The sequence below is a fragment of the Halichoerus grypus genome, chromosome 9 (genome assembly GCF_964656455.1).
Source record: "Halichoerus grypus chromosome 9, mHalGry1.hap1.1, whole genome shotgun sequence".
Taxonomy (NCBI): domain Eukaryota; kingdom Metazoa; phylum Chordata; class Mammalia; order Carnivora; family Phocidae; genus Halichoerus; species Halichoerus grypus.
In genome coordinates, this window is record NC_135720.1 from 13682361 (window position 1) to 13754449 (window position 72089).

The 72089-nt window shown below is 36.7% G+C and overlaps 1 pseudogene; it reads left to right on the plus strand.

Moving 5' to 3' along the window:
- Positions 1 to 28593: 28593 nt before the first annotated feature.
- LOC118521550 (small ribosomal subunit protein eS17 pseudogene) lies at positions 28594 to 51914 on the plus strand (annotated as a pseudogene).
- Positions 51915 to 72089: the final 20175 nt, after the last annotated feature.

Consider the following 72089-nt stretch of genomic DNA (forward strand, 5'->3'; position numbering starts at 1 on the left):
GAGGTTTGATGGAGGGAAGTGGGTGGGGGATGGGCTAGATGGGGGATGGGCATTAAGGAGGGCACGTGTTGAGATGAGCACTGGGTGTTGTAAGTGATGAATCACTGAATGCTACTCCAGAAACCAATATTGCACTATTTGTTAACTAACAAAATTTAAATAATAAAAAATAGCATTATCTCCCACCTGTATTTCCATTAGAAAAAGAGTGAGTTTCCTTTACCAAATAGCAAAGTATTTCTTAAATTTTTGGTGAGAGGAATTTCTTTTGGGCCATCTCAGTGGACATAATTAGGAGATGCGTGTCATGCTTCAGTATTCCCATCCCCTGAGGTTTTTGAATTTCTGCCTCTACTTTATACCAGTGATTTCTGGTTGACAATCTCCTTTCACATGAGCCAATGATAGATTCAATTTTGTATAATAACTCAGAAAACTTAGAATCCATGGCCATTTGAATAAACTGAATGTAGCCTCTCTGGTTGGAGAACTCATTATCAACAAATTCACTTTCAGCTAAAATATGTTCAAATTCCTTTAGGTGAGCCACCCTAAAACCCATCCCCATAAATAACCTGAGATATAGTCTAATATTAATTATCAAATCTCTGAGTGTATTAACTTTTTCTTCTCCATTCTCATTCTGTTTAATTCCCAGGGAGAGGCTGAGATCTGGCCAAGTGACTTTACAGGTTGGGATTATTAGTCTCCTATAAAAGAGCTCTGTCCAGTGAGAGGTTAAGGGTTTAATGAGATACAAAGGAGTCTCAGCCTAGGGTAAAGGAAGCTCAATGTGGTATAACAGAAAGCTTTGGAATTTAGGTTCTGTAAGCCATTTTAATCCTCTGACAGCACCATTCCAAATGTTGGAGTACCTCTATTTCCTGCTTGATGCCACAGTTTTATTTAAGGACTCTGAATCTGAAAGTGATATTGTGGTTATGTTTTTAAAATAGTCCTAATCTTTTAGAGAGGCACAGAAATATGCAAATTAAATTATTTGACATCTGGGAATGAATTTGAAATAACAGAAGAGGGTAATGCATGTGTGGGAATATAGTTGAAAAACAGTTAGCCATGAGGCACTAATTATCAATGTGTACAATAACATATGTATTATATGTTTCTCTATATTTTTATGCCTGAAATATATTTCATTGGAAAAAACAGGACTGAATGGAAAGAGAAAATTAATATGGCATATTAAGCAAATCAACTCAGAAGCTTATCTGTGGTTTTGAGAAGTAATGGGAGTTAGCAAGTGGGAAATATGAGCCAAGAATCCTTGAATATTGAATACATATGGGAATGAGAGAGAAGTTGAAGACACAGGGGCAAGTGGGTATAACTAAAAATATGAAGTCTTTTTTAATGTGAAAGAAAATGATAGACAATAAGGGGAGGGATTGGTCTTTTCCAGAAAAGGGGACATACCTATCTATGTAAATAAGAGGAAAACCAGAAAGAAAAATAATAAATAATAGAGATAGAGAAGGATATGGAAATTTGGGAGATGAGGAAACATGGAATTTGCGATCTTCAGATAACATTGCGTGTGAAAAGCTGGAGAGAAGTTTGAGGAGGTGAGAGACATGACTTTGCAAAACTTCTAGACTTCTAGGCGGTGCTGGGTGCCATTAACCAATGTAGCTAGTTTGCATAATTGTTCATCAGTCTGTATGCAATGTCGGGACTCTATCCAGTCTCCAGGCACTGCACTGGAAAGAGTTGTTGCCTGTCTCCAAGTGAACAACCAGCAGGGTGATGGGTCTATCCTTTTTTTCTGTTTCTTGGTAATCTCTTCTCCTGAGGCAAGGCTCTGATTCTGGGAATTCTTCAAATTATCTACCCCCCACCCCCACCATCAAACACTGGTTTAGGTTATGTGCACTCACCTAATTTTATGAATTGCAGCTCAGTTATCATTTTTCCTAACCCCAGCTGCTCAATAAGGCATATGGAAATATTTTCCCAAGAAAACGATATTTTATTAAATAACACATATCAATTTTCTCTGAAACCCAATTTTTTTCCAAATTCACATTTCATCATCACACAGTTCATTTGCATGTTTAAAACTTTAAGTCATTTTATGATAGCTAAATAAATTATATCTAACCTTTTTTTCTGCAATATGCCAACACCTCTAATTAACTGTTTCTATTTTTTAGATGCATAAATCAATTATAATTAACTATTAATTAATTAATTAGGTCTTTCAAAAGGAAAAATTAAATAACTAAAAGATAATGAAAAATTTATCTATTGGAGACATATTGTTGCATTATCTGGGGAACATAAATGGAATGAAAATATATTTATGTACAGGGGTACAGAGGTACAGAGTTCTATTTTCTAACTCAGTAACCAACAGTAGAAAAAAATAATCAAGATCTGTAAAAAAGCACTTCATGTTGGTAGGCACGCTGTACTAGCTGAGATTAAGTTTTTGTGCTGAGATCCTATCTAGAAAAATCAGCTCATCTGCAGTGTGATTTAACTGGATTGTCTCCTTTAAACATTCAGACCAATTTTGCCAGTTTAGAATTTAATAAATAAATGATGGTTCAACTGCATTTGTATTGTGGGGCAGTTGATTCTGCCCTCAGTTCAAACAACTTTTTTTTTTATTATGTTATGTTAATCACCATACATTACATCATTAGTTTTTGATGTAGTGTTCCATGATTCATTGTTTGCATGTAACACCCAGTGCTCCATTCAGTACGTGCCCTCTTTAATACCCATCACCAGGCTAACCCATTCCCCCACCCCCCTCCCCTCTAGAACTCTCAGTTTGTTTCTCAGAGTCCATAGTCTCTCCTGGTTCGTCTCCCCCTCTGATTCCCCCCCTTCATTTTTCCCTTCCTTCTATCTTCTCCTTTTTTTTTTTTAAACATATAGTGTATTATTTGATTCAGAGGTACAGGTCTGTGATTCAACAGTCTTACACAATTCACAGTGCTCACCATAGCACATACCCTCCCCAATGTCTATCACCCAGCCACCCATCCCTCCCACCCCCCACCACTCCAGCAACCCTCAGTTTGCTTCCTGAGATTAAGAATTCCTCATATCAGTGAGATCATATGATATATGTCTTTCTCTGATTGACTTATTTCGCTCAGCATAATACCCTCCAGTTCCATCCACGTCGTTGCAAATGGCAAGATCTCATTCCTTTTGATGGCTGCATAATATTCCATTGTATATATATACCACCTCTTCTTTATCCATTCATCTGTCAATGGACATCTTGGCTCTTTCCATAGTTTGGCTATTGTGGACATGCTGCTATAAACATCAGGGTGCACATACCCCTTCAGATCCCTACATTTGTATCTTTGGGTAAATACCCAGTAGTGCAATTGCTGGATCGTATGGTAGCTCTATTTTCAACTTTTTGAGGAACCTCCATAGCGTTTTCCAGGGTGGTTGCACCAGCTTGCATTCCTACCAACAGTGTAGGAGGGTTCCCCTTTCTCCGCATCCCCGCCAACATCTGTCATTTCCTGACTTGTTAATTTTAGCCATTCTGACTGGTGTCAGGTGGTATCTCATTGAGGTTTTGATTTGGATTTCCCTGATGCTGAGCGATGTTGAGCACTTTTTCATGTGTCTGTTGGCCATTTGGATGTCTTCTTTGGAAAAATGTCTGTTCATGTCTTCTGCCCATTTCTTAATTGGATCATTTGTTCTTTGGGTGTTGAGTTTGATAAGTTCTTTATAGATTTTGGATACTAGCCCTTTATCTGATATGTCATTTGCAAATATCTTCTCCCATTCTGTCAGTTGTCTTTTGGTTTTGTTGACTGTTCTTTTGCTGTGCAAAAGCTTTTTATCTTGATGAAGTCCCAGTAGTTCATTTTTGCCCTTGCTTCCCTTGCCTTTGGCGATGTTTCTAGGAAGAAGTTGCTGTGGGAATATCATTTATGTGCTTCTATCCCAGGGAACAAGGCTTGCTTAATATTTGAAAATCAATCAATATATTTTACCATATCAAGTCTACATTAGAAAAGCATATATGATCATGCAAATAGGTTCAGATTTGATCTTTACAGTCTGGAGTTAAGCAAATATTTCTTAGATAAGGCATTAAAATCAGTAGGTAAAAAATGAAAAATTTGATAAGTTAGGACTTCATCAAAATTAAAAACCTCTGCTCTTTGAAAGATACTGTTGAGAGACCCAGAATGGCAAAAATATTTACAAAAACACATATCTGGGGGGTAAAAAGCCTTATACACAATATATATGAAAAATTCTCAAAACTCAATAACAAGAAAACAAAACAGAAGAAAAAGCATTCCCGATGAAATGTAGACAAAAGATTTGGATAGGCACTTAACCAAATATATATATTTGGCAAATTAAGGGCATTAAAAAATGTCCATATTAAAACTACAATGATATATCACCAAATGCACATCGGAATGTCTAAAATTAAAAAACCTTATCATACCACATGTTGATGAAGATGTGGAGTAACTGGGACCCTCACTACAGGAGGATGGAAATGGGAAATGGTACAACCAATTTGGGAAGCAATGTGGTGGTTACTTATAAACTTAAGCATACACTTACCATCCGACCTAACAGCCTGCCTCCTGTGTGTTGAACCAAGAGAAGACAGTTGCTGTCTATGAACCAAGAAGTTCAGAATCATGAGCTTCCTGGTCTCCATAACTGTGACAAATAAATGCTTGTTGTTTAAGCCACCTAATCTGTGGTTATAGCAGCCCAAACTGGTTAAGACGGGGTTGAATGATGCCTCCCAGAACTTATATGTCGAAGCCCTAACCCCCAGTACCTCAGATGAAACAGTTTTTGGAGATAGGGCTTTAAAGAGGTGGTTAAGATAAAATGAGCCAGTAGGGTGGGCCCTAATCAAATTGGTGTCCTTATAAAAAGAAGAACTCAGGACACACAGAGAGACACCAGGGATTTGCACACACAGAGGAAGTATCATGTGAGGACACAGCAAGAAAGCAGCCATCTGCAAACCCAGGAGAGAGACCTCAGGAGAAATCAAACCCTCAGACACCTTGATCCTGAACTTCCAGCCTACAGAACTGTGAGAAAATAAATTTCTGTTGAAGCAATGCTGCCAGTGGTATTTTGTTATGGCAGCCCTAGCAAGCTAATACCACATCCCAAGACAGGATTCGGTCTGCCTCTTAAAACAATAGAGAGACTGAAAAATTCAACAAGGGTGTTAAAAAACGGTCACTGAACCAATCTCAGAGGAATATGTGTCAAGTCCCACCAATAATTTTATCACCAGATTACCTATTAGGTTTTCTCTGAAGAAGGTAGTTTACACAATTCTGATCAAAATGGAATCTCTGGACTTTTGAACTGGATGTTCATATGTCCTCTTTGTAGAGTAAAACACTGAGATGCAGAGGGTTCAAGAACTTGTCAAGACTTACAGTTACTCGCACAAAAATATACCTAAATAAGCATACAATTTTACTTGAAAATAATCTATAAGTCTTTAGACCATCTCTGTTCTCTTAAGAAAAAAAGCCATCTGTCTCTGACATTTCCTTTAGCCAACAAGACTTCCCTCATAATTTTCAGTTGGTCTCTCTTAGTTCATTATCAGGGGTGTGAATCACTTTTTAAATCTCTGATTTCTGTCTCCTCAGCAATAGGAGGATCAATTTCATTGTAATTTTTTTTTCACTTAACCATTCAAATTCTCTGGGTTTTATATAACATCTTCTTTAAAGTTTGCTAGTTTTTTTCTCTCCTGATTCACTGAAGCTAGTTAGCTTGCTAACTTCGAAAAAAACAGTGCTTTTCTGTAGCATTGGCAATTTTTCATTTGCTTTTGGCAACAATGATTAGCTTAAATTTGTGTACCCTCAGACGTTTACCAAGTGAACTTATCTTTTGACCATTAAATATTTAAAAGTTCTGAATTCTTCAGTAATTCACCAATATTTCAATTTCAAATTATACTTGATATTTTTACAATGTAGTTTTGCTTATGTTTACTTTCTTAAGTGACTTCTTGAATAGCTTTAGTGACCTCTTTATATACAAATTATGTGAAATTACCTGAATACCTCACAATGCAGTCCTCAAGTTTAGCTCCACATGATGAAATACTCAATTCAATGATTTTGTGTGCTAAATTAAAACCAAAATGCAATTTAATTCCATAAAAACTGGGCAAAAACTTGATAATGAACTTTAATAATAATAATTATACTTTTTAAATATTATAGCTTGCCAATATCAATACCCATTTTTCTTAAAGGCAAAATTTGAGTTATTGCTAGCCATTTACTTTTTTTTCCCTTCATTTTTGAATTAGAAAAATCCTTTCCCTCCAAATTAATTGATTTCTCTAAATTAATTTTCAATAAGCACAATCTTCCCCATTTCAAATGCTCATGCACTGGGTCAAAATTTGAATAAATGCAATAGATTCTCTTTTTAGTTTCACCATCTCTATTTGCTCACCTGAATCACAAGACTAAAATCATGATTAGAAAAGTGTTATTATGATAGAAGGCTGATGTTTAAGTCTCATAAATGTCACTGGATGGTTATAACAAAATATATCCCATTCCTACCTCATTCGTGGGTTTATTGGGTCTTAGATAATGTATATAGAAGCCTTTTGAACACTAAAAACTAGTACAGTACCAAAAGAAAAGAATAATCTTTGAGCAGTTTTCACTTGCTTTATTATTTTCTCCTGCTGTAACTCAACCTTCATTATTATGGGATCAAAGTTCTCCCTCCATCATTTAACTTCATATTTCTTATGGTCATTAGACCATCTCCATGGGCATCACTGGGGAGAGAGGTATTCTATTTGATTGAGAATTTCTAGACTACATCCCAGACTTAGAATCATAATAGTGGGGGATATGGCCCAAGGATTTGCATTTTAATGAATATCTAAGACAGTTCTTTTTTCACATTAAAGTCTGAGAAATATTAATCAATGTATTTTTTGTCTCTTTCTCACTTTGTTATTCTTTGATAATATCTTCAAGCAGACTGACTGAGAAAATGGCCAGATTTTTCATCCCTGTTTATATCCATGCTCTTTGAAATGTGCCTTTGTAGTTCCTCTTATCCATAGGTAGAATTTACTTCCCCATCATTTAAATTTAACTTGCTTTGGTTAATCAAATGCCATGGAAGTGGCAGTGTACCACTCTCAAACCTAGGTCTTAAAAGGATTTGGGCACTTTTGCTCACTCTCCTGGAACCCTGCCACCACCACCATGAGAACAATTGAGGCTAACATACTGGAGAATGAAAGATCACATGGAGATATCTCATGGTCCAAGCTGTCCCAATTTAGGACACCCAAGACCAGCTACCTATCAACTCCCTTGTAGTCAACTGCAGATGGATAAGCGAACCCAACCAAGACAGAAGTAGCCATCTCACTAACAGACCCATAAGAAATAATGCATGCTTACTGTTTAAGCCACTGAAGTTTAGATGGTGTGTTAAACAGCAATCAGTAACTAATATACTTCACACATCAAGAAACTAAGCTTAGGTAATTTGGGTGGTTTTCCAAAGCCTTCAAAATCAAAGTCAACCCTTTGCCTTTAACTTAAACATACACATCATGTATATATTTTGACAACTTGAAATTCTCCACTGAATGTTTCTAGCCTTACAATTTTTTGGAGGGTCATAAGTATCATCATGTTATTTAAACTGCACATATAAAATAAAATTCTTCCTTTAAACTCATCTGAAACTTTACCTCAATTATGTTTTTTCTAAATAAATTAAAAACGGACATGTAAGTGATTTTATTTCACAAAGTAAAAACATAAATCCAAGTGAATATATTTAGTCTACATCATTATCTGACTTAGAACTCCCTTCAAGTTTGACGTCTTCATAGCACTTTCGTATAACTATATAATCCTTATACATCATTGTAGGTAGTTTGTTTGCATTAGCTGCAAACTTCATTTGAAGAGAGAGAATAACTACTTGGTTAATTGAATATACTTAAATATGTAAGATAATATGACTGTATAATATCTAAAAAGGGAGAAATAACAATGGAAATTTTTTATTTGCCTGTACACCTTCCTCTGTCTATGCTTTTTCCTCTTCAAATTCAGTCGCTTATTTACTCAGTTATTAACTCTATGCAGATAACTTCAAAATTTCAAAAACATAGAGATGTCTAACAACAGCTTGCTTTTGAAGCATCAGATACACTATGCCAACTCCATGTTAGATAATTAAACTTGGTATCCTGCAGGCACCCATCAAAGCATGAATAAAATTCAAGGTTATGTTTGGTATAAACTTTCAGCTTTATTTTTTCAAGGTTTTGTTTAAACTTTATGAAAATCATGTTATGGCGCAATATAATTTTGTTCTCCCAAACAAAGCAAACACACCTTTAGAAATACTACAACTCTAAAGGTTAAACTTGTATATCAGAAATAAAGCAATTTGACAGCAAAAGAATGCTTAGAGACTTTTTAAGCATTGAATTCCCAATATAAACAACCTATTATTTAATCTATCCGAGTTAAATTTAACAGTTAACAGATTATGTCAACCCTTTTATTTAACAGACATACTCTGTTTAGTGATGTGAGCATTTAATGTATGGTTGTTTATTAGTTTTAATATAAGTAATTCACAATATAATGTCATAAAAAAACAAACAGCATTTTAGGTTTGTGAGAATTGTTTCAAATTTTCCTTTTAATGAAATCTGTTTCCCTACTTAAAAACTAACATTTATGATTTCATATTTTTCTTTCTTAAAAGAAGGATTTACTTAGTCAAAAACAGATGTATTTAAACTTAATTCTTCATTTTCCCCAGAAAACCTCAGATAAAACTTTTTGTTGCCGTTTTTATTAATGTCAAAATTATCTCTTTAAAATACGATTATACTTTCAGGTTTTTCTTTTACATATCACATGTTTATGTTTATAAATATTTACCAAATGAATGAATGTTTATAAATATTTTATAAATATTTTATAAATATTTACCAAATGAATGAAGAGCAAATACTTAGTTTTACAAATAAGCACATTCTGTTTTCATAATATTGATATAAATGGCCATTAAATGCAAATAATAGTGATAGCAACCAGGAAGAGAGTGAACAATTTTCAAATTTCCAGCCACTAATTCTAAACTGGGAACTTGATAATGCAGCAAAGAATATCCTTATATTGTCTGCATAATAGTTTATTTTAATAATGTATGTAATAGCCTATTTTACAAAGTGTAAAGTGCTTCTTTGTAATGGTAGAAGATGATTTCTAAGTAGACTGAAAATGCTATCTATACATAGGTATCGATTATCAAGGAGACAAAGCTTTCCTTTCACCACTTACTGCAGCAACAGAAAAGGGAATATTCAGGACAGCTAGAGCAGTTGGTCTGCAGACTTGACAAAGACATTTGTAAAAGCTACCTGCACCCTCAGTCTTCAATAAATCAAATTTCATGTAATCTGAAAATGCCAGGTTGTCAAAAGACAACCCAGACTTTGAACATTCAGTAAGCAAAAGACAGAAGAGCAATCCTTCTACTTCTACTATCAGCCTTGAAGCAAGAGACTCCCTTTGTTGTTCATGGATTGAAGTGGAATGTAGAAATGGTAGGGAACGATGCAGGGTTAAAAGAGTGATAATAGCTATTTACAGGCAAGATGGCGGAGGAGTAGGAGACCTGGATTTCGTCTGGTCTCAGGAATTCAGCTGGATAGGGATCAAACCATTCTGAACACCTACAAACTCAACAGGAGACTGAAGAAAAGAATAGCAAGAACTCTCTGAATAGAAAAGTGACCACTTTCTGGAAGGTAGGACATGCGGAGAAGTGAATCGGAGGTGATATTCGGGAGGGTAGACGGCGGGGGAGGGGGCCTCCATCAGCCGCTTCTGGCAAGTGATAGAGCTGCGGAGCACAAAATCGGAACTTTTAGAAGTCGGCTCTGCTGAGGGACGTCGCTCCAGTGGCTAAGCGGGGGGTGGAACCCACACGGGTTATATCCTTGAATATTGAATCCATGGCTTTTTTACCATGATTCTTTAGTCCTTCAAAGTTATTTTTTTTAACTGTCTTTTTTTTTTTAATTTTTCTTTTTCCCTTTTTCAACCAACATCTTATCAATCCCTTTTTTAAAAAACATTTTTATTTTTCATTTTTAGAGTCATATTCTATCCCTTCATAGTAGTTACCCGTATTTTTGGCATATATATAAGTTGTTCTCTATTTAAAATTCTGAGATACAGTTTCTTCTAACAGATGAAAATATACCCTAAATCTCTAGTGTATGGCTTTGTTCTAGTCTCCTGCCTGATCACATTCTCTCCCCCTTTTTTTCTTTTTTTTTAAATCTCTTCTTTCTTTTTTCAAACAACTTCTTATCAATTCCTTTTATAAAATTTTTTACAATTTTCAACTTTACAGTCATATTCCATCCCTTCATCATATCAACCCTTATTTTTGTACATATGTAAGTTTTTCTTTCTTTAAAATTTTGGGAGGCACTTTCTTCTAAAAGACCAAAATACACCCAAAATCTATTGTGTGGCACTGTTCTATGCACCAGCCTGATCATATTTGATCGTATTCTGGGTTTTTTTGTTTTGTTCTGTTTTTGTTTGCTTTTATCTTTTTCTTTTTTTTTCTTTCTCTTTTTTCTTTCTTTCCCTTTCTTTTCCCCCGGCTTCAGGTCTTTTCTGATTTGTTTACAGTATATTTTCTGGGGATGTTGTTACCCTGTTAGCATTTTGTTCTCTCATTCATCTATTCTCCTCTGGACAAAATGACAAGATGGAAAAAATCACCTCAACAAAAAGAACAAGAGGTAGTACCGACTGCCAGGGACTTACTCAATACGGACATTAGTGCGATGTCAGATCTAAGGTTCAGAATCATGACTTTAAAGATACTAGCTGGGCTTGAAAAAAGCATGGAAGTTATTAGAGAAACCCTTTCTGGAGAAATAAAAGAACTAAAATCTAACCAAGTCGAAATCAAAAAGGCTATTAATGAGGTGCAATCAAAAATGGAGGCTCTAACTGCTAGGATAAATGAGGCAGAAGAGGGAATCAGTGATATAGAAGACCAAATGATGGAAAATAAAGAAGCTGAGAAAAAGAGAGATAAACAACTGTTGGATCACGAGGGCAGAATTCGAGAGATAAGCAATACCATAAGACGAAACAACATTAGAATAATTAGGATCCCAGAAGAAGAAGAAAGAGAGAGAGGGGCAGAAGATATATTGGAGCAAATTATAGCAGAGAACTTCCCTAATTTGGGGAAGGAAATGGGCATCAAAATCCAGGAGGCACAGAGAACCCCTCTCAAAATCAGTAAAAATAGGTCAACACCCCGACATCTAATAGTAAAACTCATAAGTCTCAGAGACAAAAAGAAAATCCTAAAAGCAGCTCGGGAGAAGAGATATGTAACCTACAATGGTAGAAACATTAGATTGGCAACAAACCCATCCACAGAGACCTGGCAGGCCAGAAAGGACTGGCATGATATATTCAGAGCACTAAATGAGAAAAATATGCAGCCAAGAATACTATATCCAGCTAGGCTGTCACTGAAAATAGAAGGAAAGATAAAAAGATTCCAGCACAAACAAAAACTAAAGGAATTTGCAAACACAAAACCGGCCCTACAAGAAATATTGAAAGGGGTCCTCTAAGCAAAGAGAGAGCCTAAAAGCAACATAGACCAGAAAGGAACACAGACAATATACAGTAACAGTCACCTTACAGGCAATACAATGGCACTAAATTCCTATCTTTCAATAGTTACCCTGAATGTAAATGGGCTAACTGCCCCAATCAAAAGACACAGGCTATCAGGTTGGATTAAAAAACAAGACCCATTGGGCGCCTGGGTGGCTCAGTCGTTAAGCGTCTGCCTTCGGCTCAGGTCATGATCCCGGAGTCCCGGGATCGAGTCCCACATCGGGGTCCCTGCTCGGCGGGAAGCCTGCTTCTCCCTCTCCCACTCCCCCTGCTTCTGTTCCTGCTCTCGCTATCTCTCTCTCTGTCAAATAAATAAAATCTTTAAAAAAACAAAAACAAAAAAAAAAAACAAGACCCATTGATATGCTGTCTGCAAGAGACTCATTTTATACCCAAAGACACCCCCAGATTGAAAGTGAGGGGGTGGAAAACCATTTACCATGCTAATGGACACCAAAAGAAAGCTGGGGTGGCAATCCTTATATCAGACAAATTAGATTTTAAACCAAAGACTGTAATAAGAGATGAGGAAGGACACTATATCATACTTAAAGGGTCTATCCAACAAGAAGATCTAACAATTGTAAATCTCTATGCCCCTAACATGGGAGCAGCCAATTATATAAGCCAATTAATAACAAAAGCAAAGAAACACGTTGACAACAATACAATAATAGTGGGGGACTTTAACACCCCCATCACTGAAATGGACAGATCATCTAAGCAAAAGATCAACAAGGAAATAAAGACTTTAAATGACACACTGGACCAAATGGACTTCACAGACATATTCAGAACATTCCATCCCAAAGCAACGGAATACACATTCTTCTCTAGTGCCCATGGAACATTTTCCAGAATAGATCACGTCCTAGGTCACAAATCAGGTCTCAACCGGTATCAAAAGATTGGGATCATTCCCTGCCTATGTTCAGACCACAATGCTTTGAAACTAGAACTCAATCACAAGAGGAAAGTCAGAAAGAACTCAAATACATGGAGGCTAAAGAGCATCCTACTAAACAAGGAATGGGTCAACCAGGAAATTAAAGAAGAATTTAAAAAATTCATGGAAACCAATGAAAATGAAAACACAACTGTTCAAAATCTGTGGAATGCAGCAAAGGCAGTCCTAAGAGGAAAGTATATAGCAATACAAGCCTTTCTCAAGAAACAAGAAGGGTCTCAAGTACACAACCTAACCCTACACCTAAAGGAGCTGGAGAAAGAACAGCAAATAAAGCCTAAACCCAGCAGGAGAAGAGAAATAATAAAGATCAGAGCAGAAATCAATGAAATAGAAACCACAAGAACAGTAGAACAGATCAACGAAACTAGGAGCTGGTTCTTTGAAAGAATTAACAAGATTGATAAGCCCCTGGCCAGACTTATCAAAAAGAAAAGAGAAATGACCCAAATCAACAAAATCATGAATGAAAGAAGAGAGATCACAACCAACACCAAAGAAATACAAACAATCATAAGAACATATTATGAGCAACTCTATGCCAGCAAATTAGATAAACTGGAAGAAATGGATGCATTCCTAGAGATGTATCAACTACCAAAACTGAACCAGGAAGAAATAGAAACCTGAACAGACGTGTAACCACTAAGGAAATTGAAGCAGTCATCAAAAATCTTCCAACAAACAAAAGCCCAGGACCAGATGGCTTCCCAGGGGAATTCTATGAAACATTTAAAGAAGAATTAATACCTATTCTTCTGAAACTGTTCCAAAAAATAGGACTGGAAGGAAAACTTCCAAACTTATTTTATGAGGCCACCATTACCTTGATCCCCAAACCAGACAAAGACCCCATCAAAAAGGAGAATTACAGACCAATATCCTTGATAAACATGGATGCAAAAATTCTCACCAAAATGCCAGCCATTAGGATCCAACAGTACATTAAAAGCATTATTCACCACACCAAGTGGGATTTATCCCTGGGCTGCAGGGTTGGTTCAACATCCGCAAATCAATCAACGTGATACAATACATTAACAAAAGAAAGAACAAGAACCATATGATCCTCTCAATAGATGTAGAAAAAGCATTTGACAAAGTACAACATCCTTTCTTGATCAAAACTCTTCAGAGTATAGGGATAGAGGGTACATACCTCAATATCATAAAAGCCATCTATGAAAAACCTACAGCGAATATCATTCTCAATGGGGAAAAACTGAGAGCTTTCCCCCTAAGGTCAGGAACGCGGCAGGGATGTCCACTATCACCACTGCTATTCAACATAGTACTAGAAGTCCTAGCCACAGCAATCAGACAACAAAAAGAAATAAAAGGCATCCAAATCAGCAAAGAAGAAGTCAAACTCTCACTCTTTGCAGACGATATGATACTTTATGTGAAAAACCCCAAAGACTCCACCCCAAAACTGCTAGAACTCATACAGGAATTCAGTCAAGTGGCAGGATATAAAATCAATGCACAGAAATCAGTGGCATTCCTATACACCAACAACAAGACAGAAGAAAGAGAAATTAAGGAGTTGATCCCATTTACAATTGCACCCAAAACCATAAGATCCTAGGAATAAATCTAACCAAAGAGGCAAAGGATCTGTACTCAGAAAACTATAAAATACTCATGAAAGAAATTGAGGAAGACACAAAGAAATGGAAAAACATTCCATGTTCATGGATTGGAAGAACAAATATTGTGAAGATGTCAATGCTACCTAGAGCAATCTACACATTCAATGCAATCCCCATCAAAATACCATCCACTTTTTTCAAAGAAATGGAACAAATAATCCTAAAATTTGTATGGAACCAGAAAAGACCCCGCATAGCCAGAGGAATGTTGAAAAAGAAAAGCAAAGCTGGTGGCATCACAATTCCGGACTTCCAGCTCTATTACAAAGCTGTCATCATCAAGACAGTATGGTACTGTCACAAAAACAGACACATAGATCAATGGAACAGAATAGAGAGCCCAGAAATGGAGCCTCAAATCTATGGTCCACTAATCTTCAACAAAGCAGGAAAAAATGTCCAATGGAAAAAAGACAGTCTCTTCAACAAATGGCCTTGGGAAAATTGGACAGCCACATGCAGAAGAATGAAACTGGACCATTTCCTTACACCACACAAAATAGACTCAAAATGGTTGAAAGACCTAAATGTGAGACAGGAGTCCATCAAAATCCTAAAGGAGAACACAGGCAGCAACCTCTTCGACCTCAGCCACAGCAACTTCTTCCTAGAAACATCTCCAAAGGCAAGGGAAGCAAGGACAAAAATGAACTATTGGGACTTCATCAAGATAAAAAGCTTTTGCACAGCAAAAGAACAGTCAACAAAACCAAAAGACAACAGAGAATGGGAGAAGATATTTGCAAATGACATATCAGATAAAGGACTAGTATCCAAAATCTATAAAGAACTTATCAAACTCAACATCCAAAGAACAAATGATCCAATCAAGAAATGGGCAGAAGACATGAACAGACATTTTTCCAAAGAAGATATACAAGTGGCCAGCTGACACATGAAAAAGTGCTCAACATCGCTCGGCATCAGGGAAATCCAAATGAAAACCTCAATGAGATACCACCTGACACCAGTCAGAATGGCTAAAATTAACAAGTCAGGAAACGACAGATGTTGGTGGGGATGCAGAGAAAGGGGAACCCTCCTACACTGTTGGTGGGAATGCTACCTGGTGCAACCACTCTGGAAAACAGTATGGAGGTTCCTCAAAAAGTTGAAAATAGAGCTACCATACGATCCAGCAATTGCACTCCTGGGTATTTACCCCAAAGATACAAATGTAGGGATCCAAAGGGGTACGTGCACCCCGATGTTTATAGCAGCAATGTCCACAATAGCCAAACTGTGGAAAGAGCCAAGATGTCCATCGACAGATGAATGGATAAAGAAGAGGTGGTATACAATGGAATATTATGCAGCCATCAAAAGGAATGAGATCTTGCCATTCGCAGCGACGTGGATGGAACTGGAGGGTGTTATGCTGAGCAAAATAAGTCAATCAGAGAAAGACATGTATCATATGACCTCACTGATATGAGGAATTCTTAATCTCAGGAAACAAACTGAGGGTTGCTGGAGTGGGAGGGGGGGTTGGAGGGATGAGGTGGCTGGGGGATAGACACTGGGGAGTGTATGTGCTGTGGTGAGTGCTGTGAATTGTGCAAGACTGTTGAATCACAGATCTGTACCTCTAAAACAAATAATGCAATATATGTTAAGAAAAAAAAAAGAAGAAGATAGCAGGAAGGGAAGAATGAAGGTGGGAAATCAGAGGGGGAGACAAACCATGAGAGACAATGGACTCTAAAAAACAAACTGAGGGTTCTAGACAGGAGGGAGGTGGGAGGATGGGTTAGCCTGGTGATGGGTATTAAAGAGGGCACGTTCTGCATGGAGCACTGGGTGTTATATGCAAACAATGAATCATGGAACACTACATCAAAAACTAATGATGTAATGTATGGTGATTAACATAACAATAAAAAATTAAAAAAAAATAAAATAGTGATAATAAAAGAGAATATCTTTATATTGTTTGTGCTATAGTTTATTTCAAAGATAATTCTAGATAAGTGGTTTGATGTTTATCTACAAATGTTAGTTAATATTTGAAGAACCCAATCAGAAATTACAGTAAAGGTAGGGGGACTTAAATAGCATAAAATTTGCTTAGTTTTGATCAATACCATCGAGCACGGTCAATATTCACTCATGTAATGGAATAAACGAATCTAACAAGCATGGAAGTTTTATCCAGCAGATTGCCCTTGGCCTCAGTGTTCAGAGTCCCCATATCCCTCCATTTTATGGAGGTCCTGCCATCAGATTTGATCATAAGTCTAGCCACTTCTGCCATTAGAATATCATCGTGCCTGCCTTCATATGTTTTCTGCTTAAGGTGGCGAAGTGCCTGGGCATAGGGAGAGACTTCCCTGTACTTCAATGTAGGACTGTGTTTGTGTCCACTTATATTAACTCATAGCTTGGGTTTGGCAGAATTTGGTTTAGGGCTTACTCTCATTATAATTTATCACTTGGTAACAAGGTTGTGGGGAAGGACTGCACAATTCTAAACTGTCTCTAACACTTGAAGAATATCAATATTTAAACAAAAACCTTACATTTGCCAAATGACTAAATTGACTAAGCCAAATATAGAGGAGAGTTAAAACAGTAAAATTTCTTTTAGTTCTACTGAGATAAAAGCCTTTCCAATTAATTGTTGAAAATGGCTATTATTTAATAACAGAACCATACAGTAAGTATATCTGTGATATTGGTTATTCTGTATTGTACAGCTGATGTATACATACAAATATGGATATATCTTCATGTGTATTTATACATGGTAATTGCTAAATCGACCCTAACCTCTTCATTTCATGGGATAAAGTCATCAATGATGACAATCCCATCATCAGACTTGTACTTTGTTTCTATTTTTGCTGGAAAGTGCTAGAGTATGTAACTAATGTGCAATAGGCCCTGTCATAGGTTATTTTTAAGACAGTAAGAGAGACAAAGTAACAGATCATATATAACATAAAAGCAGGGTATGCTGAATTATGATGTCTTGAAAAAAGTGTTGTGGGAAAAGACAGTGTGCCACACAAATATCACATTGGAGAATCAAAAGAGTTCTCACAATGAAACTACATGAATGCATGATTAGGAGCTTTCCAAGCAAAGAGGGAGTTAAGTAAAGGTATACCAGATCAATGGAATAGCACAGCTTCATAATCTGTCTATACCTCAGGGACAGTAAGAAGCTCAAAGTCACTATGGTAGAGGAGAGAAGGGTATGAAAAGGGGAAAGAGATGTCAATAGAAATAGTTATCTTGAAATTAGATCATGCAAGGCTTTGATCACTAAAGAAATGAGTAATCATTTTATCTTATGGTGATGACAATAGAGGTATTTCAGTTTTGTTTTGTTTTTCAAAGATTTATTTATTTATTTTAGAAAGAAAGGGAGAGCACAACTGGGAAGGGCAGAGAGAAAGGGAGAGAGAATCTCAAGTAAACTTGGCACTGAGCAAGGGGCCTAAGATGGGGCTCCATCCCACGACTCCAAGATCATGACCTGAGCTGAAACCAAGAGTCAGTCACTTAACCAACTGTGCCACCCAGGAACCCCTATTTCTGTTTGTTTTTAACCAGAAATGGATGACATAATGAAATCCACAGTGATGAATGTGTGAAATCAACAGTTAGGAATGTGTCCCAGTGGAGACTGATTTTAAGTGGGATGAGACTGGTGGAGGAAGGAAAAGTGAGGAGAATATTGTACAATAACAATCCCATTTCTTTCTTTATTAAGTATCAAAGATTAACAAAACAAAACAATTTCTGGGGTTTGAAATGGACAGCCACCAAAGCCTACCAGAATCCTCATTGCATAAAAATGATGTTGGGAATCTTGCTAAGACTGATATAGACACAGGATCTCCAAAATGTAAAGAAAGGTATCACAAACAAACGAAGTGAAACAAGAAATTAACTTGAAGTTATCTTTACATTTTCCAAGGAGAAGAAGTGGTCAGGAAGGCAAAATTTGAGCTGATATGTTGTTAGTCTTACAACCTGCCTTTAAGTTACATTTATAAATTAGCTTATCTTTTTGTATGGATACAAGTAAAGCCTTTTTTTATGCATGCTCACTATATGCCCTATGACAAGAAGTAGCTTCAGGAATCTGTGTCTTTGATGTATGTTCACTTAGAATGTCAGACTCATATATGCTCTTCATATAAGCTCCTTGAATCTGTGTAGGCATAAAAGCTGCCTTTAAACACAGTCTCATAAAGTAATTCTGTCAAATACTATAAAAACATGTAACCCATGCTTGAGGTTCTATAGTTCTGTCCCTTGCTGTGACCTACATTGATTTGCCATTTAATATTAATAATCATTCATAGACCAGGATTTTTTTAAAGCATTCAAAGCTGACTTTGATGTGTGCTTTCTTTGAAAAGTCGTAATTTGTAGCCGTATATGACATTAGCCATTTGCAGTGCTCTATGACCCTTCAATTTAGATTAGAAACTAACGCTACATATTTACTATGTTCTATCTGCCATATTCTCAAAGGTCATCATGAATTTTTTATTTGCTTTTTTATATTTCAGTGTCAATTAGAGCATAATTCAGTACTCTTCAATTTCCAAGAGGAGAAGTGAAAAGGCTGAGAGTAGCAATTATCGAGATTTCTTACTTTCACCCCAGACTTTATAAGACTCTATTCTCAGTGCTAGACCTCTAAAATAACAAAAGCCTAGAAGTATAAGCTAGCTTCTGCCAGTAGTTTTGAATAACAGAGAAGTTTTGCTGCAATTGTTGGACATAGAAAAAAATGACAGATACAGAATCCACACTGAATAAATAGGCCTTAAAACTGAGCATAGAGGGATAATGAAAGGACACCAAACTCAGTGTGAAAAGAGAAGGAATTTATGACATAGCTGCCAACAAGTGACTTGCTATGGGTCTGCAATCTTGTGGCCTTATTTCTTGGTGTTCCGGGATTCTTATTTATAATGCAGGTATTATACCTGCCCTATTGTTTATCTTTCTGTATTAAACATTTTCCTGAAAGATAATGTACAAATTATAAGTGAAGAAGCATGCCATAGGAAATAATGTTTTCTATATTTTATGCTTCCTTCATTTCACCAAAAAATGAGCTTATTAAAGAATCAAAAGGTAAAATGATAGTATGTAAATATAGAGTTAAATATCCAACACTAAAGTAAAATTTCTATCCAAAGAAATCTTTCCACTATAGAAGACTCCAAACTGCTGAATAAAATATTTTAAAAATCCTCCAAAATGTAAGACTAATTTAGTGTAATAGTATGAAAAATACTATGCAACTGGAAAAGGAAGGAAGGAACGAAGGAACGAAGGAAGGAAGGAGTGAAGGAAGGAAGGAAAGAATGAGGAGGGAAAGGAAGAGGGATGGAAAGAAAGAAGGAAGGAAAGATTTAGAGAAGATGCAGTTTACCCTTCTGGATTCTTTACTGAGACAACTAAACAGTCATACATGCTTAGAGTTTGGTTTCAGTGGGTCCATTTAAAGAGGTCAGAAGAAAAAGTCAAAGGTAGCATGAAGTAGAACCTTTTGTCTGTGAACCCCTGTATAAAGAAAGGAGCAATAATGGTGACAAACTTTGTGGATAAATAGGAAATATCTACTCTCTAGTAGAAGAGTACAAGAATACTGACTATCACCAGCATTGGCTCTGTATGATAGTTAAAAATTATTTTCCCCCAAAAAAACCTCTAACACAAGCTAAATTCTATTTAAGCTAAGAGCAGGCATTCTTACTAGCTTTATGGCTAAAAACCAAAAGACAAACAACAACAACAAAAACCCTAAGAAAAATGTACACCCAAGCATTGGGGAAAAGCAAAGAAAATTTTGAAAGATTGCATTTAAATATACATGAGCTTATAATGGAAAAAACACAAAACTGATACAGAAGAATACACCTTGAAAGAGTCAGAAGAAATAAAAAATAGTATATTCTAACCCTGAAATACAGCAGATTTTGGCATTATCAGATACATAAGATGAAATAATAATATTTAACATGTTAAAGCATTAAAAATGGAAAAATTAACAAGCAAGAAAGGAATAAAAAATTACACAATTTGACCAAGAACATTTGAAAAAAATCATACAGAATTTTGGAAATAAGATATAAAACAATTGAGATTTGGTACTCAATAAAGGTGCCTACTAGCAAATTTCAGGGCACCCAGGAAAGAATTTGTGAATTAGATCAATCTGAAGGAATATCTCAGAATGTATCACAGAGGCAAATAGAAATTATGAAAAAAAATTTAAGAAACGCAAGAGAGTAATCAAGTCTAATACTTAATCAAAGATTGAGTAAAAGAAAAAAGAGGTGTAATTTCCACTTTGTGACAATTCTAGGCTTTTTCCTCTAATATACTCTAATATCTGAAGAAATAATGGTTGAGAATTTTTGAGAACGGATAAAAGACATGAATTCTTAGACACAAGAAGCTCAATCAGTCCTTCCCCGAAATGATAGGTGATAGATAGATAAATAGATAAAAAACTAGATACATTTGATGAAAATATAGATCACCAAAACATATTTAAGAGTGACCAGAAAGAAAGGTATAGGACAACAGGCCACTAAGTGCTTCAAAGCAAAAACTAGAAATTATAATCACAACAATTTTCATTGAAAAACAGATACGCAAAATTATTAAGGAATGTGTGATATTAGAAAATAAAATCCAACAATGTATTCAAATTAATGAATAATTACCAAGTTCAATTTATTCCAGGAATGCAAAGTTGATCCATCATTTGAAAATGTATTCATCATATTAATAAACTAACTAAATATTATGTGTATATGATCATGTTATTGTACCAAAAAACCCACATTTGATACAATTCCTTTTCTAGACAATGTTATATTTGAATTTTAAGTGGGGGTCAAAAAGGTCTACATCGTGTTTCATATCCCACCAGTTTAGTCACCTATAGCAAGATACTCATTAAGAAGTGCTTACAGAGAACATTGTTTTGGATTTAATGACCCAGATGTTCCATATAACAAATTAGGAATTTTTGTCATTGTGCAATTGTGATAGATACAAAATAATGAACGAATACTGATGACAGGTCAAAAATAACCACCCAGGCCCAATGAACTTTTGTTGTTGTATTAGTAACCCATATCTAGGGTCTGATACGATATTTCCTCACACAAGTCAGTGAACTGTGAATAAGTTTTCTCATATTTCACATTTTTAAATACATGTTTAAGCAGATAATTGAAAAAACAATCATATCCTATTGAGGTTTTTCTTTAATGTGCCAGAAGCAGTCTCACAATGTTAAACACACAGCCATTAAGTTAGGTCCAGGTAAAAAGCACAAAACATATTTTTAAAGGGAAAATGTCACCCTTTGACACAAAAGCCAAATGTGTTTATACTCACACTCTACTTGGATTTCACACATTATCAATGCCAATGGAATCACTGAAATTGAAGACTAAACCTGTCTTACATGAGAATAGCCTCCAGAAACACCAACTAGGCATCTTCCGTAGAAATAAAATTCATGAAAACAACCACAGTTCTTAAAATGAAAAACTTATATGTTGATCATTTGCATTTTATTTAAAAACATTGCTACTTAAGTCAAAATGAAAATAAAAGAAAAATTAAATTCAACTAAATGCAACAAATTTTCTTTAGTGCTAAAGTATAATAAATGAAGAAGAAAGGCTTAAATGCATTTAAATTCCTTTTTAATGGCCCCAATACAGCCTGTTTCATTACCTTCCACTACAATTAAAAGGCAAGCTGCGAGCTCTTGTTTTCTCTGTTTTGTTTCTTTATTTATTTTAAATATGAAAATCAGAAATAGGATGAGTAATTGAAATCCTTTAAGGTTTTATTTGTCAACATAGCATTGTCTTTAATTCTTCACCCATGTAGAAAGCACAGCAACAAAAATGAGTGACTGAAATTATTCCTGCTTTTTAGTCCCAGTGTCAGCTGCCTCAGGGTATAGACCAAAAGCGTGGACAGAGAGAGAGAGACTATATAATCCATTAACAAGGTAATTAGCACTAGAACGACCACGTCTTACACATTAACAACATAGGTAATAGTCTATTTCATGTTTTCTAAAAGGCACCTGAAACATCTCTCTACGTCAATGCCACTTAATCAGGTGCTACCATGCCTAAAATTCTGTGGTTGTAAATCTACTCTGTTGTTTTAATAAAATTGTTCTCCCTCTGACTTAAATGTATCCATTTCCTTCCTCCTTCAGGGCCACCAGTCAACATCTTTCCTCTAGAAAATTCCATTCCTTACCCATTTGTTTTTCTATCCTTTCTCTTTCACTTTATTTTCCCCATAAGAGTGATTTTTATGAAATATAAGTTAGGTCATATCATTACTTGTCTCAAACACTTCAGTATTTTTGCCGTGCACTTGCATAAAATCTAATTTTTATCTTAAACTCCTAAACTTTACATTACTAGAACCATGTCAATGTCTACAGCTTCAACATACATCCCTATTCCTCTTTATCACCAGGCACGAGTCACACTCCCTCTTCCTAGAATGTGACACTCTCCACTATACGTCCTTTGTACTTGTAAAATCTCAGAGGCTGTGTTCTCCAGACCTTGCCCTGACTGCTTTCTAATTCCTAATCTCCAGTTTAAATATCGCCTTCACTGAAACTTCATTCCTTTTCGACTCTAAATCAAGCGGTCCTTCTTTGTCATAATTCTTTGTCACCAAGCACTTTATTTTTTAATGGTTATAATCACAGCATATGTGTTTACATATACATGTTTTTATTGTTTCAGTCTCATCTTTGAACAGAAGCTTCTTGAGGGCAGGGACTGTGTTTCTGTCTTCTGTGCCATCACATACCCATCACCTTGGACAGCGTCTACCACAGAGTGAACAACAAATACTTGTTGAATAAATGACCAAAAGAAGGACCAAGTAATGTCAATTACATATAGATACATACAAATACAGAGTCCAAAATTTCAAAGGAAGAACATAATCTCATAATTTTATTTCTATTGTTCATTTTATTTTTCATCCCTTTACTGGACAGACTCTTAAACTCTAGTCAAAGACATTAAGTAACTGTGATCCATACCAATGCAGTTTTCTATCAAAAAGTATTTCTTTTGAGTGGCAATAAAGTCATTCCCAAAGTAAAAGTTCACTCTCTTATTTAGTTTTGTAGAAGACATTTTCAGTAGAGATGCTGAAAAATAAGTCTGTAAATCCTCAGTCTCCCTTGAGAAAAAGCTTTCAGAGAGAGTGGTTTATAAAGGCAAGACATGAAGACACTTGCAAATAAACTCATATACTAACCCTCATTTTTCTATATTGAGCCATATATTCCACAGTCTTCAGAAAGTTGAAAGAAATATGAGTGAGAGAAAATAAAATAAAACATAGAGAAGGAAAATATTTGTTTTATATATACTGCAGAATATGATTACTTCTATTACTGAATTTACTGATTATCTCATGTGTTTTTATAATTTTTGCTTAAATATTATTACTTTAAGAAGTTGTTTCAAAATGTGTAGTGAAATACTGAATCACTGAAACTTTGGTACAAGATAGACCAGGATCTGACTACCTATATTGTTCTTAGTGGCATGGACTTGGGCAAATCATGTCATTTGCAAAAAGTGGGTAAAAATATCAAATTCAATGATTATTGTTAACTTATATTAAATAAGATATGCTAATAATACAATTCCTGGCACAGAAAGCATACTAAAATACTGTTGTGATAATGATTGTGATTGTTTTGATGCTGATATAAGGAGATGAGAGCTCCACAACCATACACACTTTGTTCCTTCCTTCCTCCCTATTCCAACCCAAGAGCACAGAATCTGAGCTGTTAGCAAAACATTGCTGTGACATTAATTTAATCCATATTGTGTTTCTCAGAGTGCATCCTCTCCTGATCGTTGAACAATATTCTCAAAGAATTGGGGGAAACAGAATGTTAGATATAATGTTTTTTAAAAAGCAGGAATTACAGTCATAAATAATAAAGAATGAAGAAGAATAATAATGAGGAATATAAAAATCTTGGGGCCTGAATTCTAAAAATATAAGTGGCATTAACATAACACGTACGAAAGAAAACAAAGACAACTGGATCATTTGTTTACATAAAGAAAGTTTATTGAGCACCTTCTGTGTACCATGGACTGTGCTAAGCACCGGCAATGCAGACTTTTTCCACTTTTTTAAACCTATATTTATTTTTTCAGCTTTATTGAGGTGTAATTGACTAATAAAGTTGTAATACATTTAAAGTATGCAATGTGACGATTTGATATATGTATATATAGTGAAAGGATTCCTGCCATTGATTTAAGTGACTCATCCATCCCCTCACATATTTATGTTTTTTCTTTTTGGTGAGAATACTTAATTTTTACTGTCTTAGCATTCAATGATACCATGCAGTGCTGCCAAATGTAGTCACTGTGTTGTACATTAGATCCTCAGACCTACTTACCCTTTAACCAGCCTCTCTCTATTTCACATTTTCATTATCCATGCATTATTAGTCAATGGACACATAGATGTTTCCATATCATGGCTATTATGAATATTAAATATTGTATGTTGTGAATATTGCTGCAATGAATGTGGGAGTGCAGGTATCTCTTTAAGATAGTGACTTCTTTTGTTTTGGATATCTACCCAGAAGTGAGATTGCTGGATCATTTGTAGTTCTATTTTTAATTTCTTGAGGAATTTTCATACTGTTTTCCACAGTGGTTATACCAGCTTACATTCCCTCCAATTGTGTACAAGTGTTCCTTTTCCTGCACATCCTCATCAGAATTTATCTTTTGTTTTTTGATAATAGGCATCCTAACCCATGTGAGATGATGTCTCATTATGGTTTTGACAGAGTGGTTTCATGCAAGAGATGAACCTCGTCAATCAGCCCAGCCCAAGCTCCCGCTTGCCTCTCGAACCTTATTGATTGTCCAAGCCACCATCCTTAATCTTAGTGGCTCCCAGTAGCTGAGGGTGTGCCAAGACCCATCAGTGTCCCAAAGGGGAGGATTGCAGTCAACACCTTCATGCAAGTGAATTAGAACCTGGACCCTTAGGCTGTAGCTGAGAAAGTATGAAGTTAGGTCCCTTCCAGGGAAAAACTGGGAAATGGATGTTTTTGTTTGTTCCATCTGTGCTGAGCCCAGGTGCATAGCAATGGGGGTGTACTCCTATCCCCATTTAAAAACTACTTCTTTGTTTGCTATGGTCCTGTGGGCCACATGGACACAAGCCCTGTTGGCTTTCAGAGCTAGGTGTTTTGGGAGCCTGTCCCTCGGGTAGGAGCCTTAGAAGTTAGGGCACAAGGTATGAGGTCCAAATCCTTTGCTCCTCAGAGAGAAGCTGGGAGTTGGGGGTTCTCTCCTGTTTGTGTGGCGCTGTGCCAGGGATGGGGTTTATGGTGAGAGTGTCTCAGCCTTTCCTACTCTTTTCAATTTGGGTTTTTTTCTCATTTGCCTGATGCATAGGAGTCACTCAACTAGTGTCTGGTTTTCTCTCAGAGGAAATTGCTCCATGAGTGGCTGTATATCCAGTGCATTTGTGGGGAGAATTCAAGAGCTGCTTATGTTGCCATCGTGGTCCTTCTAATACCTGTTTTATTTTTTATTTTTTTTAGAATTTTTGAAAGAAAGAGAGTGAGCACAAGTGGGGGCAGAGGCAGAGGGAGAGGGAGAAGCAGACTCCCCTCTGAGCAGGGAGCCCAATGAGGGGCTGGATCCCAGGACCCTGAGATCATGACCTGAGCTGAAGCCAGACGCTTAATTGACTGAGCCACCCAGGCGCCCCCTAATACCTGTTTTAAAAACAGATCTAAACCTGCCTTCATGGAGGTTTATGAAGAAAGAAGACATGAAGAAAAAAATCAATAAGATAATATCAATTAATCAAATAATTAATAATTAATATAAAACATAATTATTATTTTAGATAAATGCTGTTGAATAAAATAAAATGTTTCTAAAAGACATATACAACATACAGAGCCATGAGCTCATGCAACAGAAGGACCTGAACTGGCGGGATAATGTGTTGAAATAAAGGAGTCATGTTTCATTACTAACAGATGGCATTCAAGTAAAGAACAGGAGCTAGTGAGCAAAAAACTGTTCATAGAAGTCCTAAAAGATCATGATAGACTAGATAGGCTGTCATAGTAGCGAAAGAGAGAGCAAATCTCCTCATTTCAACACTTGCAGAAACTTAGAATGGCCAAGTCAGTGTAATAGACAAGAAAAAAATTACTAAGAAAAAGTTGGAGTAACTACAATGTGACCAATCATTCAATCTAACATAATAAGCAAATAATCAGACAGTAATCACTTAATTATTATTAGAAAGACACCACTTCTAGGGACCACGATACTGGGGCTCTTCTCCCAGCTCTGTCACTGAATAATTGTGTGACTTTAGGCATACAATTTAACTTCCATTGGTTTCAGTTTACCCACCTGAAAATCCTTACCAGTGAAATAACCAATTTATGACTAAAGTTCATTATCTCTTTTGTAGAATAAAGGAAATTGAAATGTTTTAACATTTTATTTTTGAGTGACAGTTTCATCATCATTTGTTCTTTTCCTCTGGGGAGGAAATCAAGTAGTTTCATTCTGCAATCAACTCCAACCATGTGGAGTTAACAGAGTGTTCCTTCATTTCTAGATGGTACCTTGACTGGAAAAGAATCCTGGGGAAAAACCATCTCTACCCAGCTTGTCAGCAGCATAGAGAAGCAAGTACAACTGAATTGGGAACTACCTAAGAGCTCTCTCACCTGAAATGAAGGTACAGAGCACAAAAGACCATACCTATACCTATAGAGTACAGGTAAATAGCAGAACAGTGTTTCTCTGCATGTGTTGCTTCAAATCCATTCCTCTACCTAAAGAGAGAGAGATTGAGAGTGTGTGCGTGTGTGTGTGCATGGTGTACGTGTGTGTGTGTGTGTGTGTGTGTGTGTGTGTGCTAATGACAGGCGGGCCACATGGTTAAGGAGGAAGGGTTTTCCAGGATATTGTGTCATGGCCCACCTCATCCCCTATGTTTCAGAGGAACATACTTTTCTCTGTCACTATAACAATTTCCTTTGACAACCTTAGAAACTAGAAAATGTAATAAATACTTGGATTCTGCCCAGTCCAGCTCCTATCCTGTTTATGTGCCCAAGGCAATGATATATCCTAGAAAGTCTATATAAGCACCTAGATCTGAAACAAAGAAATAAAAGCTGGGACAACGTGTGAAATAGGAACAGTGTCTTTCATGCTGCCCCACTCAGAATGCTACTTCAGATTTGGGGTTTTTCGAATATATTAAATACATGTGGTTACTTCTGCTTACTACTGACACGCTTATGAAATTACATTTAAGTGGTAGGTTTTAAGGAATAAACACAAAAACAAAAACCGTAGAGGAGAGGATAGACAAAGTTTTAGAAACTCAGAGTAAAGAAGTGGTACGGAAAAGTGGTATATTGACTTAGCAGAACAGAAAAAGCTGAAAGCTTTGTGTGGTGGACATTGCAATGTGCCATTTAGATCCTCCTTTTGGAATGAAAGACATGTTGATCCAAATTCTGGGAGAGCCGAAGATAGATAACTCTCTGCTCTCACACCGCTTTGGGAATAGCCTCAGCTGAAGAAAGCTGTCTAGTCCAAGGACATGCCCCCCTCCCAGAATATCTTGCATCCAGTGACTGACTGACATTGATATAAAGACCTGGACCCTTGACTCAATTCTGAAGGACAGTTCCAGCTTAAGTTGGAGACAAAGGGGGTCTCTCTCACTGTCTCTCTCTCTAAAAAAAAAAAAAAGTGACCTGAAAAAGTAGATGGTAAATATAGAACTTAGGCTTGGATCACTTGTCATCCAGTAACAATGCAAGTGTTGAAACCTTCATAGGTGGTGAACTTGGATAATATTCCAGTTCAAGATACCACATTAACAACTACAACATATCTGGCAAATGACAACTATGGATAAATTGTGACTATAAAGCAATGGAATTGGATACTTATTGATAAGTGCAAATGATGATGTTGAGGAAAAAATGTAACTAATGACTGAGTGTAAATAGCAGGCAAAACAAAGGGTGAAAGTCAGAATGTCCAGAATGTCTGCTTTTAACTCTGAAGACATTCTCCCCTACTGCACCTGGCAGGCCGAGAAAGATGAAGGGTAGAGATAGCACTTAACGTTAGAAAAGATGGGGAAGATGAAGATACAGGTAAGAAGTGGAATCATAGATGGAGCAAGGTGTGTGCTGATGAAAGGGGATAGAATCCATAGTATAGGAAGAAACGGATCTCAGGAGGAAAACAACTTTCACCGGAGACTCTCTTAGCGGGACAGAAGGATTAGTGTTATTGCAGCTAAGTTTGGTCAGAGATTAAAAGTTAAGGAGAGTTCACATTTGATGGATTCCAGTTTTTATTTTTTAATAAAGAATGGATTTATGTACTGTGTTAAATGGAGTATGGAGGACAGGTGGATGGATCATTTAAAAAAAGAAGTTGACTTAACATATGCAACTTGGTAAATAAGATATGGAAGGATTTCTGGTCAGGACTGAGGATTGTGCCCACTTTCTTGGTCTTCCCTATTACTGCAATGAGTGAACTGTCTATGCTCCTTTATAAAGCCAGGTCTTCTGCTGCACATTAGCTCCCTCTCCTCTATCACCTACTCTTATTACTCCTGTAGTTATATTCCATATCCCCACATTGCCAATTTTCCATGTTTACTGTAGAATTCCCACGATTTCACTAACACAGTATGTTAACTCTATCACTGAAGGAAGTCTCTCCTTTTACCTCAAATCCCCTTTTTGTGGTCACTCCTTCCTTGCTATCCCTTATAGCAAAATTTATATGTGGAATCTGAAAAAGTTAAACCATAGGACCAGAGAATTGAACAGTGGTTTCCAGGTCTATCTTGTAGCACATTTTGCCAAGATACTCTCATGTGCTATTTCCTAAAAATCAAAGTGCATTTCATTTTCCCCCATTTTTGATAAAAGTGATATCCATTATCAATGACCTAACACATGTAAATATGTGATTATTCTAAGATTATTCAAGACCAGATTAAATACTATTTTTAAAAGGCTATAGGGGTGCCTGGGTGGCTCAGTCAGTTAAGCGCTGCCTTGGGCTCAGGTCATGATCCCAGGGTCCTGAGATCGAGCTCCATGTCAGGCTCTCTGCTCAGCTGGAAGCCTGCTTCTGCCTGCCACTCTGCCTATTTGTGCACGCACTCTCTCTCTGTGTCTGGTTTTCTCTCAGAGGAAATTGCTTTAAAATCTTTAAAGATTTTAAAATCTTTTTAAAAAGTTTGTAAATCCTCTGATTATAGAAGATGAGTTGATTTTTGTAATTCTTTTATTCAAATTTTAAAAACAGCAATATTGTTCTGAGTGTGAATACCTCCCTTCCTCATGTCAACCATGAGAGTAATTTCACACTGCATTCATACATAAAATAGACTTGTTTAAAAGGAAATGAAACTAAGCAACGTTACCAGACTCAATCCCTGCATGCCACATCTCTGGCATGTGTTACTTTTCTTGCAATGCCATCATTTTACTTGTAAGGCAGAGGTTAGAAAACACCTGATGATTGAATGAGCCTCCCAGAACAGATCCACTGTGTGATTACTTCCCCCATATGATGAGTGTCATGGGGAAAGTAAGATAAATTAATAGTTCTTTCATCTGAGGATATATTTCTTAGACCCAAAATGTTGTACGTGGGTCAGCAGGAATGGTTTTTATTTTGACAATAAGAGCAGTGTTTTATTGAACCAATTTTATTTTAGTAATTGCTGAAGATTTTTCTTTCTTCAAAGTGTATCTGCTCTTAGGTGTCTACCATACAAAACAAACACCTTTATCTTCTCTTTGGCTATTTATTCATTCATGTTCTTAACTTTTTGTGCCACCACCCCTCAAAACCCCACCAATGGTTTTCATTTTACATTATTTTTCTCTCTCCCTGTCTTTCCCACTTATGTCCACCATTCACTTTCCTCCTCCAATCTGCGCAGATGGCACAAGAACAAAGATGATTGTTTAACAAAATAGAAAATGTCAACAGTCATAAGCAAAAGATATATATTTACTTAATGTTGGTAAATTATAACAACAGCAACAGCAGAAGATAACTAGATAGAGCATCACTCTTAAATAGACAGATGAGCCACAGCAACTCAAAGGTCCTACCAAAGCACCCAGTTGTCAATTTTATCATCTGACAGCATTACAAATTCCCTTTATGAAACTACTAACCTCTTGCCCTAGGTCAGAGTCCAGCAAAATAATAATCTCTTTCCAGCATCTCTCTATCACTTATGAAAACTTATGGGTGTGGGTAAAGAAGCTAGCTTAGACTTTTGCAGACCTAACACCATTTGTCCAAATGAAGTTCTAACCAAGATGTCCAGAATACTTGAAATAGAAAGATGATTTTCAGAATCTTGGCAGCATCTAAATGAATGCTGCAAGGGCTTCCTGATGATGTTAAAATCTATTGATTGATGATTGTTGAAGTTTTGACTATTGATAATAATATAATGTATCGACAACAATTTCTGACAAAAAGAACTCTAACCTTTCACAGGAGAGATAAACTTCCAAAATATATTTTTTATTTCAGTCTCTTGATGGTTCTTTAGAACCTACATTACCATTTGGAAGCTCTAAATGTTATTCTCTCAGGCTGCTAGAACAATTCATTCAAGAATTCAATGATTTTAACAAATATGTCAGGTACCCTGCTAGGAACTAAAAATAGAAGAACAATAAAAGAATAAAACATTAATTTTTATGCAGGGCTTCATAATGTAGAGGAATATATCAACATTAAAGCCTGAAAAAATGCTTGCAACTTCAACGTAGAAGAACTCACTGAGCCCTAATCAACACTAATGACAAGATATCCATGTCAACATCTGTTTATTTTGTTTCTAAATTTATGGAATTAAGAAAAATGTTTACAACCATGTAGGTAGTAACAAATAATTCATAGACAAAGAAAAATTAAAAACTGGATTGGTTATCTGATGACTCATCCACTGTAACAAATGCTAGAACACATTTCAAGTGGGCAATATTTATTATAAAAATTAAATTTTAAATTGAGCTACTATTCATGTGCAAGGACATTCTTAGACATAACCAATAATGCAGAAATTTCCCATATTTTCTCATAAATAAAAACCTGTCAGCTAAATACCTCACAGAAAACAGAAATTAATAAAAATCATGATCTAAACAATGAAAATGTGGAGCATCTGGGTGGCTCAGTTGGTTAAGCGTTAGCCTTCAGCTCAGGTCATGATCCCAGGGTCCTGGGATTGAGCCCCACATTGGGCTCCTTGCTCAGCGGGAAGTCTGCTTCTCCCTCTCTCTCTGCCTACTGCTCCCCCTGCTTGTGCTCTCTCTCTCTCTGCCAAATAAATAAATACAAATCTTAAAAAATAAAAAAAAACAATGAAAATGTGAAATTCTTAAAAACTGAAATCAGTAAAAGTGATCTAAAGTCTACTAAGTATATTTTTAAAAAATTATAAAGCTCAATTCATATATTAATATACATTGTGGAGGACTTATATAAAAATTAAAAATAAATTATACAAAGAATAAATTAATAATAATATTGAGCTGTGTCACAACTATCTCATAGGCTTATTTGTAAGGATTAAATTTTTAATACTTGCAAAGTGCAAAGAGCTATGAATAGTATATAGTCAACAATAAAGTAAACCATGATGATTAAATAATGATGATGAGATGATATTATTATTCTTTAATAGCCCGGATTATCTCAATTATTCCAGTGTATAAAATGAAGGTATAGGGGAGCAAAATTTGCCAATCCAAAATGTCTCTTTGGCATTGGGGTATTTGAGGCCAATTATTTTTAAAAAACAGAAGGCTCAGGAAGAACCCTTGACCTTGCCCCAAGCTACCTGAAAGAACTTAAATAGAGAACCTGCTCCAGGAAGAGAACTATCATATAGATAACTACTATTATAATATGAATTAGGTGTGGTAAACAGGGAGGAACCTAGCAAAGTCTGTTTGTTAAAATTTCTATGTCGCATTGTTTCTGAGTGGCCCTGCAAACATTGTTTACCAAACATTTACTCTTTTTTGCCTTCCTGTGAATTGTCTTCCACCCCTTTGAAGTCCCAAACCCTTGACCCCTTCTCTTTAGCTCTGGATGGCATAGGAACCTCAACTGTCTGACGGCCTGGAGGCCTCAGAATCTTATGGAACCTCCATTTGTACATAATTAAATTTGTTTTTCTCTTGTTAATTTCTTTCATGTCAATTTAATTATTAGACCAGCCAAAAGAATCTTGAAGGGTAAAGAAAAATGTTTTTCCCCAACAAAAGGAAGGTAGAGTATTTTATAATCTTTTAGAAAATATACATAGTGCCCAATCTCATTTGGGCCTTAATATAACCCAATTAACCTTTTTCCTATCCCTAGACAACTCTCTTTCTGAATCTCTAATGGGCTAATTTTAGATACTTAACCTCAAGCCAACAATCAACACATCCTTTACTAGGTCACTATCACTCTATTTTCCCCTTTTCTTCCTTTCACAGTGAAAGTTCTTGAAAGAACCATTCTGGAACAATGTTAAGAAGGACCAATAAATGTCATACTTTACATCCTAGAGTCCAGAAAAAATTAAAATAAGACTGAGCAGACTGAGAACCAAAACATCACTTGCATTTTTGACCACTACTTTTTGCCTCCGTACCCAACTGCCTTGCTATTGTTAATAAACATTCCCTTTGTGTATTTTCATTTTATTAATGTGTCATAATATTTAAAATAAATAAATGATAAGTGTCCTGCTATTTTGAAAATCCATTTAGTGGTTTGCATAATTATGCTATCTTCTCATAATTACTCCCATAGATTTTCTGAGACATAGAGAATAATTTTAATCTACTGAAAATGTTCTTTCCCTCTCCACTTGAAACTAAATACATGCATATGGCAGAGTTACTTTTACTCCCTGCAAAAATGCTAATGAACATTTCTGGACTCAAAGAATCACATAATCTCCAACCAAGAATATATTTAAACATTATGGAAGCTTAAAAGAAAAAAACAACAATATTTGGCTTATACAAACCAAAGCTTTTTACACAATTAAAAGGAATGCTTTCATATTTAACAACTTGCATAAAGTCCTAGAAATAAAAAATTGATTTTTTTTTTTAGTATTACTTAAGAAAGCCATAAACATAGAAACTTCCAATTTTGGGCTTGCTTATTAACAATCATCCTAATAGGTTTCCTGAGAGATTTATATTCAAGTAACTTAAATAGAAATCACAAATATGTAATTAGCTCGATAATGTCTGGAATTACAGTTTTGGTGTGCACTTTGAACCAGCAGCTTATGTGGGGTTTTTGCTTCTCTCTAAAACCCACATATAATTCTTGGAACATTATTAGCAGCCTCTGGTTGGCCACACATAATAAAAAAAGTCACAGGAAGAGGAAGAGAAAGGATTCATTGGCTAATCTAACAAAACGCCAGGCCACCTTAGCTGACATGCTAACTAGATATGATAAATGAAGAACTATACTGATCCTTTTGCATTGACCTCTCAACACACTAAACACTAGAATATGTCACGTGGGCAATATTGTGACGTTCTGTGTCAAAGACTAGAATTTCTTGTGAATGAGAGGACAGGAGGAAAAATGATGAAGTAGGTGGAACTAATGGCAAATAGAGGCACTATACCCTCATAGAAAAACTGCATAATATAAAATTGTCCAGAAAAACAATTTGTCCTCTTTTGCAACACTTCTTCCATTCTATTAGCCCTTAGGCTCAATCTGTTGTCAGAGCAAAGATTCCTCAGTTTACACTGTTATCCAGGGCTTTATCAATGTAATTAAGCCTGTATTAATAATATCACCTTTTTTCTCAAAACTTTCTCCCCAGTGTAAATACCTATAACCAAGAAGTTCATGGCTTGTGTTCAGAGATTTCTTTCATCCCTTGTCTCTTCCTTCCACTGAAGGTCAACAAACATATTTTCTCTCCTTTAATAACCAGCTAATGCTGAGTTGGATCTAAGATTCAAGAGAGAATAATGAGTGTGGAAAGAAAGTGTGGCTAAGGGGTATATGGGAAATAACTCAATGAGTAAAAGTTCAGGAAGTTTTGTTTCCAAGGGTAACTCCAGATGGGAAGGACTTCTTGAAGAGTAGAGAGAAGATAGAAACAAGAGAATAAGGGCAGATTTATTCCAAAGGCTGTTTTTTTTTTTTCCCTCTAATTATTTTCAATCTTTTTGCAAATGCAGCTGTCTGGAACAGTTGGTTTACCACCCCTGAATTTTGCTTCAACTAAACCTCATAAAAAGGGTGTGGAGATGGATGTCCCAAATAGTCATTTTATAGTGTATTGAAATTATACGAGTTACTAAAGAAAATAAAGTGAAATAAAAAACAGAAACCATATTTTAGGAAGCTGAAAAGCAACAAAGAAACCAACACTGTATAAGAAGACCAGAAACCCTAAGCAAAAATTTCCTACAAACCGCAAACAAAAGGAAATCAGAGCTTCAATTGACATTACATGCCGCAAAAAGGATGTCAACCCCAAATCAAAGACCTGTCCCCAAAAATAGATATTTCCATATGAAATTAAAAGAAAAATCATTTGTTTCAACTACATTATTTTATATATGACACCATAGGAGATTTACAAACCAAATACAACAATAGATATATAATATATAACATATAGCCTATTCAAATAGCACTTTAAACAATTCTAACAAGTAAAATAAACAATTTGGACAAATAAAATTCACTAGGTAAAATAGTATCTTTAAAAATAGGTCTTGAATTCTAGACCTGGTTTTAAATCTAACCTAACAGAAGCTTTGAGTCATATTTAGAACTTGCTTAAATAAAGAATTATTAAACATAGACCACAGTAGTCTCTGTTGTGCTATTCTATAGTAAACTCTAGACGATTAATCCCTTCACCAGTTTAATATAATGTCTACATGAGCAAATCTTATTAGAAAACATATTATTTAAATGTGCTTATCTATCTAAAATAATTGGGATGATGCAGTTTACAAGTATAAAGATTTAAAGCTAATTTTCAGCAGGTGTGTTAGACTTATATTAATTCGTGTAAGCCACAGAATAAATAAAACCAAACAAGATTTCTATGAAACTTAAGTTATTAATTTTAATGCCTCCTTTAATTTACACCAAAATTAAACATTCTAAATGGCTTTAAAAACTGATATCTGAACATTAGTATATTTACCTAGTAGCAATCTTAAAAATAATAACAATGTCTTACCCTCACGAGTGTTATTGTGTTCTAGGCATTGTTCTCACAAATTTAATCCAAACAGCTACCCCAGAAAGCAGGTATTACTGCTATCCCCCTTTCCAAGGCAAAGAAGCTGAGGTTCTGAGAAGTTAAGTGATCTGCCTAAAACAAACAAACAAAAAACACAGGTGGGATTCAAATACATGCCAAGGTGCTACAAAGACTGATCCCTTAATCATCTCATTACATGAATGGCCTCCTCAATGATATTCAATGAAGAATAAAGATTAAGTGAATTGTAAGGGACCATCCATCCTTTCTAGAGATACTGAATTTTTCTCTTAATACTTAGTTTGGGACTGGATCTGACATATTTAATAGTCATCATTATTTTGCACATTCTTTGTACCCAAATGACTACTTCTAAATTGCCTGACAATCTTATGCCTACACACTTACACACTCTGCCTCTTTCTGTTTCTGTTTCTCCCTCCTTCTCTTTTTTTTAAATACCACTGATGGACTCAGATGTATCTAGTGAGGAACATTTTATGGCATATGTAGCATATGCATGGATATTAATTATGATTTGGTTATATACAAGGGACCTCAAATAGAACAGCCAAGGGAAGTCATTTAATAGAATTACGTAGAGAGGTTGAATTATTGTTTCTGTCCAATGGGAATATGCTTTTAGTTGAGACACCAATAAAAAAGGCACTCTTCCCTTCAAAACTTCTCATTAAAAATTACTCCTATATTATGATAACATAAAGAACACATCCTTAGAAAAAGAACATTGTCCTTAGAGAAAGAACATTGGTTCAAGATAAAGCAGAAAGAGAAAGAAATCAAGTGAGCTCTAAAGGTAAATAAGAAAAGAAAAGAACAATAAAAACAAGCAAAATCTTCTTTCTCTGCAGTAATTAGATATGTGTAGTGCAGCCAACACATTGCCAAACAATATATACAAGGGAGTCAAGGGAGTCACAGAAGAAAACGCACAAATGGACTTTAAGAATATTAAAAGTTGCTCCATCTCAGAGGTATTCAAGGAAAGACTGATTAAAACACAGATCACTGGGGCGCCTGGGTGGCTCAGTTGGTTAAGTGACTGCCTTCAGCTCAGGTCATGATCTCAGGGTCCTGGGATCGAGTCCCACATCAGGCTCCCTGCTGGGCGGGAAGCCTGCTTCTCCCTCTCTCACTCCCCCTGCTTCTGTTCCCTCTCTCGCTGTCTCTCTCTCTGTCAAAAAAAAAAAACATTCCATCCCAAAGCAACGGAATACACATTCTTCTCTAGTGCCCATGGAACATTCTCCAGAATAGATCACATCCTAGGTCATAAATCAGGTCTCAACCAGTACCAGAAGATTGGGATCATCCCCTGCATATTTTCAGACCACAATGCTTTGAAACTAGAACTCAATCACAAGAGGAAAGTCGGAAAGAACTCAAATACATGGAGGCTAAAGAGCATCCTACTGAAGAATGAATGGGTCAACCACGAAATTAAAGAAGAATTAAAAAAATTCATGGAAACCAATGAAAATGAAAACACAACTGTTCAAAATCTTTGGGATACAGCAAAGGCAGTCCTAAGAGGAAAGTATATAGCAATACAAGCCTTTCTCAAGAAACAAGAAAGGTCTCAAGTACACAACCTAACCCTACACCTAAAGGAGCTGGAGAAAGAACAGCAAATAAAGCCTAAACCCAGCAGGAGAAGAGAAATAATAAAGATCAGAGCAGAAATCAATGAAATAGAAACCAAAAGAACAGTAGAACAGATCAACGAAACTAGGAGCTGGTTCTTTGAAAGAATTAACAAGATTGATAAACTCCTGGCCAGACTTATCAAAAAGAAAAGAGAAATGACCCAAATCAACAAAATCATGAATGAAAGAGGAGAAATCACAACCAACACCAAAGAAATACAAACAATTATAAGAACATATTATGAGCAACTCTATGCCAGCAAATTAGATAACCTGGAAGTAATGGATGCATTCCTAGAGATGTATCAACTACCAAAACTGAACCAGGAAGAAATAGAACACCTGAACAGACCTATAACCACTAAGGAAATAGAAGCAGTCATCAAAAATCTCCCAAAACACAAAAGCCCAGGGCCAGATGGCTTCCCAGGGGAATTCTACCAAACATTTCAAGAAGAATTAATACCTATCCTTCTGAAACTGTTCCAAAAAATAGAAATGGAAGGAAAACTTCCAAACTCATTTTATGAGGCCAGCATTACCTTGATCCCAAAACCAGACAAAGACCCCATCAAAAAGGAGAATTACAGACCAATATCCCTGATGAACATGGATGCAAAAATTCTCACCAAAATACTAGCCAATAGGATCCAATTGTACATTAAAAGGATTATTCACCACGACCAAGTCGGATTTATCCCTGGGCTGCAAGGTTGGTTCAACATCCGCAAATCAATCAACGTGATACAATACATTAACAAAAGAAAGAACAAGAACCATATGATCCTCTCAATAGATGCAGAAAAAGCATTTGACAAAGTACAGCATCCTTTCTTGATCAAAACTCTTCAGAGTATAGGGATAGAGGGTACATACCTCAATATCATAAAAGCCATCTATGAAAAACCTACAGCGAATATCATTCTCAATGGGGAAAAACTGAGAGCTTTCCCCCTAAGGTCAGGAACGCGGCAGGGATGTCCACTATCACCACTGCTATTCAACGTAGTATTGGAAGTCCTAGCCACGGCAATCAGACAACAAAAAGAAATCAAAGGCATCCAAATTGGCAAGGAAGAAGTCAAACTCTCACTCTTTGCAGATGATATGATACTTTATGTGGAAAACCCCAAAGACTCCACCCCAAAACTGCTAGAACTCACACAGGAATTCAGTAAAGTGGCAGGATATAAAATCAATGCACAGAAATCAGTGGCATTCCTATACACCAACAACAAGTCAGAAGAAAGAGAAATTAAGGAGTCGATCCCATTTACAATTGCACCCAAAACCATAAGATACCTAGGAATAAATCTAACCAAAGAGGCAAGGGATCTGTACTCAGAAAACTATAAAATATTCATGAAAGAAATTGAGGAAGACACAAAGAAATGGAAAAACATTCCATGCTCATGGATTGGAAGAACAAATATTGTGAAGATGTGAATGCTACCTAGAGCAATCTACACATTCAATGCAATCCCCATCAAAATACCATGCACTTTTTTCAAAGAAATGGAACAAATAATCCTAAAATTTGTATGGAACCAGTAAAGACCCCGCATAGCCAGAGGAATGTTGAAAAAGAAAAGCAAAGCTGGTGGCATCACAATTCCGGACTTCCAGCTCTATTACAAAGCTGTCATCATCAAGACAGTATGGTACTGGCACAAAAACAGGCACATAGATCAATGGAACAGAATAGAGAGCCCAGAAATGGACCCTCAACTATATGGTCAACTAATCTTTGACAAAACAGGAAAGAATGTCCAATGGAAAAAAGACAGTCTCTTCAACAAATGGTGTTGGGAAAATTGGACAGCCACATGCAGAAGAATGAAACTGGACCATTTCCTTACACCACACACAAAAATAGACTCCAAATGGTTGAAAGACCTCAATGTGAGACAGGAGTCCATCAAAATCCTAAAGGAGAACACAGGCAGCAACCTCTTCGACCTCAGCCGCAGCAACTTCTTCCTAGAAACATCGCCAAAGGCAAGGGAAGCAAGGGCAAAAATGAACTATTGGGACTTCATCAAGATAAAAAGCTTTTGCAAAGCAAAGGAAACAGTCAACAAAACCAAAAGACAACTGACAGAATGGGAGAAGATATTTGCAAATGACATATCAGATAAAGGGCTAGTATCCAAAATCTATAAAGAACTCATCAAACTCAACACCCAAAGAACAAAGAATCCAATCAAGAAATGGGCAGAAGACATGAACAGACATTTTTCCAAAGAAGACATCCAAATGGCCAACAGACACATGAAAAAGTGTTCAATATCGCTCGGCATCAGGGAAATCCAAATCAAAACCTCAATGAGATACCACCTCACACCAGTCAGAATGGCTAAAATTAACAAGTCAGGAAATGACAGATGTTGGCGGGGATGCGGAGAAAGGGGAACCCTCCTACACTGTTGGTGGGAAAGCAAGCTGGTGCAGCCACTCTGGAAAACAGTATGGAGGTTCCTCAAAAAGTTGAAAATAGAGCTACCATATGATCCAGCAATTGCACTCCTGGGTATTTACCTCAAAGATACAAAAGTAGGGACCCAAAAGGGTACGTGCACCCCGATGTTTATAGCAGCAATGTCCACAATAGCCAAACTGTGGAAAGAGCCAAGATGTCCATCTACAGATGAATGGATAAAGAAGAGGTGGTATATATATACAATGGAATATTATGCAGCCATCAAAAGGAATGAGATCTTGCCATTTGCAACGACGTGGATGGAACTGGAGTGTATTATGCTGAGCGAAATAAGTCAAACAGAGAAAGACATGTATCATATGACCTCACTGATATGAGGAATTCTTAATCTCAGGAAACAAACTGAGGGTTGCTGGAGTGGGGGGTGGGGTGGGAGGGATGGGGTGACTGGGTGATGGACACTGGGGAGGGTATGTGCTCTGGTAAGCGCTGTGAATTGTGCAAGACTGTTGAATCTCAGATCTGTACCTCTGAAACAAATAATGCAATATATGTTAAGAAAGAAAAAAAGAAGAAGAAGAATGTAGCAGGAGGGGAAGAATGAAGGGGGGGAAATCGGAGGGGGAGAAGAACCATGAGAGACGATGGACTCTGAAAAACAAACTGAGGGTTCTAGAGGGGAGGGGATTGGGAGGATGGGTTAGCCTGGTGATGGGTATTGAGGAGGGCACGTTCTGCATGGAGCACTGGGTGTTATGCACAAACAATGAATCATGGAACACTATATCTAAAACTAATGATGTAATGTATGGGGATTAACATAACAATAAAAAAATTAAAAAAAAAACACAGATCACTGTTAGATCAAGAATACCAATTAGAATATTTAGCCTCCTTTTCTCTTGCCCAATTAGCTCCCTTTCGTCAAGGAATAATTATCCTGTTGATTCATCTTGGTCTTTCTTTTTGTGCTGTTGTTCCCCTTCAAAAGTCTAGAGATCTTTGAGTATCAATCATGTTTATGAATGAAGCCCCTGGTTGCTATATAGAGGTGATTTGGGACAGTTTTGCTTCCTTATATAAGCCTGTTTCCTGTTTCTCCAGTAGCCCACCTTCCTGAATTGGAAGGTTGCACTGAAGGACACAGAAGGTGAACTTTGTGTACATGCAAAAGGGACAGCTTAGCTATAAAGTGCAAGGGCAGGCCTTGAACTGGGCTCCTTGGGAAAAGAGTACAGGAAGTCACATGCAGATAGCTCACTGGAGAATGAATGCTCTTTGGAGATACAGCTGGAAGAAGGCGAGCACGGCCACACTGAGCAGATACAGGAGCTGACGGACGATGCAGTGGCAGATGAGACTTCAGCCCATCCTACCAGGAGCTACTGAGCTAGGATGGCCCTTCAGAGTTGTCTCAAATTGAGGCGCACACACACTCCTGGTGCAGGAGGTTTTTCCTAAGTACTGCAAAAAGACTATGGCTTTTATATTTTGCCTTGGATAAGCAGTGAATCATCATCATTGTTCAATAAATCCATGAATCAAATGTACTCAGCAACTGCCTCCCAATTCATAGTCCTTATAATTAACCCTTTCCATCACACTTCTCAAGCACCAGAGATACTGAGCATCAGGCAGTGATTTGTCTCCACTAATTATACATCCTATTTTACCACTGGTGAATATTTTGACAACAAGCTAGAGCTACCCATAATCTATTTTCCACCAGTAATTGCCAGACAGCTGATAAAAGACCTAGCGCTAAAATTTTATTTAATATCTGTTTCCTACACCAATCCTGAGGCCAAATATACTGGCTTGGGCTCCATGGTGATAGACCCTGAGGTATGGAGTTGCATGGAGTATTGGGGAGTGGTCTCAAGAGAGAGACTATAAAAAGTGAAGAAGGAAGGATTGGACCCACAAAAGAGCCGACCCTCAGTCTGGTTGTAAATGAGCCTTTAGTTGATCCTAGTTGAGGCAAGATGACTGAGACATTCTACTTCTGTATCAACCAGTTATTATCCTTCTGCCATCCTCTCCCATGGGTTAAAGCTTTGGGTAGTGCGTTTCTCTGCTCCTGGGAGCAGTTGCCTAAGAAAAATACAGCAGCGACCTTTCAGCAACCAATATTCCTTAGTTTCTCAGGGAAAGGTACCTTGGCCCTCAGGAGGGAACCTAGGGGGAAATACAATAAACTACATATACACAAGTGGAAATTTGATGAGTTTCGACATATGACTAGCTCATGGAAATGACCACAACAATCAAGATAATTAAGATTATCAATCAACCTCAATAGTTTCACATGCCCCTTTGCAATTGCATCTCCTGCCCCTACCCTGGCCCCAGGCAGTCATTGATAGAATTTCTGATGCCATGGATTAGTTTCTATTTTCTATAATTTTATATAAACAGAATCATATATTGGGGTGCTTGGGCGGCTCAGTCGGTTAAGCGTCTGACTCTTGATTTTGGCTCAGGTCATGATCTCAGAGTTGTGAGATCGAGCCCCGCATCGGGCTCTGCACTGAGCATGGAGCCTGTTTAAGATTCTCTCTCTCCCTTTCCCCTACCCCTCCCCATTCTGCTTGTACAAGCTCTCACACTCTTTCTAATATTTAGTAAATATTAGTAAATAAAAGTATTTAATTTTGATGAAGTCCAATATATTACCTTTTAAAACAATTTGCATCATGTTTAAGAAATCTTTGCCAAACCCAAATCCCTATATCCTTCTGGTTTTGTCTATAAGTTTTATAGTTTTTAGCCATTATTTTTAAGACAGCAATCCATTTGGGGTTAATTTTTATACAAACCTTGAAGTAAGGGTTGAGGTTAACATTTTAACACATGGCTATGAAATGGGTTCTAGAAGGGAGGAGGGGTGGGGGAATGCGTTAGCCTGGTGATGGATATTAAAGAGGGCACGTATTGAATGGAGCACTGGGTGTTATATGCAAACAATGAATCATGGAACACTACATCAAAAAGTAATGATGTAATGTGTGGTGATTAACATAACATAATAAAAGAAAATAAAAAATTGTTTCAGCACCATTTGCTGAAAAAAATTTCCTTTCCCTCCATCGAATTGTCCTGGGACCTTTCCTGTGTCTTTGCATGCATGGGCGCCATACATTGAATTTTAACTCCTGAGTGATAGAAATTTTTATATGACTATAAATATTTTTTAGCTTTGTTCTAAAATTCAGTCAAATGACTTAGAATTTGTCTGATCCTTTCAAGTCTTATTTATAACATTTTTAGATGGGACCAGAGAAGCCTTTAGTCTGGGGCTAATTTTTCCCCACTACTGAGGCAGGAACCTTCCACTCAGAAACCCACGGAGTATGTTTTCCCTATCAGGTAGGAAAACAAACTCGTTCTGGCCCTCCACGAGACCAAGAATCGACCCTTTTGCGCCTTTCGGGTGTTTCTTTCTCTGGTCTCAAGTAATTTCCTCACGCACACATGCTAATCCATACTCAGCAAAAAACTGAGGGAAACCCTGGACAGATCTAGAAATTCTCGCTCTCTCACTGGGCTCCACTTGGTTTGCCTTCCTGCTCTGTAGGCAGTAAACAGACAATCACAGTGTTCGCTTCCTCTGCGTTTCCTCTCTCAGTGATCCTATCCTGCGTGATGCCCATTTTCTGAAAAACTTGTCAAATATTTGGGGATTTTTTTTCAAATAGGAGGGTAACTCTGGCTCCTTTGGCTCCATCTCCATCAGAATAAGAAAGTGACTATAGTTCAACACATTTTAAAGGATATCTTGCCACCACAAGTCGAGTGGTTCATTTTCTTTAGTGTGATGATTCTCAAAATATAGTGGGAAGCAGAAAAATCACTTGAGAAACTTGCTCAAAATACATATTCTAATGTCCTGCCCAGAAGGGACAGATCTGGAATGGAATAGGTTATCTGAATTTTTAGTAAGTCTGATACTGAATTTTCAAGAACTCTGATACGAGGGGTTAACAGACTATAATTTGAGAAACTTGCTTCTGCGATTATTCTGTCCAGGTTAATGTGGGCAAAAATGACTTGGCTGCATGCTTGAGGTAGGGAGGGTAGAGACTGGCAGTATTTGTGTTGCTAACCCTTTGATTAATTATCATTAATATATAACCCTCTCCCCCTCCAACCCTGAGTGCCTTCTTATCCAGAGTTTGGAGTCTTTCCATAGCTGAGCTGAGTGAAAAGACCTTTCAAGTGATTTAGCCATTCTCTGTGTTTGTTCCATGTTGCCGTCTCAGCTTTAGATTGTCATTATGATCAAATCTTCTCTCTATCTTTCAGAAATTTTTCAAAATATCTAGGTGTTAATGACCTTTGTCTCATTCTCAGATTGCTATGAATCCATTTCTTTATAAATATTTCATTGTCATTTCAATTTATTGGGGAATAGAGTAAGGGTAGATTCAATTCACTATCTTCAACTTGACATGATTTTTAAATAGCATTGGAAGTAATCTCTTAAACGGAGTGTTTCTTATTATTTGAGTGAGGAATTTCTATAAATTTCTACCAAGAATATACTTGTATAGTCTTTTTTTTTTTTTAATTTTTTTATTGTTATGTTAATCCCCATACATTACATCATTAGTTTTAGATTTAGTGTTCCATGATTCATTGTTTGTGCATAACACCCAGTGCTCCATGCAGAACGTGCCCTCCTCAATACCCATCACCAGGCTAACCCATCCTCCCAACCCCCTCCCCTCTAGAACCCTCAGTTTGTTTTTCAGAGTCCATCGTCTCTCATGGTTCTTCTCCCCCTCCGATTTCCCCCCCTTCATTCTTCCCCTCCTGCTACATTCTTCTTCTTCTTCTTTTCTTTCTTAACATATATTGCATTATTTGTTTCAGAGGTACAGATCTGAGATTCAACAGTCTTGCACAATTCACAGCGCTTACCAGAACACATACCCTCCCCAGTGTCCATCACCCAGTCACCCCATCCCTCCCACCCCACCCCCCACTCCAGCAACCCTCAGTTTGTTTCCTGAGATTAAGAATTCCTCATATCAGTGAGGTCATATGATACATGTCTTTCTCTGTTTGACTTATTTCGCTCAGCATAATACCCTCCAGTTCCATCCACGTCGTTGCAAATGGCAAGATCTCATTCCTTTTGATGGCTGCATAATATTCCATTGTATATATATACCACATCTTCTTTATCCATTCATCTGTTGATGGACATCTTGGCTCTTTCCACAGTTTGGCTATTGTGGACATTGCTGCTATAAACATCGGGGTGCACGTAGCCTTTCGGGTCCCTACTTTTGTATCTTTGGGGTAAATACCCAGTAGTGCAATTGCTGGATCATATGGTAGCTCTATTTTCAACTTTTTGAGGAACCTCCATACTGTTTTCCAGAGTGGCTGCACCAGCTTGCATTCCCACCAACAGTGTAGGAGGGTTCCCCTTTCGCCACATCCCCGCCAACATCTGTCATTTCCTGACTTGTTAATTTTAGCCATTCTGACTGGTGTGAGGTGGTATCTCATTGAGGTTTTGATTTGGATTTCCCTGATGCCGAGCGATATTGAACACTTTTTCATGTGTCTGTTGGCCATTTGGATGTCTTCTTTGGAAAAATGTCTGTTCATGTCTTCTGCCCATTTCTTGATTGGATTCTTTGTTCTTTGGGTGTTGAGTTTGATGAGTTCTTTATAGATTTTGGATACTAGCCCTTTATCTGATATGTCATTTGCAAATATCTTCTCCCATTCTGTCAGTTGTCTTTTGGTTTTGTTGACTGTTTCCTTTGCTTTGCAAAAGCTTTTTATCTTGATGAAGTCCCAATAGTTCATTTTTGCCCTTGCTTCCCTTGCCTTTGGCGATGTTTCTAGGAAGAAGTTGCTGCGGCTGAGGTCGAAGAGGTTGCTGCCTGTGTTCTCCTTTAGGATTTTGATGGACTCCTGTCTCACATTGAGGTCTTTCAACCATTTGGAGTCTATTTTTGTGTGTGGTGTAAGGAAATGGTCCAGTTTCATTCTTCTGCATGTGGCTGTCCAATTTTCCCAACACCATTTGTTGAAGAGACTGTCTTTTTTCCATTGGACATTCTTTCCTGCTTTGTCAAAGATTAGTTGACCATATAGTTGAGGGTCCATTTCTGGGCTCTCTATTCTGTTCCATTGATCGATGTGTCTGTTTTTGTGCCAGTACCATACTGTCTTGATGATGACAGCTTTGTAGTAGAGCTGGAAGTCTGGAATTGTGATGCCACCAGCTTTGCTTTTCTTTTTCAACATTCCTCTGGCTATGCGGGGTCTTTTCTGGTTCCATACAAATTTTAGGATTATTTGTTCCATTTCTTTGAAGAAAGTGGATGGTATTTTGATGGGGATTGCATTGAATGTGTAGATTGCTCTAGGTAGGATTGACATCTTCACAATATTTGTTCTTCCAATCCATGAGCATGGAATGTTTTTCCATTTCTTTGTGTCTTCCTCAATTTCTTTCATGAGTATTTTATAGTTTTCTGAGTACAGATCCTTTGCCTCTTTGGTTAGATTTATTCCTAGGTATCTTATGGTTTTGGGTGCAATTGTAAATGGGATCGACTCCTTAATTTCTCTTTCTTCTGACTTGTTGTTGGTGTATAGGAATGCCACTGACTTCTGTGCATTGATTTTATATCCTGCCACTTTACTGAATTCCTGTATGAGTTCTAGCAGTTTTGGGGTGGAGTCTTTGGGATTTTCCACATAAAGTATCATATCATCTGCAAAGAGTGAGAGTTTGACTTCTTCTTTGCCAATTTGGATGCCTTTGATTTCTTTTTGTTGTCTGATTGCTGTGGCTAGGACTTCCAATACTATGTTGAATAGCAGTGGTGATAGTGGACATCCCTGCCGCGTTCCTGACCTTAGGGGGAAAGCTCTCAGTTTTTCCCCATTGAGAATGATATTCCCTGTAGGTTTTTCATAGATGGCTTTTATGATATTGAGGTATGTACCCTCTATCCCTATACTCTGAAGAGTTTTGATCAAGAAAGGATGCTGTACTTTGTCAAATGCTTTTTCTGCATCTATTGAGAGGATCATGTGATTCTTGTTTTTTCTTTTGTTAATGTATTGTATCACGTTGATTGATTTGCGGATGTTGAACCAACCTTGCAGCCCAGGGATAAATCCGACTTGGTCGTGGTGAATAATCCTTTTAATGTACTGTTGGATCCTATTGGCTAGTATTTTGGTGAGAATTTTTGCATCCATGTTCATCAGGGATATTGGTCTGTAATTCTCCTTTTTGATGGGGTCTTTGTCTGGTTTTGGGATCAAGGTAATGCTGGCCTCATAAAATGAGTTTGGAAGTTTTCCTTCCATTTCTATTTTTTGGAACAGTTTCAGAAGGATAGGTATTAATTCTTCTTGAAATGTTTGGTAGAATTCCCCTGGGAAGCCATCTGGCCCTGGGCTTTTGTGTTTTGGGAGATTTTTGATGACTGCTTCTATTTCCTTAGTGGTTATAGGTCTGTTCAGGTGTTCTATTTCTTCCTGGTTCAGTTTTGGTAGTTGATACATCTCTAGGAATGCATCCATTACTTCCAGGTTATCTAATTTGTTGGCATAGAGTTGCTCATAATATGTTCTTATAATTATTTGTATTTCTTTGGTGTTGGTTGTGATTTCTCCTCTTTCATTCATGATTTTGTTGATTTGGGTCATTTCTCTTTTCTTTTTGATAAGTCTGGCCAGGGGCTTATCAATCTTGTTAATTCTTTCAAAGAACCAGCTCCTAGTTTCGTTGATCTGTTCTACTGTTCTTTTGGTTTCTATTTCATTGATTTCTGCTCTGATCTTTATTATTTCTCTTCTCCTGCTGGGTTTAGGCTTTATTTGCTGTTCTTTCTCCAGCTCCTTTAGGTGTAGGGTTAGGTTGTGTACTTGAGACCTTTCTTGTTTCTTGAGAAAGGCTTGTATTGCTATATACTTTCCTCTTAGGACTGCCTTTGCTGTATCCCAAAGATTTTGAATAGTTGTGTTTTCATTTTCATTGGTTTCCATGAATTTTTTTAATTCTTCTTTAATTTCCTGGTTGACCCATTCATTCTTCAGTAGGATGCTCTTTAGCCTCCATGTATTTGAGTTCTTTCCGACTTTCCTCTTGTGATTGAGTTCTAGTTTCAAAGCATTGTGGTCTGAAAATAGGCAGGGGATGATCCCCATCTTCTGGTACCGGTTGAGACCTGATTTATGACCTAGGATGTGATCTATTCTGGAGAATGTTCCATGGGCACTAGAGAAGAATGTGTATTCCGTTGCTTTGGGATGGAATGTTCTGAATATGTCTGTGAAGTCCATTTGGTCCAGTGTGTCATTTAAAGTCTTTATTTCCTTGTTGATCTTTTGCTTAGACGATCTGTCCATTTCATTGAGGGGGGTGTTAAAGTCCCCCACTATTATTGTGTTGTTGTCGATGTGTTTCTTTGCTTTTGTTATTAATTGCCTTATATAATTGGCTGCTCCCATGTTAGGGGCATAGATATTTACAATTGTTAGATCTTCTTGTTGGATAGACCCTTTAAGTAGGATATAGCGTCCTTCCTCATCTCTTATTACAGTCTTTGGTTTAAAATCTAATTTGTCTGATATAAGGATTGCCACCCCAGCTTTCTTTTGGTGTCCATTAGCATGGTAAATGGTTTTCCACCCCCTCACTTTCAATCTGGGGGTGTCTTTGGGTCTAAAATGAGTCTCTTGCAGACAGCATATCGATGGGTCTTGTTTTTTAATCCAATCTGATAGCCTGTGTCTTTTGATTGGGGCATTTAGCCCATTTACATTCAGGGTAACTATTGAAAGAGAGGAGTTCAGTGCCATTGTATTGCCTGTAAAGTGACTATTACTGTATATTGTTTGTGTTCCTTTCTGGTCTCTGTTGCTTTTAGGCTCTCTCTTTGCTTAGAGGACCCCTTTCAATATTTGTTGTAGGGCTGGTTTCGTGTTTGCAAATTCCTTTAGTTTTTGTTTGTCCTGGAAGCTTTTTATCTCTCCTTCAATTTTCAATGACAGCCTAGCTGGATATAGTATTCTTGGCTGCATATTTTTCTCATTTAGTGCTCTGAATATGTCCTGCCAGTCCTTTCTGGCCTGCCAGGTCTCTGTGGATAAGTCTGTTGCCAATCTAATGTTTCTACCATTGTAGGTTACATATCTCTTCTCCCGAGCTGCTTTCAGGATTTTCTCTTTGTCTCTGAGACTCGTAAGTTTTACTATTAGATGTCGGGGTGTTGACCTATTTTTATTGATTTTGAGAGGGGTTCTCTGTGCTTCCTGGATTTTGATGCCTGTTTCCTTCCCCAAATTAGGGAAGTTCTCTGCTATAATTTGCTCCATTATACCTTCTGCACCTCTCTCTCTTTCTTCTTCTTCTGGGATCCCAATTATTCTAATGTTGTTTCGTCTTATGGTATCGTTTATCTCTCGAATTCTGCCCTCGTGATCCAGTAGTTGTTTATCTCTCTTTTTCTCAGCTTCTTTATTTTCCATCATTTGGTCTTCTATCTCACTGATTCTTTCTTCTGCCTCATTTATCCTAGCAGTTAGCGCCCCCATATTTGATTGCACCTCATTAATAGCCTTTTTGATTTCTACTTGGTTCGATTTTAGTTCTTTTACTTCTCCAGAAAGGGTTTCTCTAATAACTTCCATGTTTTTTTCAAGCCCAGCTAGTATCTTTAAAGTGATGATTCTGAACTCTAGATCTGACATCGTACTAATGTCCGTATTGAGTAGGTCCCTGGCAGTCGGTACTACCTCTTGTTCTTTTTGTTGAGGTGATTTTTTCCGTCTTGTCATTTTGTGCAGAGGAGAATAGATTAATGAGAGAACAAAATGCTAGCAGGGTAACAACGTCCCCAGAAAATATACTCTAAACAAATCAGAAAAGACCTTCCAGAAAGTGGTCGCTTTTCTGTTCAGAGAGTTGTTGCTATTCTTTTCTTCGATCTCCTGTTGAGTTTGTAGGTGTTCAGAATGGTTTGATCCCTATCCAGCTGAATTCCTGAGAGGAGACGAAATCCAGGTCTCCTACTCCTCCGCCATCTTGCTCCGCCCCCCCCATACTTGTATAGTCTTAACAATAATGTTTGCATTTTTTATAATAATGAAATCACTTTCCAACATTTTTTATTTATAATTTAATTTCATCTTTAGAACATACCTTTTACAAGGATCAACATTTTTTTGGTACAATTTACCAACTGAAAGCCATACACTGGCAAGAATAAAATCCCAAGCTTTTTGAACTTTAAGATAATTAAGACTTATTTTTATGCTTTTGTTTGTTTTTTATGTTGTTAAAATCATCTCAATTATAGGAACATTTATTGCTACTAAAGTCCATATTGCTGCAAAAATTTGAGGATGAATAAAATTCAAAAAAGTCTATTGGGTATTTTGATTCATCCAATTTATATTAATAGCTTAACTTGTTGACCTATAGTGATTACTAGTTGCTGAGCATTGCTGTAAGTGATTCCTATAAATCAGCTCTTAGTCTTCACAAGAACTCATGAAGTATGCATTATTACTCTGGATTTTATTAATGGGGAAACTGTGGTACAGAACAATTCAAGTCACACAGTCAGAAATTGTAAAAGCTCAGACCCCAAATCTTGGAATTTTGCTCAAAAATCTGTGCTTTTAGCTACTATACTCCTCTGCCACTTATAGCAAAGAATTCTCTGTATTTAATCTAAAGAATCATTTTTTAGTTGATCAGTTCAATATTATAAATACTGTCAGAGGACATTTTAAGCAGTTTGCTTCACAAAAACAAAATTTCACAAAACTTTTGATTATTCTCTTTAGTGACATTAACTGACTCTGATTTTTGCAGCCACCATTACTTCCAATCATCTTCTTATCACTGGGGAGTTAAGTATTAGGTTTGCATATTAATCTCTCTTATCAGTCAAGAGGCATTCTATTAGAATTTTAAATTGACTTAGCAATAAAAACAAAACATAGAAGTCTACCTAGGAAATTACTATTTCAATATATCATGGGTAAAAAAAAGTGATCACAGGGACGCCTGGGTGGCTCAGTTGGTTAAGCATCTGCCTTGGGCTCCCTGCTCCGCGGGAAGCCTGCTACTCCTTCTCCCACTCCCCGTGCTTGTGTTCCTTCTCTCGCTGTCTCTCTCTCTGTCAAATAAATAAATCAAATCTTAAAAAAATAAATAAATAATAAAAAAATTTAAAAAGTGGTCTTGTGTGTTTTTAAGTATGATTGTTTACCTTACCCTTTGATTTTGATCCCACCTCCCCTTTTTAACCAGCTTTTCCTTTATCATTGCTATGTGTCCAAAGGAGTAGTTAACAGGTGACATTACAAGGACTAACTTTAAAGAATCTTTTAAATTTTAATGGAGACTTTAACCAAAAGATCGGTTAAGGACGCATCTGGTCTTGGATAGCTTTCCAGAATTGGCACAAGAAAGTACTCATGGAGCCTCTAGTTAATGAATAAAATGAGTAACATACTGCAGCACACTGACTCTGGGGAGGAGATTAAAAAAGAGCCATATTGCTCTTTTACCAGGGAGCCGCCAACGTGCACTGTGTTGGCGCCAAAACCGTGAAGAGGGTGGCACAAGTCATAACAGAAATACTACACGCACCGGGACGGCGATTTCCACACCCCCAAGCACGAGTGCGCAGGGATCGCCGTTATTCCCAGCAAGGAGCTCCACAATGAGGGAGCAGGCTCTGTGACACATCTGAGCAAGCAGATTCACAGAGGCCCAGTTGAGAGGGACCCCCATCAAACTGCAGGAGGAGGAGAGAGAAGGGAGAGACAATTGTGTTCCTGACGTCTCAGTCCTGGATCAGATCTTTGAAGTAGATCGTGACACTAAGAAGATACTGAAGGTCTTGGACTTTGGCAGTCTGTCCAACCTGCAGGTCATTCAGGCCACAGCTGGGGTGAATTTCAAAACACTACATGGAGCCGTTTGAATCTTTCTGCTGTGCTGTAATATCTTCAATAAACCCTGGACAACAACAAAAAGAGCCATATTATAGAAGAAAAGCTATTAGTATGATTACTATATCCAGCTTTATCTAGAGAAAACAACCTTTATAAGTCACTAATATGGTAAAATAAACAGTAGCTGGAGATAAGCAAATGTTTGAGGAGGAAAAAAAAATGTGAGGAACGGAAACTTCCCTTATATTCCTTTTGTACCTCAGACATGCTCTAGAGGTCTAGAGCTGGCCCATTTCAAGAAGAATATCATTCAATAAAGCAGAAATATGTAGAAGAAAACCCAGGAAAATATTCTTACACTGGATTAGGAGGAAGTTTTCCAAAATCCCAAAATATCAGAAGATTTCCTATGGTCAGCATACTGCTATATCCCTTCCCAGTGAGTTTCTTGGGCACTTTTATTTATGTAATGGCAGCACCTAGCATCATCAGCAGGTGCCCGATATGTGATAGGAATTCAAAAACAATTGTGGAATAAATAAATTTATATGACTGATTTGAAATTAAATTAGTATGGTATAAAATAATAAGAATATATGTTTTACAAGTTATTGACTAGTATAAACATATTACTTTAAGATATATGGGTTATTATTCCTTTTATTTTCCTTTCATAATGTTTATTGCCTCATAAGATACATAATTTCAAATAACATCTGAATGTATTTACATCAAGTTAATTTACAATTAAGATCTAGGAAGAGATGTATTTCCATCAGGCTATTTACAATTAAGATCTAGGAAGAGGGGTAGGTATCTGATTGCATATTTCCAAATTTCCAAGGATAGCCATATCATTAACTTGGTCCTTAAACAACAAAAATACAGAAGCATCTGTTGGTTTTTTAATGTTACTGTAAGGAATTTGGCAACAACAAGCAATTTTTCTAGGAATTAATGGAAAACTAAACTTATTCTAGCTTTTGTTAGAAAACACAGCTCTTCAGAAATACAATAATTTGTTATTTAAAAACTAGAAGTAATGCTGTTATAAGCTGTCAGAAATTCAAATTAGCAACTTAATTATCAGCTCATAGTTCTTGTTTGTTTAGTTTCCTTATTAACCAGCCATTTTTACATTTGAGATAATCTTTTAAAACAACATTTAAGCTCTGAGTCAGGGAATGTTAATGTGTTCTTAGCTAATTATCATTAGTAAAATGAAAAAGGAAATTGGATTAGAACACCTCTCATCTCCATCCATAAAAAGTTATATAATATAAATGTAATTTATATAATATAATACTATGTAATAATAATGCCTACTATATAATCAGCCAGCTAACTGGAAAATAAGGAATGAAATACAGATGTAGAAGAAAGATAACTGATAAAGATTCCTAGATCCAGCTCCATCCAACCCTCATGATATTACCTTTAAAAGTCATATAAGGTGTCTGGACCTCAGTTTTGTCATCTGTAAGATGGCCAAAATAGTTTGGCCCAGATGGTCCCCATAGTCCTTTCCAGCTCTCAGAATTATTCATTTTGAGACACTGGATGTCTTCTCTTGTATTGAATCTCTACTCATTTGTACAAGGTTAAATCTTTGAATAGTTTTGAAATCAGAAATTATTTAGGAAGCAGAACTCTTAATACAATTATACAACTCTTGAAGTTTTCTTGGTTAGATGACATCATGAGCCAGAATTGGCATCCAGCAGATGGCACTATGCCATCATCATGGGACTGCCAGCCCTTAAGTGCAGGCACTCATCTCTCAATCAGCAATCTCAGTCATTTGCAATAATTAACAGTGCCACGCTTTTTTTCTTTATGATTGTAAGATGATCTTAATACTTTCTAATTTGAATAATTTTGCTCCACTTAATTCTTTTTGTCATCAGATGGTTAAAAGCTGAAAAGAGAGTTTGCTAGTTCTAAACCTTGAGCAAATAACAGAGACAGAGGTAATGAAGTTATCTGTTCTCTGATAGAATGATGATCCACCTTCTCAAGAAGACTGCTGGCTCCACCAATGAGGCTGTGAACTCTCTGAAGGCAAGAACCATGCCTTATCTCTATGACCTCGCTTGCTAGGAGGTACTTAATAGATCTGTTGAATGGATTAGAAACAAAATATAGGATCAGTGAATACAAGATGTGGAAGGATGTAGAGATAGTAATATATAGAAATTCTCTATTGATTGCTTCAATTATCTAAGGAAAGTAGGCAGCAAAGTGATCATCTGAAAATGAAGATGAGAGTGGAGGTGTTAGAAGTTCAGAAGGCAGGGAAATTGTGAAATGTTTTCTAGGAGAGTGTGAGAATGAATGAACCATACTGGAGTAACATGGGGTATGATTACTGACCAGTTTTAAGAATAATCTGAATCTTTGGTTCTGAATTTTTTAAAGATTTTATTTATTTTTTTAGAGAAAGAGTACGCATAAGTGGGGGGAGGGGCAGAGAGAGAGGGAGAGAATCTGAAGCAGACTCCTGCTGAGTGGGGAGCCAGAAGCTGGGCTCCATCCCATGACCCCAAGATCATGACCCAAGAGGAAACCGAGTCCAACGCCTAACCGATTGAGCCACCCAGGCACCCCTCTTAGGTTCTAATGAAAAAGAGAACAACAAAGTGAATTTATCTTCAGCTAATTCATGGGTCCAGGCAGGATGTAGGAAGAAAGTTTGATAAGTCGTGGATGAGATTTATCAAGAAAGATTCAGGGAGGAGAATGGGAACAAGGGAAATATAGGAATGATTATAATGATGGAACATGGAATTTAAGGTGAATAAAGAAGAGAGAGAGAATGTCAAGAAATGAAAATTAGAGAGTATCAGTGAATTGGAAATCCTAGTTGGGTTGAAGCATTTTTGGAGCTCTGGATGAAATCCGATGAAATGATAGGTGATGGTAGTGTGCAAGAGGTGTATGTAATTATGAAGGGATTGAAGTTATTGGCAATGGTAAGTTTTAGGATTCAACCACTAGAGTTAGAGTAGGATGGAGGGCAAGATTTTTGAAGGAGAGAAGTCATAGAAAGTAAGAGGAAAAGCTGTTGGAAGTGTTATCTTGATGTATCTTTAAATCAATAGGAAGAAAGTCAGGCGTAATGTGAGAATGACAGTGAACAGCAATAAAGAAGAATAAGACAAGGGCCTTTTGGATGACACTAACCATGTTGTTGATACAGTCTAATGAGATGATATTCAAAGATAGAGAATTTTAGGTAGGAGGGAAGGAGAATGGCTTGAAAGCAACCATGAGGAGTAAGAATATTTCTTCAACATATGCCCACAGGCAGAATACAAAGCCACCACTCGAGAGGCCCACAAGGAACGCAAGAGCATCAAAGGAGATCTAGATTTCTGTTAGAACAAGAAGCTGAAAGAAGCATACAGGGAGGGCATTTAGCATATCGTATTTAAGTAAGGGCGTACATGAGTTTTTGCCAGTGATGGACCATGACAGTCAGAGGGCAGAGTGGAAAAGGTTTCAGAATTTGTGAAGTGATGGGGGAACGGAGCAGAACAGGGGATAGCAGAACTTTATTGGGATTGGTGTAAGAGCTAAGGGATGACATAGAGGTCATGATATTTATATTTATAGGTAATAATATTTATAAATCCTTATGGGTTAAAAGCAGATCATAGCAAGGAGGTTCTGGATTTGGGGAGAAAGGAAAAACTAGGTTCTGGGGCTCTTGTTGACCTCTGTTGATGGTGGCAGTGAGTTCTATAGAAGCTGGGTTTTATTCCACTGTATGAAACCCTGTTGACCCAAGTTGATGGGACCAGAAGCTCCCTTCCTTATGCTGGGGTTCACTTTTGACACCTGTTAAGAGAGAGGTAACCCAAAACACCAATGCACATTTGCTGCCATGAAGCCTGAAAATGGAGTTAAAGCTTCTCAGGAAATCATTTGTTACTCTGCATGGGTAGGAGTCCACTCAGCAATAATGATGGATATAGAAGGACTAGATGAGACACATCCTTTCCAGAAAAATTCTCTTGTTTTCTCTTTCTACAATTCCTATTATTTGGATGTTGGGCCTTCCTGGGATGATCCTTTAATTTTCTATTGTTTTTTTTTCCGCAATTTTTTGCCTATTCTGCTTTTTCTTTCTGAAAGATATTCTTACCTTTATTTGTTTCCACTTTTGCATGCATAATTGGTGTGATATTTAAGAACTATTTTTCTCTTTTCAAAAAACAACAACAACCAAAAAAGAGCATCTAGTAGTTGTTTTATGGATGCAAGATTTCCCATTTTTTTCTCCCAGAAGATATTTGATGCTTTGATGCTTTCCTTTCCATTAATTGTGCCTGTTTCCTTAGAGTTCTTTTCTCTTTTCTTCTGGCACTAAAAAGTCAGTTATAATTTCTGTACTGGAGAGAGAGCTTGTCACTTGATAGGCTTAACAAAAGGAGAGTAAGGACCCAGAAGTTTCACTGGACTTCTGCCAAAAAGCCATCTCTGTAGATATATTCAGTTATCCCATAGGAGAATATTTCAATATCCTTAGGAAGTGAAACAATGAAAGTGATCTAAAGTATATGAGCTTCAATCTAATTTTTGTTTCTAATAAGATACGTTAGTCCCCACTTCACTGTGTCCTTATTCTTTCTAGTTCTAATTATGCAGGGAATACATGTGCTGCTATCATGGGAGACAGGGTAGTTGTCTATAAGCACAGGTGAAGAAAAACTTTGGATTTCTTAAGGAGATGCACAACAAATGTCCAGTTTTTCCTTACTCCTTGCCACACCCTGAGGTTGCTAGAGCACCTAACTCCTTGGCCTGTAAGGGCTCTACCCTGCATTTATCTTGTTTCTGCTGGCCCTGGATTTCAGCTTTCTTAGCTCTGCAAAGCCTCTTGCTAATACATCTGTTTTCCAACCTCTGAATGTTCACTGATGTTTCTCATTTGCTAGAGTCCGTTGTCCTGTGCCCCTAGACTTCTGGTTCATTCCTTCTTTTTTTTTTTTTTTCCTGTGTTATTATTTTAGTGGGATATTTGAATAAGGCAAAGATCTGCACATGTATTTAAGTCCCACTGTTACTTGTATCCCTTTTGCCAGTGATAACTAGAATCTGGATTATAATGTGAAGAACCTCGCTAGGGCTTATATTAGAGCAAGTGTGGCCTGGAGTTAGTGCTCATATGGTCACATCACCAACAATGATTTAGTTGTTGCTGCTCTAGAAACCACAGAAAAACCAGGAAGGTGATTCTGTGGATTTTGCCATTTTCTCAAAGGAAAAATGATTTCTACCGCTGTCTTAATTAATCCTATGTGATAATATCATTATCAACATTTTATAGAGTTGCCAGCTGAACATAGGATTGTTTAACAGGGCTGCTAAACGAAGAAATGAACATTTGTCTCAGGTTTTTTTGAATCCAGAGATCTTCTTGGCATTACACCATACATCTTCCTTGACAACCTCAAAGTACTCTTGGTTAGGAGAAGTTGTCTGGATATGTTATGGTTTAGTGAATTTGCATGAAAATATAATCACTGTGAGTTTTGTCACAAGTTTGCTCCATTCCATTTAGCATAAATAATAATCTTGTAAATTATTACAATTATGCAATATAAATATTAAATTTATAAAACGTTAAAGTAGTATGCGAAGTCACACTAACTATTTTAATACCTTCCAAATACCTCTACCATAACAACACCTAGATTAGTCATTTTAAACTGTCTCCTGAGGTGTCCTTTGGGCAGGCAGTGGGGGTAGTCAGAAATGGGGGGCAGAGGGAGGAAAGAAAGTGGAATAAGAAACGTGAGAACTTGGACTTAATGCTTAATTTATGCCTGTGCATCACATCCAGGGAGACCATCCTCAATCCACTTCAGAGTGAGACCAAATATAAATGTAATAAAGTAGAAGACATTCCCTTTCCTCAAATAAAGGCACCGACCTTGAAACCAATGTATTTTCAAACATTTGCAAGTGAATTTCCTGGCAGAAGCAAGACAAATGTGGTACCATAATTCAGCAGATGAGAGTTCAGAATCCTTGGGGAAATGGCCATTACTCCTTCTAAAATTGGATTTACATGCCTGTATATTTCATCAGTGCTTTCCCGTCAAATCTATCACATCCTAAATGGCATTACAAAAACAAATGCTCTTCTTCTAATGAGTTTTTCATGTTTTTCTCTTCTGTTCCCCTGCTAACATTCTTTCCTCAGCAGTGAGGGCAACACATTTGTTCTTTAAAACAAATTTGAATTGAAATTCCAGAAGAAAAGCGGGTGGTAAATGCCTGGCAAGGTAAATAATTTGATGAGACATAAAAATAATGAAATTGCACCCACCTTCACTGGAACTTGAAAATTTAATTGTACTAAGAAGTATTGGAAGGAAAAAGGGGGCAATAATGTGTTAAAATTGCAAGGTTGATCCGTACTAAAGCAAAAAGTAGGATGATTCACCAATGGAAGCTGTCATGTCTGAGCCAGTGATATCAATATTTTTTTTCATGATAATAACTAGAATCTGGATTGTGATCTATTTTTATCATTGTTGTGTAGCTTTTGTTTTCAGTGTGTAAAGAATGTGCAGTGGGGACTCACTTCAAACATGATGAAGCTCAAGATAGAGTTCTATTTCCACCTCCCCTGCTCTTACCCCTTAGTCTAGGCAGTAATCAAGAGCATGGAGCCACTTGAAGAGAACTCTCCCCCGACCCTGTGCTTCTATAATATTTATTTGTTTCTTTGCTTTTCTTTCTTATTTTTGTAACATTGTAAGATTTATCTTAGAGAATTACTGAAAATTTTTTTAAAGAACCAAAATAAAGATACTTTTAACCATCATCAAATTATAGATTGAGTATATGTTTTGGCTGTGCAAAGCATTTTACATTATTTGACTTGGTTTAATACTCAAAATTGTCATTTCAGGAAAACTATTATTTTTACCAATTTGCTTACGAGGAATATGGGGTTCATAAGGTTAAACAACATGCTCCAGGTCACATGACTGAGGAGTTAGGCAAGTCCGTCTGAGTATTAATCCCTAATAAAGATTTAAATTGAATCGGCAACAATACACTCTTTAACAAAGTTCATTAACTTAAAATCAACTGATAGTGAACTTTTTAAAATGCCAGTTCAAGCATCTATTAACTTCTGTTTAAAATGTTAGTAATTTAATGACCTTAATTAGGAATGAATGAATCCCATTTGTAATAAATTATTTCTTTTGGAAAAGACCAACATAATAGCTAGAAGGAAGTTAATGATACATCAAACTTGGGCCACAAATGAGCTAATACATTTGTCTTATAGAAAATATGTCCTGTCCAGTTCACACTGGAAGAATCTAAAGAACTCTGGAAAAGACCAAAATGTGTCTCCAAACCCAAAGTGATATTTCCTTTTGCATAATGCATACCCCAACGGCATATAGTTGAATTGGAATTAAATACATTGTCAAAGGTGCAGATAAACATGCTGTAGGTACTCAATAAATAGTGGTTTATTAACAAAGCTTCTGATATAGAAAAAAATGGTTTTTAAATTCAATCAGGAAATATTGCATCTGTTCATAAGCTTTTCCTTTCTGAATTGGTCTCATCTCGTGCAGGACTACACTTCAGGGAGGCAGTGGCTCCCAAAATGGAATCCCTTATATGGTCATAGCCACCGAAACAAAGAAAAGGAGCAAAGCGAACCCAAAGGCCCATATTTCTTCATCAAATAAACCCAAGAAAAAGGCAACGGTCAATTTAATCCCCTGTAATGTTCCCCTTTCCTGCATCTTTGAAATTGATTATATTTGAATTCTTCGTGACTGGCAATGAAATTTTAGATTACTTGTTTGGCAAGAATAACATATATGTTGTATTGTTTGCCATTTAAAGAATCAAAATAGCTTCAAGTAATAGTAGCTGTCATTTGGGGGGACTTCCTCTATGTCAACCACTATGAGATTTTTATTTATATAATTTCACTTTGGTTTTTTCTCCCTCGAAAACCACTGCAAACATTTATCTCCAAGATTGTACACTATTCTGTGACACCGATGGTACTCCCACCTACACGGTGGAAAAGTGTTCAAATGCAAACAGGATAAATATCAAGTTTCAGAGCAAGCATGCTATGTCTCTCTAGAATAAAATGTGCCAATTTAAATGGAAACGAAGATGGCAAGACTGCCACCAGAGGGTAGTTCCTACAGTCTGAACTGTGAATGAAGTTCAACGGGTCAACGCAGATGTGTGGAGCTCGCTGCCATCAGCATTTCCGTGCAGGCCCAAACATCTTCTTTCAATTTATAAGGATAATGAAATATATCAAAATGGTCCTACTGACTGTTAGAAATTATTGCATGAACAGAGTACCATGGCCTTATTCTTGCCAGACGTGTTCTATTAAAATCAAATCAGAGCAAAATGTGTCTAGGCAAACCTCAAATGTATTTCGCCCCCAATTTTCTTAATTTCGAATGAGAAATGTGTAATTTCTAGTAAGTAGCTTCTAGGTTCATGCAGTGCAGAGATAAATTTATGCACCTTATGATTAACTGACTAAGCATAATTAACTTAATTGGGAATATTATTTTGCCTGTCTTTATTACTCCTGTTCTAGAATAAGAACAAAAATAAATACCTAAAAGACTGAGTCTTAATTAGAGTCATGTCATGTCTTCAGCAAGACATTTTACATTTAAAAAAAAAAATCAAGAAATACTAAACATTGTTAGCACTAATAAACATTTCTTATTTCCATTGTTTGTAATGTGATTTGGAGGTGAAGGAATTCTCAACTCCTGCAAGTAAGTGAAAACCCATGAAACTATTTGTTTTGTAAGGACAATAAATACATTGCGTTGTTTGTTGTTTAAATATTTAAAACATCTAGGGGCGCCTGCGTGGCTTGGTTAAGCATCTGCCTTCGGCTCAGGTCATGATCTCAGAGTCCTGGGATGGAGCCCTGCCTCAGGCTCCCTGATCAGGGCTCCCTGCTCTGCTGCTCCCTCTCCCTCAGCCCCCCACCCCACCCCCCGCTCATACTTTCTCTCTATTTCTGTCTCTCTCTCAAATAAACAAATAAAATCTTTAAAATATATATATTTTAAAAATCTAGAAAAAAATACAGCCTGTCATTTGGAGGCACGGGTTCTGTGCCAAGAACTATGAGAGTTTTATTCATCTTATTTCACTCGACTTTCCCCATCAATGAATGAGGAAGGAGTCAATGCCCCTAAAAGTAAGGAAAATGAGAGCTTGAGGGGTTGAGCATTTTGCCCAAGGTCAAACGACTAGTAAGGGATGGGCCCCAACACTGAACCGTAGTCATCTGAGCCCCAAAGCTGTTTTCTTGATAGTTCTGCTACACTTCTTATCAAGGGACTCAGTAAATCTATTGATTACATCATAGAGCATAACCCTCTGGATGTTACAAACGCCCTTTTAAGCTTTCTAAGCAAGTCTGAGACTACATCCACAGAGTGTGCTCGGCACATACTAGGAAGTATGTCTGAATTTCTAGGTGCAGCAGAGTGAATCCCCTCCCTTTTGCTAGAAAAGCAGTGAGAAAATTCAGGTCACCCTCTTGGCTGAGCAAATACCCATTTGCCTGCTTAGGGGAGCTTGGCCTTTTCAAGCAATGTATGGCATCCCTTAGATTCATGAAGTGCTTAATGTAGGAATAATTTGCTCTATAACAATAAGGAAAGAATCATGAATCAAATAAATTACCATGTTGCATTTCCCAGTTTAATTCTCAATCTTTGGAATTTGTTTTTGTATCAAATATCCAGGCAAAGGCCCATTAGGATACTTTCCAATTAGGTAGTGTTGCCTGATCAAGAAATGATTTTTCCTGATTTAAATGCTAAAAAGTTTGGAACAGGATATGCTGCTATGACTTTGTCTATTGTCCTTGTTAAATATAATTGTAATAAACACTATTTTATAGTAGTGTTCTTACAACTCCACATCCAGTGATGAAAGAGCTTGAAATCAACCTGCCCTTAACAATTGCTGCATTTGATCTCTGTTGACATTTAGTGTATAATTGCTCCAGCATCATTTAAAATTATTTATCAACAGCTTATCAAGCATATTGAGCAAAAGCAATGTGAAAAACATATTAGAAACAGATGTCAAGGGGGTTCTTCCTGCCCAGATTTATAGATAGTAACAAGTGATTTAAATAAAAAAAAAATTGTGTTGGCATGCAAAAAGGGAGAAATGTTTTAAGGTAGGGCAGTGAAATAGTCAAGGTTCTCAAGTTATAATACCATGGATTAGTTGGGAGTAGGGAATGGAAAGAGTTAAGCAGTTTTAAAAGTCAATATATTAGGAATAAACTTACTGATAAATAATCATGACAACAGAAATAACAAATACATGTCCATTAAAAGCTCATTTGCTAGTCAGTTTCCATTATGCATTGTGATATATGATGACTATGAACATTTTTTTAAAGATTTTATTTATTCATTTGAGAGAGAAAGAGAGCAAGCATGGGGGAGAGGCACAGGGAGAGGGAGAAGCAGACACCCCACTGAGCAGGGAGCCTGATGCAGGGCTCAATGTGGATCTCAATGCAGATCTCGATCCCAGGACCTGGAGACCATGACCTGAGTTGAAGGCAGACGCTTAACCATCTGAGCCATGCAGGAGCCCCAACTATGAACATTTTTAAAAAGAAGAAATGTAGACTCAGAACTTCATTAGTGTCTCTTAAATCATAGTCAATATTACTAGAGCCAAATTTAAATTCAGGATCTACCTGGATGTAAGCACAGATGGCACAACACAAAAATTCTCCAGTATCCAAGTCTGTGGTAGAACTGGGGACATGGTTACCCCTTTTTGGCATCAATTTCAAAAGACTCACATTGCCTTTCATTTCCCAATGCAGATAAGAATGGATCCTAAGAATTTTCTGCAAGTGAATTATCAATTCAAAAACATAAAAACTCATAGTTGTGTTAGAGACAGGATAGAGCATGAAGTTCTGGGAGAAAGAGAATGTAAATTCCCATTGAACCATGATTAATTCATTTTAGTACAAAGCTTATATTTTTAAGAAGTATGCTTTGTTAAAAATAAACTCACTTGGATATTCTCTTCAACAAAAAGGAAATATTGTAATTATTTCTATCCATGGGAAATCACTTACAATTAAAATAGATAGAAGGATCCTGGGGATTAAGGTGCCCAGTCAAAATTTAGTGATTGAGAAAGGAGTTACTAGAGGTATCAAGAAATTTGTATTAATGAATATTTAATTAATAAATTCACACTAGCTAAACCTACTCTACAGACTCATGGATAAAATGATTTTTAAACTATATTTATGTGAAATAATTCAATACTATACTGGTGTGGAAATTCAATTACTCCACAGCTTTGTATATCCTTTATATATCTGTGCTCAATATAACCATTAAAGAAGCATTTCCACTATTAGCATTGTGACCTGTTATTAGAAACCATATAAGTTATACTTTCTATTGCAGGATGCATATAAAATATAACTTGTTTCATACTGTTTGCATTTATGTTATCTTTGTGTTAATGCCATGCTATTTTTTTTCAATTCTGATGTCATTTATTGGCACAAAAATTATTCAGAATGGCTACACTTGACACTTTGTGCATTTAGTTTACTATTTCTTTTGCTCAGAGTTCCCTGCAGGTACCAGACCTCCTCTCTCTGTGGTCAGCACCTCCAGGACAGCATTTGTTTCCAAGCCCTTGCTCTACACAGAGAGCGTTCAGACTTCACTGAAAACATCCCAGGACCGTGCTGGGGAAGGCTGCTGCGGGCTGATGCCATGCTATTTTAATCAAATCTGTATTATGAATTGAAACTAAATGGTAAAACTAGCATCCAAATATTTGTAGATGTTTGTTGCAGAAAATAAATAACACATTTGACCTTTCAAAAAAATTTAAGATTAAAAAATTTGGATAAATATTGTAAAAGACAAAGTTGAGATAATCCCAAAAGGAAAGGAACATATTTTATTACTAATCATGAAAATTCAACTTGCAACTAATAACTATTCTTAGAAAAGGAAATTGGTTAAGATCAATAATCACAAAATTGAGTGATCAAAATGTCTCTTCTTGTAACAGGGTAATGTGAATAAAAGCAACATGTACAGTATGTCCTGCTGAACTTTTTGAATTCTAAAAATATTAGGAAAAATACCTTTACAGATACAAAAAATGAAGTTTTTGAATATTAAGTTACATAAGACAAAAAGGGAATATTGTAAAACTTTGAGAGAGAAGTGTAATTGTCCAGGGATTTAGACACATTTCAAATTATAATTTGTGTATAAAAATAACAAAAAGAATTTTGTTACATATAAAGTCTCAAGCATTATATCATATATGAGCTTTACATGAGAAAAATAAAGACAACCTACAGATCATTGAAATAAAATTATCATTCAAAAATTGAAATGTTTGGTTAAAAAAAACTACGGGAAGGAATATTAATATCAAAAAACATATAGGAATGCATCTGAATAATAAATACAAATTGGTTGAAAAATAATTTGACTTACATATTAGTGTGATAAGAGACAAGATATGTATAAGTGTTCATGATTTTTATACTTAATTAGGGCTATATATTTTGTCAAGGTAAAATGGATGATCTTCTTTGCCTAATTTAATTCATTTTAACTATATGCTGATTTAATTGTCATCATCCCTGCTTTCTTACATGCAGTCTGTCCTTCTAAAGCGTATGTTTCTGCACCATGAATTACTTCATTCATAATGAGCAAGTCTAGGCGACCAAGTAACAGCAGCTGAATGCAAAGTATTTCAACACAGCTAAATGCAGCAAGCTGCATATGAATGCTATACATAGTGTCCATTTACCCCAGTTTCCTTCTCTTGGCTCAGTTTATACATTTGCTCTGTTTGGAAACTAAATTCATTTGTGCTATTCCTTCCATAGTTGGGAAAGTTTCCCTTGTCTCCACAACTCCATAGCTTATACTCTCATTCATACCATTTCCATTATTCTTCCTTCTTTTGCTTTTGTCTTTCTTTTCTTTTTTGACCAATAAACATTTTAATTTTTTTATTAACATATAATGTATTATTTGTTTCAGGGGTACAGGTCTGTGATTCATCAGTCTTACACAATTCACAGCCCTCACCATAGTACATACCCATCCCAGTGTCCATCACCCAGCCATCCCATCCCTCCCACCCCCCTCCACTCCAACAACCCCTCAGTTTGTTTCCTGAGATTGAGTCTCTTTTTTTTTTTGAGATTGAGTCTCTAATTGTTTGTCTCCCTCTCTGGTTTCATCTTGTTTCATTTTTCCCTCTTCTCCTCTGATCCTCTGTCTTGTGTTTCTTAATGGCAAATTTCAAACACATACAAAAGTGTATAGCATAGTTTAATGACACCCCATACATTCATCACCAAGCTTCAAGAGTTATCAAAGTATGGCCAATTTTGTTTTATCTGTATCTTCAACAATTTCCCTCTACACCAAGTCATCTTGAAACCTGAAGTACAAGGTTTATACAGTGTATTTGGTTGATATCTCATGTCTTCCATTCTTTTTTTCTTTTATTCTTGTGAATTTTTTGTTGACGAAATCAGGTCCCTTGTTCTATACTAGTTTCCAAATTCTAGACTTTGTTGATTGCATCCTCAAGAAGTTAACATGATTTTGGTCTCCTGTATTTCCTATAAACTACTAGATAGATCTAGAGTTGAATATACTTAAATAGCATCACTTCACTAGAAGATGCACAATGTCCGGTTGTTTCTCTTCTTTCTTTTTAATGATACACTTCTACATTTACTATAGCAAATTAGAACAAAAATCACTATATATTTTACTTTATGTGATCTTACAATGTCATTTAATCGTTCTAGGATATTGTTTAGGATTGTTATTGTTTTTTAGAGGTTAGAAAGTTGCATATAAACTTCTCAGAGGTCTAGTCCCATCCCTGTTTTCCCCATAAGCTCTACTATGATTAGTGTTTTCTGGAAATGCACGTAACGTGTTTGAGAAACATAACAATTTTTTTTTAAATTGAAGTGTAGTTGACACACAATGTTACATTAGTTTCAGGTGTACTGATGATTGAACACAGTGAATCAACAACTTTATACCTTAAGGAAGCATAATATTTAATATTAAGTTGAATTTATGAGCATTGGCTCTAGTAATCAGAGAAGTTATAGCATGCATATTTATTTTAACTCACATTTTTCTAACTTGTTTTTTGTTATTTGTGTTTAAGAATCTATGTTGTACATTTGACTTATGTGATTTGCTATATAAATATTTTTAAGTTTGTTTTATACGCATTTTTGGAAGACAGTCTTGGAGTACTTCTATTAATATCAACATTCAAATTTTTCTAAATGTTTACACTGTCTTTAGTTATCAATGTTAAGAATGGAATTATATTTGTTGATTCCACCTACATTAGAAAAGGAATTTATGATGCATTTACCTTATTTCTCTCTCTTCATTTTTTTTTCCTAATACAACTTGGGAATTTAAAAACAGAGTATTGAAGTTTTATTTTTATTTTTGTTCTTATAAGATTTTATTTAAATTCAAGTTAGTTAACATATAGTGTAGTATTGGTTTCAGGAGTAGAATTTAGTGATTGATCACTTACACATAATACTCAGTGCTTATCAAAACACATGCCCTCCTTAATACCCATCTCCCATTTAGCCCACGCCCCACCCACCTCTCCTCAGTTCGTTCCCTATAGTTAAGAATCTTTAATGGTTTTCCTCCCTCTGTTTTTATCTTATTTTATTTTTCTTTCCCTTCCACTATGTTCATCTGTTTTGTTTCTTAAATTCTACATGAGTGAAATCATATGGTATTTGTCTTTTTCCGACTGACATTTTGCTTAGCATAATACACTCTTGTTCCATCCAAGTCATTGCAAATGGCAAGATTTCACTCTTTTTGATGGCTGAGTAATATTCCATAGTATATAAGTACCACAGTAGATGGACATTTGGGCTCTTTCCATAATTTGGCTATTGTTTACAGTGCTTCTATAAACATTGGGGTGCATGTGCCCCTTTGAATCAGTATTTTTGTATCCTTTGGATAAATACCTAGTAGTGCAATGCTAGCTAGTAGGGTAGTTCTATTTTTAACTTTTTGAAGAACCTCTATACCAGTTTTCAACATTACTCTGGCTATTCAGGGTTTTTTCCGGTCCCATACAAATTTTAGGATTGTTTGTTCTGGCTCTGTGAAAAGTGCTGTTGGTATTTTAATAGGGATTGTTGAAAAAAGAAAACCAAAGTTGGAGGCATCACAATCCCAGACTTCACGCTGTGTACAAAGCTGTAGTCATCAAGACAGTATGGTACTGGCACAAAAACAAACACATAGAGCAGAACAGAACAGAGAACCCAAAAATGGACCCACAAGTATATGGTCAACTAATCAACAAAACAGGAAAGAAAATCCAATGGAAAAAAGACAGTCTCTTCAACAAATGGTGTTGGGAAAATTGGACACCCCCTTGCAGAAGAATGAAACTGGACCATTTTCTTACACCATACACAAAAATAAACTCAAAATGGATGAAAGACCTAAATGTACTGTTTGATTCAATTAGCTAGTATCTTGTAAAAATTCATCCATGTTCATCAGGGATATTAGTCTGTAATTCTCCTTTTTTAGTGGGGTCTTTGTCTTGCTTTGGAATCAAGGTAATGATAGTCTCATAGAATGAGTTTGGAAGTTTTCCTTCCATTTCTATATTTTGGAACAGCAGAAGAATAGAAGAATAGGTTCAATTCTTCTTTAAATATTTGGTAGAATTCAATTTCTTTGCTGATTATGGGTCTGTTCAAATTTTCTATTTCTTCCTTTTTCAGTTTTGATAGTTTATATGTTTCTAGGAATTTATGCATTTCTTCCAGATTGCCCAATTTGTTGGCCTATAATTGCTCATAATAGTTTCTTATAATCATTTGTATTTCTTCAGCGTTGATTGTGATCTCTCCTCTTTCATTTGTGATTTTATCTATTTGGGTCCTTTTTCTTTTCTTTTTGATAAGTCTGGCTAGGGGTTTATCAATTTTGTTAATTCTTTCAAAGAACCAGTTCCTAGTTTCATTGATCTGTTCTACTGTTTTGTTTGTTTTTTAATTTCTATCATTTATCTCTGCTCTAATCTTAATTATTTCCCTTCTTCTGTTGTTTTTAGTCTTTATTTGCTGTTCTTTTTCCAGCTCCTTTAGGTGTAAGGTTAACCTGTGTATTTGAGACTTTTCTTCTTGAGGAAGGCCTATACTGCTATATATTTCCCTCTTAGGATTGCTTTTGCTGTGTCCTAAAGGTTTTAGACTGTCATGTTTTCATTTTCATTTGCTTCCATGTATTTTTTTTTATTTCTTTCTTAATTTCCTAGTTTACCCATTCATTCTTTAGTAGGATGTTCGTTAACATCCATGTATTTGTCGTCTTTCCAAATTTTTTCTTGTGGTTGCCTTCAAGTTTCCTAGCTGAAGCTGACACTTTGGAGCACTCTATGATTAGTGCACTTGGTACACACGGAGGCCCTGTGTTGGTCTGAGGGAAAAGCCTGCTGCACTGGTTCACAGTCAGACCTGTCCTAGTAAAGATGCCCCTGCTGGGCTCAGGGTTGTGGAGTTTGGTGTAAGTGACTCTAGCCTCCACTGGGGGCGCTGTGTTTCTCTCTGTGCTGGTGGACGGGGTGTGTGGATGATGGCATCGCCCTGCCCCCTTGTCCCTGACGAGGGGGACTCATGGCCACACTGCTCAGAAGGTCATCACAGAACAGTGAACAATCTCCTCTCCTGTGTCCCAGGTTTTTGCCAGTTCCCTGTCCTTAACCTTTCTGTGCCCGGGCTGTTGGCACACCTGGCGCTACAGTTGTCCTGTATTTTCTCTCTGGCCAGAGGCTGGGATTCACAGTTCCAAATCTTAAAGGGCCCAGCAAGGGGCAGACTGTTCCCCTCCCCTGGAGGAGAACCTCACAGCACTGCACCTGGCATCATTCTGTCCCATAAAAGCAGTTGCACACCTGTGCGGGTGCCCTGAGTCTATGGTGAAGCACAGTTAAAAGCTGTGATCAGGTATCTGCCCTCTGCACGTGCCTGTGTCCCCTGCTGTTGAACAGCTGCTCCCTGGCACCTGGTGGGTCTTTTGTCCTTGGAGAGGCAATATACCCTCTTCCAAATGTACTCCAGGACCGGGAACGTTTTCTCCGAGTGCGACCCAGGGGATCCCCACACCACAGCATCTTGCACAAACCCCACCCACTGCTGTCTCCTGCTCTCTCCCTCTCTCCCTGACTTCTCTCCACAAAAAGGTTCCCTCCCCTCCACCACACCGTGGCTTTTCTCTCTCTCAGTTCACGTCTCTGAATCTTGCATCCACCACGTTCTCTCCCTCCAATTGTGCAGATTGTTTTCTTAATCCTCAGATCTATTTCCTTGTTGTTCAAAATGATTTGATGTTGATCTACCTGTGTTCGAGGGACAAGGCAAGCCCAGGGTCCCCTACCACTCCGCCATCCTAACTCCTCCCAGTAAGTTGTACTTTTAAATTTTTAATTTTGCTCACATGTGTTTTGTATTTCAAATCCATAAGAATACTGATAGTCTATATCAAAAAATATACCCATAATAATTATTCAATATTTATATATCACATAATTGATATGCCATATATATACAGTTCAGTAATAAACTATGTTTGCATTACAAATCTTTTGAGTCATTATTTCTAAATTTGTTTCATTTGTTATTCAAATTTAAGTAATTCTTTCAAAAATGCAATGTTTTAAATACAAATGTACTCTTGGGACCCTTCTCAATATATTTCAAAGATGTTGTGCTACTGATATACACAAAATGATCTGTGGATGTGTCTGGTGCTTACATTAGAAACAATTTTTAGAAATGAAATTTTCATAGAAGATTAGGTGAAATGCACAAAAATCAATGTAAATGATAAACAAGCATACTAAAAAATGACCAGTATTGCCAGCAAGCAAATCAATGAAATATCCACTTTTACCTCCCAAATTAGTAAATATTTTTTTAAATGTCAATATTGAGCATCGACAGGCATGTGATGATATGGTCCTTCTCACACACTGCTAATGGGCTTGTTGCTGTTATGTATTTTTGGAGGACTATTGGTCATCATATTTCCAGAGACTTAAATATATTTAATCTCTTGATTCTGTAATTCCACTTCAAGAAAATTCCTCTAAGGAAGCTGCTTTAGATTGTTGTATTTGGATGCTCATCAGCTGTTTTTTTTATAATACCAAAAATAAGAGACAGCACAAAGGCCCAACAATTGGGAAAGGTTCAATAAATCATAATCCACATATGAAATCAAATATTATACATTACTAAAATGTTATTTTGAAGAATTATTTATGACATAGGAGAGAATAAATAAAACAATGTTAAGTGAAAATAACTGAATAGAAGTTCAGTGTATAATTTGATCCTGTGATGGAAAAAATATGATTAAGGTTCAACAAGTTGGTCAGATTTAAAGGACAGGTTCAGCGTAGGCATATTTCTTTCAAGATATGGTGGAACTCACCTTATTATTATCCTTTTATTTTTTTGACAGTTTTTATTAACATAAACTTTTTTTAAATTTTATTTTATTATGTTATGTTAGTCACCATACAATACATCATTAGTTTTTGATGTAGTGATCCACGATTCATTGTTTTCATATAACACCCAGTGCTCCATGCAGTACGTGCCCTCCTTAATACCCATCACCGGGCTAACCCATCCCTGGGATTCACAATTCCAAATCTTAAAGGACCCAGCAAAGGGCGGGGAACGTTTTCTCCTAGTGCAAAAACTAGGAGAAAACGTTCCTAGTTTTCCCCTTTAGTTCGAGGCTAACCCATCCCACCACCCGAGCCCCCCTCTAAAACCCTCAGTTTGTTTTTCAGAGTCCATAGTCTCTCATGGTTCATCTCTCCCTCCGATTTCCCGCCCTTGATTTTTCCCTTCCTTCTCCAAATGTCCTCTGTGCTATTCCTTCTGTTCCACAAATAAGTGAAACCATATGATAATTGACTTTCTCTGCTTGACTTATTTCACTTAGCATAATCTCCTCCAGTCCCATCCATGTTGATATAAAAGTTGGGTATTCATCCATTCTGATGGCTGAGTAATATTCCATTGCATATATGGACCACATCTTCTTTATCCATTCATCTGTTGAAGGGCATTTTGGCTCTTCCCACAGTTTGGCTATTGCGGACATTGCTGCTATGAACATTGGGGTGCATGTGGCCCTTCTTTTCACTACATCTGTGTCTTTGGGGTAAATACCCAGGAGTGCAATTGCTGGGTCATAGGATAGCTCTATTTTTAACTTTTTGAGGCACCTCCACACTGTTTTCCAAAGCGGCTGTACCAACTTGCATTCCTACCAACAGTGTAAGAGGGTTCCCCTTTCTCCACAACCTCTCCAACATTTGTTGTTTCTTGCCTTGTCAATTTTTACCATTCTAACTGGTGTAAGGTGGTATCTCAATGTGGTTTTGATTTGAATTTCCCTGATGGCTAATGATAATGAACATTTTTTCATGTATCTGTTAGCCATTTGTATGTCTTCTTTGGAGAAGTATCTGTTCATGTCTTCTGCCCATTTTTTAACTTGATTATTTGTTTTTTGGGTGTTGGGTTTGAGAAGTTCTTTATAGATCTTGGATACCAGCCCTTTATCTGTAGTGTCATTTCCAAATATCTTCTCCCATTCTGTGGGTTGCCTCTTTGTTTTGTTGACAAAACTGTTTCCTTTGCTGTGCAGAAGTTTTTATCTTGATGAAGCCCCCAAAAGTTCATTTTTGCTTTTGTTTCACTAGGTTTTGGAGATGTATCTTGAAAGAATGTGCTGTGGCCTATGTCAAAGAGGTTACTGCCTATGTTCTCCTCTAGGATTTTGATGGATTCCTGTCTCACATTGTGGTGTTTCATCCATTTTGAGCTTATCTTTGTGTATGGTGTTAGAGAATGGTCGAGTTTCATTCTTCGGCATGTGGCTGTCCAATTTTCCCAGCACCATTTATTGAAGAGACTGTCTTTTCTCCATTGCATATTTTTTCCTGCTTTGTCAAAGATTATTTGACCTAGAGTAGAGGGTCCATATCTGGGCTCTCTATTCTGTTCCATTGGTCTATATGTCTGTTTTTGTGCCAGTACCATGCTGTCTTGGTGATCACAGCTTTGTA